The sequence below is a fragment of the Triturus cristatus genome, chromosome 11 (genome assembly GCF_964204655.1).
Source record: "Triturus cristatus chromosome 11, aTriCri1.1, whole genome shotgun sequence".
NCBI lineage: Eukaryota > Metazoa > Chordata > Amphibia > Caudata > Salamandridae > Triturus > Triturus cristatus.
The window spans coordinates 471956282-472028370 of record NC_140594.1 but is presented as its reverse complement, the minus strand read 5'-3'; the positions used below and the strand labels follow the sequence as shown (position 1 = coordinate 472028370).

General features: G+C 43.0%; 1 long non-coding RNA gene across 1 annotated transcript; it reads left to right on the top strand.

Moving 5' to 3' along the window:
- Positions 1–26488: 26488 nt before the first annotated feature.
- On the top strand, positions 26489–66361 carry LOC146784438 (uncharacterized). The gene is made up of 3 exons (XR_014970787.1): positions 26489–26542; positions 65254–65297; positions 66310–66361. It is a non-coding gene; the product is annotated as an uncharacterized LOC146784438 (long non-coding RNA).
- Positions 66362–72089: the final 5728 nt, after the last annotated feature.

Sequence of the window (72089 nt, the reverse complement as noted above, 5' to 3'; positions counted from 1 at the left end):
TGTCGGGGGTAGGGAGGGGGGGGCGGTGTCCGGTGTCTGTTCGCTGAAGTTGTCGTAGAGGGCCTTGATTTTCTGGTGGAAGTAGTATCTGAGCTTGTTGCAGAGGTCCTGAGAAGGTGTGACATCCGTGGCTTCGCTGGGAGGTTTGGTGAACTGCTGTATGACGTTGAAGAGTTCTTTGGCGTTGGTGGTGATCTTGTTCTTGAGAAAAGTCCGCTTGGTGGCTCTAATGCGCTGGTGGTATTCATTCATGGCGTTTCTGTAGTTGTTCTGGTCTTTAATGGTTTTCCTGTTCCGCCAGAGTTTCTCAAGGCGCCTGCAGGTGTGCGAACCAGGCGGCATTGTTGGATGGGGTGGCGGAGAGGTGCGAGACTGTTGGTGCAGCTGGTGATCCAGCGGTGTAGTTCTTTTGCTGGGGAGTTGGGTCGTGGAGGTGGGTGGTGTTGAGGTGTTCCTCTGTGATCTTGCTCCAGTTCTTCCGTGTCGGACGCGGGGTGGGTTTGGGTGCAGTGGGGGTGTTGAAGGTGAAGTGTACGCAGTGGTGGTCTGTCCAGATGGTTTGGGTGGTCTGGCTGAAGTGGATGTTTGTTCCTCCTGCGAAGATGGGGTCCAGGGTGTATCCTGCTCTGTGGGTGGGGGTGGTGACGAGCTGCTTCTGTCTGAGGTTGGCGAGGCTGTCAAGGAGGGCGGTTGAGTCTGGGTTGCTGAGGTTGTCTAGGTGGAAGTTCAGGTCTCCGATGGGAATGTAGTCCATGGAGGCAATGGCGGGGGGTGCGGTGAGGTCGGCGCGGGGTCCCTGGGGGTCTGTAGATGAGGGTCCCAAGTAGCTTGGTCCAGGGGTGGTTTGGATCTGGAAGTGGAGGTGCTCTGTGTTGGAGAGTTGGTCGCTCGTGCTTTAGGTGGAGAGTGGAAGGTATCTCTCTTGTGAACGATGGCGAGTCCTCCTCCTGTGCGGTGGGGGCGGTCCTTTCTTTGGATCTTGTATCCGTCGGGGATGGCATTGGCGATTTCGGGGGTGGGAGGTGGCATTGGTCTATGTTTCCGTGAAGAAGGTGACGTCTGGCAAGAGGGTGTCGAGCATGTCCCATATCTCCGTGGCATGTCTCTGGAGGGAGCGTACGTTGAGGATGCACGTTAGGGCTTCGGTGATGCAGGTGTTCGTCGTTGGTTCCACGGTTGTGGGAAGGCTGTTGATGGTGAAGGATAGTCTGCAGTATCGGCAGGAGAACTGGCCGTGGGTGGTGTTCGGCGTCGATCTCTGGCAGTGGTTGCTTTTTCTGGGGTTGAGTGCGAGGAGGGCAGCTGCAGTGAAGTGGTGGGGGGTTGTAGATCCAGGGTCCCTAGCGCTTGCCGCAGACGGGCTTGCCTTTGGCGCGACAGCAACGTGCCAGCTGCGTGTCCGCGCAGCGGCTGCCATCAAGTAGGGGAGGGGGGCGTAAGCGAGCGGTAGGGAGGCGGGACAGGGGGCTGTGCAAGGGGGCAGGGTCGCAGGGGCAGCAGCAGCGGCAGCGGCGGGAACCGGCAGTGCTAGAGGGATTAACAGAAGGAACAGCTAGCGGGGCAGAGGAGACAAAATTAAAATTAAGTGGAAGTGAGGGTGATAAATAAAGAATAAAGTTAAATTTAAATGAGGGTGAAAAATAATAATAAAATTGAAAAGAAATGAGGGCGAGTAATAGGGATTAAATTGAATGAGGGCGAGAAGGGGACACCAGGCAGATGGAGACAGGTGGAGCTCCGAGGCAGGGGTCAGAAACGTGCTACTGGTGCGAACCTTAAACCAGGAGGAGGAGGTTACGATGCGGCCACCACCATGGCGGTCACATCCAGCAATTTAACATTGTGGTTGGCGCTGCTGGCTGCAGCACCCACTGCACTGCTAAATAGCCATATCATGCATTTCACTGCACTACGTGGCAGGCACCAAGCAATGTCTGCCACTTAGTGCAGGGAAATGTATGGGGTATCATGGGTACCCCCCAAGTGCACCACCACCCCCCAACACAAGGGGGGCCTGCAACGGGCCCCGAATCCAATCCCCATCAGTCTTTTCATGACAGTTTCACCACCATGGAAAGGGTGGCTTGAGCCAGCAATGTAATCTGGGGTACGGTGCCTGCTAGGCACCGCCACCATTTTACCTTATCTGGCAGGTCCGCCAGGCAATCTGAATGATTGCCTGTGGCAGAACTGTGGTGGGGGGTCTTTGCGCCCACCACTGTACTAGGACATTGTAATGTGGCGGGGAGGGGAATTGTTGTCAGATGGCGGAAGGCCTGCACGGCTGGCGGTGGCGGGACTTCCCCCATCGTAATTGGCCCCTTATTCTTTATATAAACTCAAATTGCAGTTAATCTCATGGCAGAGGTGTTTTACTTAGAGGGCAGTGTTGAAACTGCCATGACAATGTGCTGTTTTCCTATCTGGCAATGTATAAACGGGAGTCATAGCATGTAACCTAATGAAGAACCTTTCTATTTGAGGCCTGAGATTTTATCATGTGAAACCTCTACTAACCTGAGCATCCTGATCAACAGCCCTGGAACCATGGCAGCGCCTTCACACATCAAGCTGTTTCCTCTAACAGTCAAGAGCAAGAGCACTAAATTTGTTGAGCATCATTGATCACCATCATGACAAGCTGACTTTTTGAGAAGTACTATGGCATATTTGTGTAAGCACCAGCAGGGTTCCATATTTGTCATCATACTATCAGCAGAAAAGAAAGATTTGATTAGGCCCCTAACAGTTGCATGAACTGATGGATATTATACCTGGACACATACTTTAAAAATGTTTTTATTTCCTGGGCAAAAGAATTTGTACTGCTATTTGTCCAGTGAGACATATTGTATTGGATAGGCACAACATTCCCTGTGGTAGAACTATTTGGCGGCTCTGGATATAGTTTTTCTCTGCACCTGGAACAGTGGTGTAGCTATCACTAATTTAGCCAGTGAGGTGGAACTCGGACCCAGAGGGGTGGAGAACTAAGCCTCACCTGCATTACTTACTTAACAGTCTGCCCAGACATATTATTTATTTCCCGTGCCTGGCTATGTCTTTAATCTAAGGAAGAGGTAGGAGAGTTAGGATGGGTGAGGAGGTGTGCACTGACACTGAGATGTAAATAGAGGATACAGATATAAAGGGCAGAAAAGAGGTACAAATGAAAAAATAAAGAGACAATGGGCAAAAAGAAGCAATAAAATGAGAGTAGACATACAATGAAAGGGTGAGAAGATGCAGTGCATAGGGTAAATAGGAGGAGGGAGATATAGAAGGATAGAGAGATGCTGGTGTTCATGGAGACATTTGGATGAAATAGAGAGATTCAGGTTGGTAGGAAAATGTGCAATAGAGAACTGAGAAAGAATTAAGGGAGTGGGGAGATACAGGAATGAAAGGAACGGTACCAAACATATAGAGGTAGAGGAGAGCGTAGAGAGACACCTGACAGAATAAACAAATAGAGGAAAATGCAAATTAAAGTTTGGAGGAATACAGATAGTACCAAAAAGAGAGGAGGATACAGATAGTAACGAAAAGAGAGGATGGTACAGAGATACAAGGGAGAATGGAAAGGCACATGGAAGGAATGGAGGGAGGAGAGACCATTTTTCTACCCAGTCCTGCCCAGGAGGGTTGGGACAGCGTCACTCTGTGTGCCTCTAACCTCTTACACCTTATCTGAGCCAGGACTCGTAACTACCTAAAATACAACTGACAAAGTGAGCCACTGATTGTCATATTACACTGAAGGCCACCTCTTTTGTTTTTCCTCCCTGTTGAATATCCAGCCTGGCAATAAGCTCATATTTGAAGCAAAGGGAATGTCTGCCCACTGATTATGTTCCCTTATACAAGATAACAGTTTTTAAACCTACCAGGTCACTACCTCAGGGTCCCTATTTGATTCAAAGCTGACATTCAGTAGGCTAATACCCGAGAGCTGTTGTGTGTAATCTATAGGTCATCATATATTTGACTTCTGGCAGTGCTGACTCCACCTATAAATGATGTCTCATTTAACTGAGTAATATGAACACCTAATATGTAAGTGCCAAGAGTCACATGAGGTTGTGTAAGTGTGTGGTACACATTTCAACTTTAACACAAGTTGCCAACAAAAGCAATAATCCCTTTCCAGCATTGTTTTGCAAATATTTTATTTAACATTTTTGAGATTTCACAAAAGAGCATTTTTATAGTAGAATATCACAAGATATTTACAAATATTGCAAGAGACAATTTATGAAAAAGGGCATTAAAATAAATTCACAAAGTGTTTTAAATTCTATTGGTAAAGTAGGATAATAATACCTTTATGACATAAAGATGACTCATTTGTGTAAGGAGGTGTGATTCCTTTTCACAGTTGTTACCCCTCTCTTTCATGTGGCAGCTGATAATCAGGTAGATCCTCCTTATCACGTCTAGTCTCCATAAGTGCACCTAAGAGCTCTAGGGCGAGTAACTCAATAAATATACATCATGTTGAGAGAACTTAAAGCCTTCATTAGAAATGTGATTACAGCTTTTACGAAACAGTCAGGATTCTACTTACCAATTCTAACACCCTTTAATCTTTTTGATGCTCAGCATTAAATGAGCACATTGACTGTGGGTTCTTCTTTTTCAATAATGCATAGAAAACATTTTACTTATGAAAGCACAACATACAGTCGTGGAAAGAAGAAAGCAATCATTCCCTTTTTAAAATCAAATTACCTTTCAATAGATAATCCCTTTAAAAAATAAAATCTTTACTTTCACTGTGCATCCATCACATTATCACCTAAATCATAAATTTGCATTTTCTATGCTCTCTCTGAGAAATTCACTGAGGCGGCTTTGTTTAAGCTATAATATACTTTTAGGACTTTCACAGCTCTCGCGTCTTTGCATTAAAGCAGATGTATTAAAATCAAAAGGATATATACTGGGCCTACAGTAATTTTAACCATCCAAAAGGCTAGGCACGACTTTGAATATACTGTATGGTATGCGGGCAAGAGAGAAAATGAAAAGTAGGTTACTGCTATTTAACAGTTAAAATTATGAACTTCAGCCAGGCTCTGGAATCCATCCACCAAAGTTCTACCATGGCCGGCTGATAATGAATGCTTCCCATTGCCAGTAATCTTTACAGTGTGTATATTGCCTAAAGAGATTAAAGATTAAAAAAAGATTAACATAGCTGTTGGAAAATGGGTTATTAGTTAGGTAGTATATGATTCATTTCTAATAATAGAGTAAAATGTAATGAGGAAAATTACACCACAACAAGGTCGGATACCCCAAGCAGGTCTTTCCTGTCAAAGATTTTACCTTCTGATTTAGGGCCTCATTACGATGCCCCGACCGACACTGTCCCGGTCTTGGGGCTGACCGACCTCTGGTCAGCGGTCCCCACACCACAATCACAAAGCGACCGCAAATGGTGCAGTTGCATACTCCCATTTGTCTTTGGGAGCTTGTGCTGCGCCGTAAACCGTTCATAGCACAAGCTCCCGTAGACAAAGTGGAGGATCTGTTCATCCCTACACCGCGTCGCAGGCACTTCAGGGTGCCTGCCCCATGGTGCAGTGATTAACAGAGGTGCACCATAGGTTCTTCCTTGGCCCACAACTAGAGGCCACATGGTGAAGTGCTAGGGGCCCTCAATGTCGTTTTTGGGATAGCTCAACATGGAAAGAGACATCATAATCCCTACGACGGGAATGCTGTTCATATAGATTACGGCAGATGGGTTCCTTGAGCCCATCAGAATCCAGTCTGAATGACCGACCGGTCTCACTTGTGACCGCAAGATTGTAAGTCGGCGGTCAAAGGTGAAACTGTAGATGTCGGTCAGAAAGCCTTCGGCTGATATGTCTCTGAATTAGAAGTTGCAATTCTTCAGTGGGACAAGACTACAGGCTGTATCTGGAGGAGTTCTCTCCAAATGGGTAAACCATTGGATAAGGTTCAGCTGAATCTGCTGGTTTTGGCTGGAAAAGCTCAGAGTTTAATTTTTTTAATTTTGTGTGTGCCAAAGTCCTTTTGTCAGTCAGGGACTTTTTGTGCCTTTGTACCCTCACACCTATCTTGAGACTAGAATGTGCATGATGTTTTCCAGTCTTTCTATTGAGGAATGACAGGTGTTTTCCAATGTGCCCATTATATTGGCAAATACTTCTGCCTTTTAACTATCAAAAAATAGTCATATTGACCATGATTCATTTGCGTTGTATTGGCATGGACATAACCCTCACCTAACACTTGTAGGAGCTAAAAGGCGTTGGTGGCACCCAATGTGCAGATCATCGATCCTCATAGTTTGTGTTGTATGGATGTAAACTGAATATATTTTAGCCATACACATAGCTCCTCCACACCTCTGGTTTCAATTCCCTTTGTACTGGACAGGCTGATGTTGCTATTTACAATCTCCTCTCATGTGTTGAGATCTAGTTCTGGAGTTTGTCATCCCTAGTAAAAAGGCTTTCACACCAATGTTTTGACAGTAGGTCCCTCACAAGATATTTGAGGTTCTAGAGTATCTTTGTTTTTACAGTACAAATATATTTACCTTTTGGGTAACTTTCCTACCCTATTTTTGTTCGGATATAGGAACTGCCCTCCTCTTCAATAACCTTGTAATTATGAATGTACTGTTCTCTTTTGCTGAACTTGACTTTTCTGAGCCTCTGCAAAAAAAGCTGGTGCCGGGTTGTTTTCATATGAAGAGAATGACAGTGGATTGTCATTGCCTATATGGCTAACATTGAAAGTCAGCTTCTAAAACTAAGGACCTACCATGTGGGAATATGCCAGGTTGGCGGAGTCAGAGAGGTCAGATGTTAGCAGGTGACTCTGCATAGATGCTGTAACTGTTGCCCTAAAATTACTCAATTCCTCTTTTATACAGGTAATTTCTGATTATACTACTGAATATTGGCCCCCAGAATATTGTGGTGCAAAAATATTGTGGGACAAAATATAGAAGGATAAGTGCATCTAATAAAGTATAGAATTACTATTCCTAACTCCACATCTACATACCTTGAATATATATATATGTCCTGTAGGTACATATATGTGGAGTTAGGTATAGAAAATCAAGCCGTACTTACCTGTCAATATCTTTTTCCAATTTTTGTTCTCAATATTTTGTCCGATTGATATTCCGAGGTCAATATGCAGGGTGTAATTCGTCATTTTCTGCTGTTGCATGTTTTTCCATGCATATGTAATATCACTGTCCACTAACACTGGCCACAATTATTGTGGCTGGGACTTTTGAGTGCATTTAATTTATACCGACTTGATAGTTCCGATAACACGGGGCACAGAAGAAAACGTATAATTCTGCATCATACAACTGGATTTACCTAGAAGTATCATGAGTACCATGGGTGGTATTACTATACACAGATACCACCTAACCTGTAATGAGAGTTATAGTGTGAATCTAGCAGTGGGGAAGCAGAAACCTATAACAATATCGGCTATAACAATATCATTAAAAAGTACAATATAAAAGTCTATCATTTAACAGATGGCCAGTCCCACTCTCCTATCATATGGAAAGAAAGATGTAATGAAACACGGACAACGCAAACCAATTATGCTTTAAGACCAGTGGTTCTTAACCTTTTGACTTTTGTGGACCCACACATCATATTATTGGAACCCAGGGACCCCCACAGAGTCATTACTAGAAGCCGAGGAACAGGTATAATCACTTTCGATGATTTGAACCACACATCAATAGGCAAAAAATACAGAAACAAGCATTCATCAAACAAACACACAAATTATTAAATATTTATTTCAATTTATAAACTAATGTAAAAAAATCAAAATGTAAATTTTAATAGAATGGTTAGAGCTTTTAGAGCTTTTACCTAAATTCATTTGAGGCAACTCATTATCCATACTATATCCTGTTTGATGCATATGCACTGCTCTCATTAATCAATATGAGGATACTAACCCAATTTTTACCTTCTCATTTCAACTACTTTCACATTGACAGAAAGTGTAAACATTTTAAATTTTCAATTTTGTATATATATGCTATTAGATGCCATGTTACCCACAAATGTTTTTGGTGCGTGACAATAGTAGGTATTTTACCGATAATTTTAGAAGGTATTAATCAACACAAACCTTTTTCGCTATTATCAAAACATTTATTAATATGAATTTTACCAATCTATGGTTAATGATTTGTAACAATGGCATAGATATGAACTAAGGCAATTTAATCTTTCTTTTATGTTCATTACAACCAACGACATGTGATACAGGTTGTATGTGGCACTGTTACTTTAAATATTGCACTTCCTTTACTTGCCACTGTCATGTGATCAAGGCTCAGGTGAGCCAAAACGCGTAATGGCGACTGGTGAGGAATAAGCAACTGTTTTTGCACCATTCCTGGGTCCGTGTCCGTTACTGGAGGCATTCTGCAACTTACGGAAGAAAACTGTGAAATATGTATTACCTCAGGATGATCTAAATGTATCTTCTGTTCAACCTGATAACATGCCAATATTAAGTGGATATCCTTTAACCCACTTTAAACCAAAATCAACATTCAATCCTATTATGTTAAAGGATTCGATTGACTTGTTTCATGATCAAATTACAGATCAACTGAAGTAGCTCAACAGGAAGACATTTAGTGGAAAACCCAAAGAGAAATCTGAGTACATTGCCTTGATGTCTAAACTGAAAAAGAACAATAAAATAATAGTCCGTGCCTCTGACAAAGGTGGAAATATAGTATTGATGACCAGCTCAATGATAGAACCTGCTACACCAGATGTAATGGAACTGAGCTAAAAACAATGTATACAACTTTTTACAAAAACTGTCAACCTGGAAATCAAACAATTTGATTACTGGACAAGAATTCAAATTTTAAAAAAATGACTTTCCTGTGGTGCCTACTATTTATTTTCTGCCCAAGATCCACAAAGACGCTGTAAACCCACCTGGAAGACCCATTATCTCTGCGAGAAATGGATGCTTGGAACATACATCGCAATATGTGGACTTTTTCCTACAGAGTTTAGTAAAAGCCCTTCCTTCATATGTGAGCGACACAAGTGATTTTCTATGTAAGATCAAAAATTTAACTTGGCAACCTAGTTTCCTTTTAATTGCCCTTGATGTCAGCTCACTCTATACCAGCATCCAACATATAGATGGTCTGAGGGCACTTGACTTTTTTTTTGAGAAATTCATGGGCAATCTGATGAGTCATAAAAGAATGTTAATTGAAATGGTTGAGTTCTGTTTAACAAATAACATTTTCATGTTTAACAACCTTCTTTACAGACAGCTAAGAGGTGTTGCGATGGAGGCCAGCTTCTCCCCAAGCTATGCATGTTTACACATGGGCTGGTGGGAGGAGCTGGTCCTCAGGACGGAACACAAGGAGGTTATGACAACTAATGTTAAGCTATGGTTGCGTTTTATAGACGATCTATTTATTGTATGGGATGGCAGCCTTAATAGAGCTCAAGAATTTGTGCAGGCCATTAATACAAATGACTTAAATCTGCAATTCACTGCCAATATTAGCGCTACCTCAGTGAACTTTCTTGATACGGAGGTTTATGTTAAAAATGACAGAATTGAAACCAAACTCCATTGTAAGGAAACTGCTGGGAACTCAACGCTTCATGCTAGTAGCTCCCATGTAAAACATTTGGTGAACAGCATTCCTTACGGTGAGATTCTCAGACTCAGGCTACTCTGACAATATCATACATATCGCTGTTAAAAAATCCATGCGCAAAAATAGAGCTGAGCAGCTAATGGAGACAGAAATTATGACCAACACTACTGGAATAAAAACAAAAGTAAGCCATGAGAATACTGAAAACAAATTTAGATTCATTGTACAGTACAGCCAACAGCATAAAAAGGTCAAATCCATTATAACTCGGAATTGGCCTTTGATTTTAAGTGACCCTGTAATAGGCCCCAGATTACCTAAAAGACCCTCTATAACTTACAGTAGAGGTCGATCTATGAGGAATGAACTGGTCAAAACCAGCCTGGAAGTTATAGAATCTACAAATTGGTTACAAACACATACTGGCTTTTTTAACTGCAAATCATGCAAAGCCTGCCAACAGGGTGAAAATAAGACTACTTACATCACCCCTATTGATCAGAAAAAACACAAAATTGACAAGCTACTCACATGCAAAACTGAGTATGCGATTTATGTCTTGTCATGCCCTTGTAACTTACTTTATGTAGGGAGCACAAATCTCCAAGTTCATAAAAGAATTTTACAACATTTAAGGGCTATAAACAACCAAGATAATACCTACCCAGTAGCTCGTCACTTTAAAGCCAAGCATGATTCTAAAAGCAAAGAGTTAAAGTATTTTGTAATTGATTCCATTCCTGCCAGCAGAAGGGGAGGCAACAGGGAACAAAAACTGCGCCAAATGGAAACTAGATACATCCTAGAATTAAATACCAAACAACCCTTTGGCCTGAATATTAATGAGGATCTCTTTACATGTCTATAAGAATGCTTTCCAGGTTATTGACAAAAAACTGTTACATGCTTTCATATCTAAAATTTTATCTGTGATATTTATATGGGATTTTATAAAATTGTGGATTTTAGTGCTATATTTATTAACTATTTATGATTTAGTGATATTTATATACATATTTATTTTGATGCATATATAAATATTTAAGCGTATTTTATGTACTATAGATTGTAATGTATTAGCTTATCCAATATTTATTATTTATGTACTCATTCATTTATGTGTGTAGGGTTCCTGGTGTGTTCATGAGTAACAAATGGATACTTTATCCTTATATATCTCTCCATAATATCCACTTAATGCTCATTTCCCAGATATTTACTCTTACGTCGATATGAGATCATGACTGCATAATCTTTATGTGATAGACCATTAGGCAAATTAATGTCCAATTATATGTATCTGCACGTTATATTAATTCATGAGTAAATTGGTCCGATAGGAGGATCGCTGGGGCTCCAGCTATCTATAATCCTCTCCTATTTTCATGACATTTCTGCCAGTAACAGATTTAATGTATTTATACAGATATGAATGATACTACATTATCTATAGGATTTTCCTTGATAGTTGGCATTATTTATCCGAAAAAACAAAACAAAAAATCTCCTGAAATAATTTTATTTCACTTTTGCATTTGTTTTGCACATCTTTTGCACAATTGTGTGTATTTTACATTGTATCAACGGTGAATATGGGCTTACAGTGAAGTTTGTCATTTATGATTAGTGATTAGATTAATATCATATTCTTTGTCCTAAACAAATAATAGGATCAATCTTAATGTTTTTAGGCTCTTTTGCAAAGTACATACATTTGAGGCCTATTTGAAACTTTGACAAAGTAAAAAGAAGAAAAAACAGACTCGTAGTTCAATGTAAGTCTGTTTTTTACCCTAATTGTCTTTGTATGCCCAATACACCAATGAATATATCCGCATACCAACGTTATTTAAACCAATGGATGCTCTTGCACTGTGTCATGTGATCAAGGCCCGTGGAAAGGGCTGAAACGCGTCATGGCGACCTCTTGCACCAAATAAACTTTTTTGCACTCAATTGCGGTTTGTATCCGTAGTTTACCTACGAAATTCGCGCAACCAAAGCGGAGTATTTGGATATATATATATATATATATATATATATATATATATATATATATATATATATATATATATATATATATTCAGTGAAAAAACCATAGGTTTCAGAGGCGTTATAGTTAGGAATTGGCATTTAAAAAACCTTAGAAATTCAGTGAAAAGACCATAGGTTTCAGGGGCGTTATAGTTAGCTGGACATTTCCCTCGTACAAAACCCTAGAAATTCCCCTGTTATAGTTAGTTCATCTAACTATAACTCGCGCCCCTGCAATGCACTGCTGATGACGTCACATATTACATCACTCATGACATGGTCAGTGACATCACTGATGACATCACTGATGACATCCCAAACGACATCACTGATGACATCACTGATGACGTCATCCATGTGATAAATTAGTGCATCTTCTCACACCCTAATATAACCTTTGATACACCGACTCAACTGTTCATTGAATTTCAAAGGTTTTTTAAATGCCAATTCCTAACTATAACGTGCATGAAACCTACGGTTTTTTCAGTGATTTTCAAAGGTTTTTTAAATGCTAATTCCTATCTATGACTTATCTCTAAAGATATCATGTTTAATGATTTTGATTGGATTTCTATATTTTTCAAATTCAGTGTGTCAATTTCATTAATTATGTTTTTTTTCTAAATACTTTTTATCACCATTTTTTAAATTTATTTTTTTAATTACTTCTTTTAAAAATTAAAAAATATTATTTGTTTTTATTGGGTTTTTCAAACATATTGTACGCGTTAGCGTCCGCACATGGTATGTGTTGGGTACGTGTTTAGTGCGCGATTGCAATGCGACCGGTACGCGACTCCCAGCCTATACGCGACACGTTCAATGTACGTAACGCGATGCTTCCGCGCTTCCGTGATGCGTCATCTGCATCTATGACGCGGTAGGTGCGCGGATCCCGCGAACTTTTTAACATTTAAAAAAACTTATATATATGTATTTCATGTGAATTTTAATTGAAGACAAACTCTAAACTAGTCTTAAAACTAATATATTTTTACATCTAATCCTATAAAAAAAATTCGCGGATGCGCGCTGGGTGCGTGCTGCCTATGCGCAGGGTGCGCGGATCCCATGTGACCTGCAAAAAAAGAGATTTGATTGGTTCATTACACTTCCTCTTCTAACTATTGAAAGACCCCACCCAATTCAATCATTCTTCTTTGACCGTCTTTGGAGGAGCATCTCTTTGCAGAGAAGATTTTAGACTAAGTTTACACTTAGCTCTAACTTTTTTCAACTAAAAATGGTTTCAGGGCAGCAGGCATCACCTACATCTCCTCATACATCTGAGGATGAATTTTTGGAGGAGGCACCACGCAAAGAACCTTTTTCTTCAGTGGTGTGGAAATTGTTTACTTTTCCCGAGGGGCAGAATAAGACCAATGCCACCTTGGTCACATGCAAGATTTGCAAAAGAGTGCTGTCGCGAGGGGATCCTAACAAGAAATACTCGTGTGGCATGGCTAGTATGATGAAGCACATAAGGACCCTTCATCCAAACAATCCTGCACGAGAAGAGTGCAAACGGATGGGAAACACTCCTCCGCCTTCCACCTCATTGCAGCTGAGCACTTCAAGAGTGCATCCATCAGCCCAAAATTTGGACATCCGTCCTCAATTTCAATATTTAAAAGTGCTCTGCACTAAGTGCAATGCGACTTTGTGCTACGGTGAGCAGTCGATCGATCTGATCTGCCGCCGGCAAAAAAGTCAAATTTGCTAGTTTTTTGTATTTTTTTTTATTGTTTCCTGAAGTTCATTGTTTGGTTCCTCTTGTTTTGTTTTTTTTTTGTGTGTTTTTTTTGCAGAAAAACCAAAAAAATTTAAAAATTGTTCAGAAAACCCCCCAAAAAATATAAAAGAAGAAAGAAGAAAAAACTAACTTTCCTGGTTTAAAAAAAGAGCTACATTTCTTTGTTAGTGTGTGAAAGTTTAGATGAATGTATGTGTAGTACGTAATTGACTGAATGAATGCATTAGTAGCGTATGGTGAATGTATAAGTGCAGAACTATGAGGAAGTGCTGCAGCATCACACAGTAACCTCTTTAACTGCAGTGTGCTGTAGTACTTCCGAAGCACAGGGATGCAACATATGTACATAAATATGTTGCAAATCTATGCTTCTCTCTGCATGGCTGCTTAAACTGCAGCCATGTGGTGATACAGGCACCCTTGCACCATAGTGCAAGGATTTCTGTGTCATGTGCTGTTTGTTTTTGTGCAGGAAGACACACCTTCCTGCACAAAAGCAATCAGTAAAGGCATTTTTCTCCTCCAATGTATGCTGAGCATTGTAGCATGCATTGAAGATATAAAAATGTGGAGAAATGAAAACAATTCTCCTTGTTGTGCTTTCCTACACCAATTTTAGAATGGTGCAGCATTCACACACATATCGAGATTTATGATTTCTGACAAATCTAGACATGTGTCTTGTTCTATGAGTATTCAGTGCAATCATGCACAACAACACTTATAGAACACCCTTTCAACGCAAACTGGTGTGCATAATGAGGTTGTATTTACACGGAGTATAAAAAGTGCACAGAGTGCCTTTTCCTCTCTTTGTAAATATGAAAGAGTGTCTTGAGCAATAACTATGTTCCAAAAAGTGACATATTTACAGTTTTAAAATTCCTTGCAAATGATAGAAGGTATGCACAGAGTTTTGTCTGCAAAGATGTTCAAAGAAGAATGATTGAAATGATTGCGGTCCTTCAATAGCTACAATGGGAAATATTATGAACCCCTCAAATCTCTTTTTTTGCAGGTCACATGATATCTGATTATGGTCAGATTTCAAAACTACATAGGTATAAACAGAGTGTTTTTAGAAACGTGTTTCAACTTTGTAGCTTCTTGCAGACCTCCTCATTCTGCATATTGAGACTTAGTTAAACTTACCTGCACAGTAATGACAATAAAAATGGTATACATTTTCTTCAGATTTTCATTGCAATCTAAATTCATATAAATTGCTTATTTTTAAATTTGGATCTGTGAAAGAAAAGGAAAAAAAAATGATATCATGTAGTAATACATTTTTTACAACACAGCATAATTTCCACAAAGTAATTTGTTTGCTTTTTTTGCTGTTCTCAGAATATATTGAATTTCACTAAAAACAGTGATTTCAATCATACTCATCACTTAACAGCGGGCAAAAAAAAACAATCAAAACGATTGTTAAAAAAAAAACAACATGCTAAATACCACAAGATACAAATCACAGATATATAAAATGCTTACAGCTAACAACATTTTATGAGTTTAACTTACAAAAACTGTAAATGTTGTCGCTTTAAAATATTCACCGAATCTAAGGATGAATTTTTGGAGGAGGCACCACGCCCACAACGTTTTTCTTCAGTGCTGTGGAAATTTTTTACTTTTCCCGAGGAGCAGACAAAGATCAATGCCACCTTGGTCACGTGCAAGATTTGCAAAAGAGTTCTGTTGCGAGGGGATCCTAACAAGAAATACTCGTACGGCACGGCAAGTATGATGAAACACCTAAGGACCCTTCAGCCAAACAATCTTGCACGAGAAGAGTGCAAACGGATGAGAAACACTCCTGTTCTGTATCTGTAAAAAAGAATCACAAATAAATGTATATTAATAACTTTCACATTTATACTATTCCATTACTGTACAAATACATTTTATATAAAAACTGACTAAGAAATGATAACCCTGAACCACAAGTGTGACGATGGTTAAAACTCTACATGCATAATGCATACTACTTTGAAGCAGTTCATGCCCTAAAGCCTACCTCACTAAAAGACTACATGATAACTGACTGAATGATTACAGTACTATAAGGAGACACACTGGGTGAGTAACAGGGTGTTTTCTAGAAGTGTATGGATACTGACTAGGGAATTGAAGATGTGAAAGACAAGTGTATAGTATGTTAGAAGACTGCATGCATACTGCATAGACATTTGAAGCAGTCTATGTGGTAATGTATGGTTCACAACATGAGTACTTGGAAACTGACTAAATCATCAGACTACTGCTAGGACAGTGCCTGGGTAAAACTTTTACATTTTCAGTTCTAGCACAGTGATGAGAATAGTACATGGTACTGCACTTTAGTGTCAAACCCTGACTCATTTTATCAATGCATAAGCAAAGAATAGCTTCTAAAGCTACTAAAACTTGACAACATGACCGGTTTTAAAACAGTTATCTGTCAGCAAATACACGATGTTACCAAATGCTTCTATCACAATCCTTACCCAAATGTACACAGACTCACAGTGTGACTTTAGACAAGCAACACTATCCTAGGAGTTTACCAAAATTCATTCACTAGTCTAGAAGAGATAATGGTACTGCACACAATCTACATATTTAAGTACAGCACATTAGTGTCAAAGCATGACTCATTTTATTAATGCATAAGCAAAGACTGGCTTCTAAAGCTACTAAAACTTGACAACATGACCGGTTTTAAAACAGTTATCTGTCAGCAAATACACAATGTTACCAAATGCTTCTATCACAATCCTTACCCAAATGCACACAGACTCACAGTGTAATTTTAGACAAGCAACACTATCCTCGGAGTTTACCAAAACTCATTCACTAGTCTAGAAGAGGTAAGGGTACTGCACACAATCTACATATTTAAGTACAGCACATTAGTGTCAAAGCATGACTCATTTAATCAACGCATAAGCAAAGACTGGCTTCTAATGCTACTAAAACTTGACAACATGACAGGTTTTAAAAGAGTTATCTGCCAGAAAATACACGATGTTACCAAATGCTTCTCTCACAGTGGTTCCCAAATGCACACAGACTCACAGTGTGATTCTAGACAACAACCACTATACCTAGGAGTTTACCAAAAATCATTCATTATTGTGGAAGTGATAAGGGAACTGCACACAATCTACATATTTCAGGACTGCACTTTTGAGTCAAAGCCTGACTCATTTAATCAAAGCATAAGCAAAAACTGGCTTCTAATGCTACTAAAACTTGATAACAAGACAGGTTTTAAAACAATTATCTGTAACGAAATACACAATGTTACTTAATGCTTCTCTCACAGTGGTTCCCAAATGCACACAGACTCACAGTGTGATTCTAGACAAGCAACACTATCCCTAGCAGCTTACAAAAACTCATTCACTACTGTGCAAGGGGTAAGGAGACTACACACAATCTACATATTAAAGTACAGCACATTAGTGTCAAAGCATGACTCATTTTATCAATGCATAAGCAAAGACTGGCTTCTAATGCTACTAAAACTTGACAACATGACAGATTTTAAAACAGTTATCTGTCAGCAAATACACGATGTTACCAAATGCTTCTCTCACAGTGGTTACCAAATGCACACATACTCACTGTGTGATTCTAGACAAACAACACTATCCCTTGCACTATACCAAAACACATTTCTTCATCTAGAAGGAGTACTACATTTTAGTATAGAAACATAACTCATTTCACAAATTCATAAACAATGACTGGTTTCTAATTCTACCAAAATATAAAAACAGCACAGTTATTGTTCTGCAAACACATGAAAAACACAAATGCTTATCACAGAATGGTTTCTACATGCACACACACTGTCAATAAGATTGTAGAGAAAAAAAAGTACTCCCTACACTTTAGCAGGAGAAATACATTAGTCTGATTAAAATCAAAATAGTCTACATACATCCCCTCACAGTTAAATAACTCACCTTTCAAGTTGTTTTGTAGATTAAGAAGTATATCAGTCACACACCAGATTTTCTTTTACAGAATCTCTGCACTGTGCACCTCTCAGCAAAAACAAAGAATGGAAAAGTTTCCCTTTCATTTTCCACACATATACATGTAAACATCAAATCACAATCCTTCACACATAAATTCAAAAGCAAACACACATTTCTATTGGTTAAACATTTCAACCCTTTCCAAATGAAATACATTTCAACCCTTCCCCCAATCTGCCTTCTGCCTGTTACCATGGAAACAGGTCATGGAACACTGTACTGAGCACACAGGTCACAAGTTCAGCACACAATGTTGCTAAACAAGACAGCAAGTGTGCTTGACTTTTCAACATATCAGCTTATCATATATAATGTTACTTACAATCAGTTTTTGTTAACCAATAAGAATCATGCCTTTAAAAAACAGAAATATACACCTACCTTTCAGTGTAGAAAGTTGACATACAACCAATGATTTCTTGTCTTTTTTCAAAAAAAATTTCCTTGGATCCACGCACCCAATGCGAGAGAATCCGTGCACCCAACGCGATAGGATGCGCGCACCGTGCGAGCATTTCGCCGTTTTAAAAAAAAGGAAAAGGGGGCCCCAGGGGGACCTTCTGGGACCCCCTATGCACATCTCGAGGGTCGGAGTATCTCCACTCTGCCCCCTTTATATGTTTTACACACTTACTCCCCTTGCTTATTCAGCCTCGCTTCTACCGAGGCAGAAAATGGCCACCAACAGTTCCTGGTTTCGAATGTAGACAGACACTCGACAGCCAATTAGCATTCAGCGCGCGATCGGGAGGCTGCGCGCTCGGTTCGAGGAGGGTGCGCTTAAGGTGCGGGTAGGCTGCACGGATCCTCCCCGGCCATAGATATATATGTACTTTTAACTCTAATTTTCTCAGTAACTACTGAACAGATTCATACCATTTATGCAAAAGGCATGAGTCTGAACTCAGGACTACCTCTTTGCCAAATTTGGTGTCATTCCGTTCAGCGGTTTGGGCTGTAGCTGCGACAACAGATCCTATGGGATTGCATGGGAAAAACACGTTTTGGGACCCCCCTTTTTTCTCGGCCCCGGTATTACGAATCACCACAAAACTTTCAGGGTAGGAGCGGAGAGGAGTTGGCCAAAAGTTTGGAAAATTTTGTGAGGATTCATCAACCGGCGCCAGACTTATTAGGAATAGAACATTGCGGATTTCCTACTCCTTCTGGGATGCTGGGACCCGAGGAGGGTGGCGTATATGCCGGCGGAGCATGCCGGTTATTAATATCCAAAACCAAACTCCTGTAAGATAAGCTCTCTGGAAGAATAGGCCAAGTACAGAGTAGATGTTTCCAAAATGTATTCCACACAACACGTTTCAGCCAAAGCCTTGATCACGTGTGAAAAACACAGCGAAAGCAAGTACTGATAAATTTTTGAAAGTTAATGGTAGACATGGACATAGGATTTTGAATACAACCAAGTGAAGCAACTATGGCAGACATATTTGAAAGGGTCACAGACAAGTGAAATGAAAGCATAATGCAAAATATATCACACATTGCGTCCCCTCCAGACTCATGTACTGATAAACTGCGTGGTCTGGAAATTAACACAAAGACATTGAATACATCGTCATGTGATTGGCAGCCAAGTTGGAACAGCTGAGCAGTGTATAGAACATCGGTGCATAATGCATATTATACAATTACAATAAAATCTGTATGTGCATTTATAGCTTTTCTAGATATGAGATGACAACACTGACCAGCGATTCAGAAAAGAGATGGCAAAATAGCCATTGCGCACCAATGTCCGATTCTAGAACACAATGTGTACACAATGATAAAACAATGTCCCCAGATAGCAAACAGCAGGTATATCATCAAAAATAGAGAGTATGACTCAGAGACATTGATCGCTACACATCATACATATATAAAACTGCTATTGCACTGCAGTAGTGTGTGTATATATATATATATACACACACTTTATTAATCTGCTAATCTTATTTAATTTTCTAAGCAGTCACAGACCCCCTGGGTAGGCTTCAGGTGTCCCTGGACCACAGGTTAAGAACCACTATTTTGGACATTATCAAATGTGTTTATCCTAGCTAACCTTTTGAATGCTTCCTTGTGTATCCTTTTGTTGACAAGAAACAATCAGTGGTACTGTAAACTTTAATTGCCATGGGGACTGGGTGCACCTTGCACAGATCTGCTGCGCGCGCTTCCTGGACTAGCAAAGGCATGGGCGTTATTGAACAACTGTCAGAGCCCCTGTTTCTAAAGCAACACATTTAAAGGTTTACTGGTGACTACAATACTTCATGCTTATGTTTTCGTAAATGCAATTGAAAGAGATCGTGTCGTGCCCTTAAAGTGCAAAGTCCACACGGTATGTGCATTTGAAAACGTGTTCCAACATCGGTTTCTTTTCCAAGCAGAAAGAGGTCTATCGAGCTCTGAAGCTTGTCTTGGTATATATATATTTCAATATCTTCTATTTAGAGCATAAACAGGGCGGTTGGGGTTTACTAAGCCAAGAGATAGCAGAAAAAAAGGGATGATAAAAGTTGAAAAATAAGCTGTTCGACCCACACTTTCTCATTTGAAAATCGATTTTTTTACCCTATGGAGATCGTCCATAAAATGAGGCGCTACCTGCCTTCTGCACTGCGGTTTCTGCTTAGTAGTACAATCAGATATTTTAAAAAATGGCCGCCATTTGTAAGACAAGCTGGATAGTTCCTTGCAAGGTTTGGGAGACTGCATGCATTTATGCTTGCTGCACCCAATGGTTGCGGTAATATCAGGGAAATGAACAGTAAATATGGACCCAGCAGACCAGGAAACAGGCTCTCAAACAGCCTAAAAACTGTCCACTCTCTGACCTGTCAGACCAGCCTTTCTGGCACTGACAGATTGCCCTACAAGCCACTCCGACCCGCCCCTCCCCCATTGCATCAGCCCTGTTGTCATCGACTATGTTTCAGTAAAGCTGCTGCTGTCGATCTTTTCATATCCTTGGTATACCAAAGTATCCTTAAATGTGTCTTTGTGAAGCACTCTGACTCCTTAAAAAGTCTGGTCTGTGCTAAAAAAACAATTTTCAAATTCAATAAATATAATAAAATGTGGAAGATGAAAGCTTGAGACTAGGGGCCGGAAATTGGGGAGAAACATCTGCAAAGAGGGAGTGAGGGGGGCTCTGCACTGTTCCTTCTAGCACAGACTAATCTCTGGTGTCTTTTATTATCGAAAGAAGATTATGGGAGGTGTGATGAGATCTCAGTCAGTAGAGTGAAGGTAGAGTAAGCAGGTTAAATGTGTTCTGTAAGTAGGTAGAACCGTTGTTTGGCATCGCTGGATAATGGCTAATAGTTTAACTGTAGCTTTGGATATCAAGCGAAAGCTTATAAGGTTTAAGGTTGATGTTATCAAGTTTACTGTTACTGCTTAGGTGTCCTGCTCTTTGATGAATTGACTAAATGGGAGTTTTTAGACCTGGCACCATTGGCATGGTTTTGCCCTGCATTTTTTGCCTTGGCCTCCTGTGTTTTTGCTGTTGTTGGACTTCGTTTTGCTGGTCTAAATACTTTGGGCACTGCTGTTCAGTGCCAAAGTGCAAGTACTCCCTTTGTAAATTGTTGTTATGGATTGGTGTTTCCATAATTGGCTATTTGATTTACTAAGCAAAACCAAAGGGGATGATGGACGGAGTGTTGAACATTGCAAGCACTCACCCCTAGTCTACTGATCTGGGTTTAATCCATTAACATTCTTTAGCTCACTCCGCCACCCCAGTTCAGACATGGCCATATGCAAATCAGTCTGACCCTGTGCCTCATGGGAACAGTCCAGCCCGAACTGCCAAGCCATGTCTTCCCTGGACTGGAAACAAGCATCCTGGGACCGGTTTCTGGCTAATCAGCCGTCATCAGCCAGGCTAGCTTGAATCCAGTGGCAAAGTGAGCAAGGGACCCACGTCTGGGCATACCCTGCCAAGTTAGGGCGAACAAAGCAAAACCAAAGGGGATGATGGATGGATCATTGAACATTGCAAGCACTCACCCCCAGTCAACTGATCTGGGTTTAATCCATCATCATTCTTTAGCTCACTCCGCCACCCCAGTTCAGACATGGCCATATGCAAATCAGTCTGAGCCTGTGCCTCATGGGAACAGTCCAGCCCGAACTGCCAAGCCATATCTTCACTGGACCGGAAACAAGCATCCTGGGACCGGTTTCTGGCTAATCAGCCATCATCAGCCAGGCTAGCTTGAATCCAGTGGCAAAGTGAGCAAGGGACCCATGTCTGAGCATACCCTGCCAACTTAGGGCGAACAAAGCAAAACCAAATAGTGGGTAACATACTGATTACCTGTTGGTTGTTCTTGAGTTGGGATTTTGGGCGAGTGTGTACTAGAATGTCCCTGAGGTTCTTGCCTCTTCTATGTGAGAACATGGGCAGTGGGATATTCAGTTTCCGATTGTTGAGGATGCACCAGTGCTTTCTTACTATCTTAGAGATTTTGTCCGATGTTATGTTAAATGTTGTTATACAGATGGGTCTTTTGTCTTTTTCTCTGTCATCTTTTAGAAGGACAAAAAGTGCTCCTACTTAGTTCCGCAAGTTGCAACATGCCCCAGACAGTAGCTGTCTGGGATGGCCCCAATGATGAAGGATGTCACCTATGGGCAACCCTTGGTGAGTAAGGGGACTCAAGAAGAGAATTTTCTCTTTTTAGATTCAGGGTTTTGTTTTGCACATTTAGGGGAAGCCCTTCCCTTTGGTTAGGTTCTCAGATTTGTCATTTACAGATTCGGTAATAACTATACATAGTCTGGAGGATGAACATAACGTCTACCTCCATCTCCCCCCATTTTTGTTTATAACATTGGTTTGTACCCAATTGGCATATTTAATTTACTTAGAAGTCCCTAGTAAAGTGCACTAAATGTGCCCAGGGCCTTTAAAATAAATGCTACTTGTGAGCCTGCAGCACTGATTGTGCCACCCACTTAAGTATCCCTTTAAACATGTCTCTTGTCTGCCATTGCAAATCCTGTGTGTGCAGTTGTACCTGCCATGTTGACCTGGCAAAATAAACCTTTTGCCAGGTCCAACCCTTCCTTTTTAATACATATAAGTCACCCCTAATGTAAGCACTGGACAGCCTAGAGGGCAGGGTGCAATACATTTACAAAGTGGGATATGTACTTTTAAGTTTTACATGTTCTGGGAGTGCAAAACACTCACATTTGTTTTTCACTACTGCAAGGCCTATCTCTCCTAAAGGATAGCATTGGAGTTACCCTATTACATTTTATAAGTGGAATTTTCAAATGGGAAGAGATGATCAGGTCATGTTTGGTGTCTCTGGAATCCTAATTTAAAATCCTAACTTATGGTGAAGTAGGATTTTTCCTGCAGCCTGTCTCTGGTCACATGACTGGGTGTAGTTGGCAGTTGTGCTTTGTGTAATCCTCCGAGACAGCCACACGTAATGGGGAGGTTAGTTGTGATTGAAAGGACCATCACTGGCAGGATGGGAGGGAGGAGTAGGACCCAGCCCGACTTACACTTGAATAGGCTGTGTCCGATCTCCACACACAAAGGGCTGCATACTCCCTGTAGGTAGTCTGGAGACAGGGTAGAGAAGGTAGGGGATCAGTGTACTTCAAAGACACGCCTCCAGAAGAGTCTCACTAATTCAAATGCACAATTGTGTATAAAATAGGGACCTCAAACATCACCACTTCAGTAGACTTCTGGACCTCTGGATACTCTGCTAGGAAGAAGGATTGCTGTACTGCTGGAAGGACTGCCACTCTGCTGGAGTGCTGCTCTGAAGGAACTGCTGTCCTGCTGTGCTGCCCCTGCTGTCCTCTTACCTGGGTGAGAAGGGCTGGATCTGTATATCTTAAACCCAGATGCCAGAGTGACTCCAAGGGCTGGGTGTCTGGCCTCCTGATCGGAAGCCTTAGAGACATAGGCTTCCAACAACCTTGCACCTGCACCTGGACTCTGCCTTTTATGAGTCTACCCCACCAAGTGGTGCCACACCAGTAATGGACCCCTGGAAGGGGGCCGAAGGGGCAAATCAGCCTCTGTGGATTCAGCGGAACCGACACATCTCCTCTGCTTAGCATTCCAAAGCCGAACAAAAGCAACGTTGCTGCTGCATGGACCGATCTGTCGCCAAGACCCACATCATAACCACAGTCCTTGGACTGACGCACCGCTTTGGTTGCGCTACGCATCTTCAACTCAGATCCTTGCAATGCTCCACAACCTGAATTTAAGGTACTTTGTTCAGCTGGCCTAATTGGGTCCTTCTATTTGGCCCCTGCTACATCGTGGTCCATCTGAACTTGTGACTTTGTCCTGGTCTGGCACAACCAGATAACCACAGTTGGAGCTTTGTGCTTCTAGATGCTATTTTCCCTGAAATCTTTAACATTGAATATCTCTGGTTCTACAAATTGGATTTGTATTGTTTTGGTCTTGTTTCATTTAATAAAATAAACTCTATTTTTATACCGTGGTGTGGGATCCTTTTTGTGTGGTGTTTTCACTTTATTATAGTTTGAAGTGTTGCACAAATACTTTACACATTGCCTCTTAGATAAGTCTAACTGCTCTGTGCCAAGCTACCAGGAGATTGAGCATAAGTTAATTGGGGGTTTGCATGTGCCTTACCCTGACTAGGATTGTGGTTGCTGCTTGACCAGCACTCAGACCCCAGTCAACCAGCAACCCAATATCTAAACTTCCCCTGTACCCCAACATTGAAACACAATTATTCCTGCCCATAGCATGCAAAGGTTTGCATACATTTCTTTGTGCGGTGGTGAATAACCACAAACAGGAGGTTTCTGTGTGTTCAACAAATAAACACCCACAAATGAGCCATGGGCATGCTGGGTGACCCCTTGGAGTGCCTGGGTATGTAGTGAGCATTTGAAGCTGCAGCAACAATAATATCTTTCAGATACCAATCCCCCTGTCTACAGCAACAACCACCCTTCATCCAATCCTCCTTGAAGTCCTTTCTCTTCCCAAGACCCACTATCACATCCATTATGCCCTGATAGGGCTGTCAAGGTTAGAGTGGATAGAACACATTAGCTCTGTGGCATCAGTGGCCCATAGGGGTAAGGTCTTGTGCTGAACTTGATTGACAATTAATTGGGCTGCCATGCAATTGTTTTTTTTATTCTGTTGCTGTGTTTTGATAAGTGTATGTGAAAACAGGGGTTGGGAATGAAGGAATGAAACAGGATTTAGCAGTCACTCAAGCTAATATTTGTGTCATTAACACAGAATGAGCAATCTGTATATCAAAGCCTAAACCTCAGTATCTCTACATTGGCTGGTAAACTGTTGAGTGGCTAGAACCAATGAATGGACAAGATGTGGTGGAAACAGGAGAGAGTCTGAGGGAAAGAAAATGTGAATGTGTTGGATGAATGAAAAGGAATAAGTGATCCTTTTTGGAATTTTCATTGAAGAATTACAAATGGTTACTGATGGATCCCGTTGCTGGCACGTGTTTTTGACATTTAATGAGAAATTAAATGCTTCCAGCTGCAACTTAAAACATTGGTGTCTAATGGGGCCAGTTTTTCTCTGATGTGCAGCAAACTAGCAAAGAAAACGTGGACAAATTCTAAGCAAAGTATTAGCAAACATAGCTGTTAGCAAATAAATTACAGTCTTTAGCAGTGGCATCTCCAACTGGGCATAGGCCACTAGCTGTTTTCACCAGTTCTGAGCAAATTGTGTAGATGCGGCCTCTAAGTTAGCAGCAGAAGAGGAGGGAAAACATATAGCAATGGCGATAATGCTACAGATATGGCTTTTAGCACTTGACAATACTCCAAATTATGCCACTGGAACCAGCCACAAAACTTCAAATTTGGTCCAACTACCAGGGACAGCGTACCAAAGGTGGCCATCTGAATGTGACCCCCTCCCTCCAGTACTAAATGCAATAGCTCAGAAAATTATCCCCAGATTGATCCCAGCAAAGACTACAAATCTAATGGTAATACAATAGGTGAGGATTAAATGGCCAGACACAACACTACGGACAGATGTCAAGCACTCTATATACTATCGCAATGAGCCCTCTTACACATAAAAACCACCCTATGATTGACTCAATTCTCCAGAAGTGGGGCCTCAGACAGGTGATAATATGTAAGCTTTGCCTTCAGAAACAGATAAAACGCCATAGATGTGGCACCAGCATGAGACACTGGAGACTAGATGTTCACAATGCAGGCCTGTTTATGTTTTAAGTAAAATGGCAGGAAGAAAGAAGGATGCTGTTGTAGGATGGAGGGAGTGAGAGTTCATGCACTGGGGTCCATGTAATTTCCTCTGATATAAAATATGTTATTGATGAACCACCAGCAGCTTAGACCACCAGGGGTTTATAGCAGGAAGTCAAGGGTACCCCAGGCCATAACAAAGAAAACAACGTGGTGGGAAGTGGGAAAAACATTAAGTGCACTTAGAGGCCATCGCTGTGCTCATGTCATGGAAGACAGGATCATCGATTAAAGTACACCAAATGGTCAAAATCCCTTCAACCCCCTAATCTAAAGTGTCAGAGAGAGGGGACAAACTCTGGGTGCAGCGAGTATCCCAACATCACTATAAATACAAAGACAGGAATGAAGCAGGTGCCATATCGGGAGGAGGAGGAACATAGGGACACATCCGGAGCACAGAAAGATAGGCACCATAGGGTCATTATGAGGACCTTGGAGTCAGTACAAATGTGTTCATCGTGGCGACCTTGGAGTCAACTTCTACCACGCAGAGGAAGGAGAGGGACAGTGCAAATTTACAACTGCTCTACTTATTCTGTGTATACAATGTCATGTTTGTGCACTCTGACATCATCCGCACATCACTACAACTTAGTACACGTCTGAAATAACAAAGGCCATTGTCTTACGCACAAAACCTGAACATTAAACATTGTTGCTTCTGCTTGCAGAGAGATCTTCCCTAACCAGGGTAAGAGAACAGAATGTTTCCTGCCACCTCTTCTGGGGGTTGGACTACAGCAGAAAAAGGTAGGTGTGTATCCTGTCACTTGACTAGTCATTCCACATTGTGCATGGCATGTGTCCAGACGTGAAGGCTTGGAAACACAACACACCTCTAAACCAGTATAACAACGATTATGATTACAGGTTGCGATGACAGTTACTGTAATTATGGAAGTATCGAAAATAGCTCAACAATCCAATCCAATCTTTCTTTATTTCGGTCCATGGACCATAAAAGAACATTCAAAACACATACAGTATATAAAAACAGATTAAAAAGCTAAAACCCAGATAAAATAAGCTATAATTGTTACAGTAACCGTTAAAACTCAGTCAGTATTAAATCCATTGTTGTTTACTAGAAGAGCCTTTCGCACCCACCCCATAGAACTTAAGAAACAGGATACGGCATAAACGATTGCCATTTGTGTGTTATGTTGTAGGAGCCTAAACGCTTCTTCACAGCGTCGTGTACCTAGGTTCCTGCACAATTGGATTTTTTTCTATCCAGGACAGAAAAAGAATACATGGAGTTCAGTCTCCTCTCCCCTACCCCATGCAGGGCACCCCTAGAGCAAAACTGCTGGACCATTTGTTAGTAAATGCATACAGAGGGAGAGAGCTGTGCCTAAATTGTACATACAATCTCCTAGCTAGGGCCGGTTGTATTTCATATAACCATGGCTCCAGATTGTACGTATCCTTTATTGCCCAAAAAATTAGCTGTAAGAGAGCCTGGGCCAGAGTTTTCATGGAGTTGGGCACGTTTTTTCCCCCTGTAGCTGCTAACTAGTTGTTTGCGCGAAATTGCAGCACAAGCTATCACGGGTTGCTCCATGGAGTGTCTCTACCTATAATATGGAGACCTTCCTTGATATGTGCGAACCAAGCCAGTTTACCTATACTGGGAAAACCCAGTAGTTCTTGTAGCTCAGACCTGTATTCAGCCAGTTCCGGGGGTCATCCATAGACATCTACAACCAATTATCTCTGCAATGGGTCTCACCCCTAGATCCAAACGTAATGGAACTAGTGGGAAACTCACCGGTAGACCGGCCAGCTGTCTGAGGAAACTGTTCTCGGTTTTGATGATGGTCTTGGGAAGACAATGCCCCCAGAGTTCAGCCGCATACAAAGCAGCACTCCTAAATTGGGTTTTATAAATCTCTATAACCGGTCCTACAGGCTTATGAAAAAGAGTTTCTGTAAATCTTGGCCAGCCCGCCAACAGTCCGGGCCAGCTTAAGGCTTGATTTATCCATTTGAGGCCCCCAATCCCTTTTTTCTGTTAGGGTGAGACCTAAGTAGTCAAAATCAGATACCCGCTCCAGTTGGATACCATTCATGTGCGGGTTGGGGCCGGTTGAGTGGGCGGGGTTAAAGACCATATATTTTGCCTTTTGTATGTTGATATCAAGCCCCCTAGTTCTTCAGAACTCACAGAACCCATCAAGGACTCTGTGGATGCCCATCGGAGATTTAGAAAGCAGGAAGGTGTCATCTGCAAACATCATTGCTTGGATTAGCTCGTGTACTAGCTTGGAGGCATCTATGCCCTTCAATCTGCTTGGCACAAATAGGACACGTTACAATGTAAAATTTTACCATGCATGCCTTTACAACGCGGTTTTTACATTGCAACATCCATTACAATGCATGATTTTACAACGCATGCCATCACAACGCATTTTTAGAAACTACACTTGCAATGCATACCATTACAATGCATACCATTACAACGCATTCCATTACAACACATAATACTTTTAGGGCAACAGTAGTGTATGTGTTGGATAGTGTAGGGGTAAAAATTACTATTCTCACTCCAGTGACAGCAACAGTAGGGTAAGTGTTGGATAGTGTAGGGGTAAAAATGACTGTTTCCCATTACTTACCTTATAAAGCGTTGTAATGGCATGCGTTGTGGTGGCATGCGTTGTAATGACATGCGTTGTAGTGACATGCGTTGTAATGGCTACGTTGTCATGGCATGCGATGTAAAGGATGTTGCGTTGTAATGACTATGGGGCCGATTCACAGAACTAACTTAAGACAGACTTAAAACAGACTTAAGATAGACTTAAGATAAACTTTAGAGAAAATCCTAACTTAAGTCGGTCTTAAATCTGTCTTGAGTCTGTCTTAAGTTTGTCTTAAGTCTGTCTTAAGTCTGTCTTAAGACAAACTTAACACAAAATCCTAACTTCTGTGAATACCAAAAGTAGTAAATTTAGGATTTTGTCTTAAGTTAGTTCTGTGAATCGGGCCCAATATTGTAAAGGTAGTGCGTTGTAATGACTGCGTTGTAATGGTTGTTTCCCGCTCAACACATCTACCAGTCCTTTGATGTAAATACAGAACAAGGTAGAGACATAGTTGCTGTCATGCAGTCTTCTGAACATGTTCAAGAGATAGTAGGGAATTCCAAGGTTGCTCAGTATCACCTAGAGGGCATCTCTATGGACCAGATCAAAAGCACTTTCAAGGTCCACAAAGACCAAAAAAAGCCTACCACCTTCCAGATACACTGACTTCCAGTAGAGTAGTTGGAGTCTAAAAATGTGGTCGATAGTGGATGTTTTTTCCCAGAAGTCAGCTTGTTGGGGGCTCATAACCTTGTGTTCCTCAACCAGGTCTGTAGACGATCTAGTAGGATCCTAGCAAAAACTTTTTGCGATACATCGATCAAATTGATCGCTCTGTAGTTGATGGGTAATAAGGGGGACCCTTTTTTGTATACTGGAAGAATCTCAGCTCCATCCCAGGTTGCGGGGAGGGCCATCACTTTTAAAATAGCATTGACGAGCACCCACAAATAGGGACCCCAGATGCTAGGCTCAGCACGAAAAAGATCCCTGGTATCTTGTTTAATCCTGGGGCTTTGCCAGGAGCTATTCTTCTTACAGCTCTGGTAACTTCTACCAGGGTTAACTCAGGGGGCTCTACACTGAAATTCAGTAATGACTGGGTTGCTAAGAACTGAGTGCTAGCCTCAGCCTCCAGTGGAGTGTAAAGGGCCTGGAAACGCTCTTTCTAACTATCGGCCGCTTTGTTAGGCTATAGAGCCGCCTTCCTGTTGCTGCTACCTGTTTTACGATATGCCAGAATACTTTCATGTACTTGATCGATAAGGCCTGTTTCAGGGTTGTCCATTGGTCAATTTCCCAGGATTTTTTCGCAAGTGCAATGGTGTCTTATAGGAGACCCTCGCTGTTTTTATTTGGGTTCCACTCTTAGATTTTATAGTCACTATCAAGGCCCTCTTTGCCTCTCAACAGCTACCACTGAACCAGGACTGCTTTCATTTTGTCCTTCCCCCTGGGTGCCCAGTGGCCAAAATATATCTGCCAGTTTGGCAGTCATCGCCTCATGGATCTTAGCAACATCTGTTAAAGATGCGACGGTGCTGTCTACTTTTGAGAGCTTTACTAGTTCCAAAAGAATGAGTATGATAGATTCAAATAAAAGAGCCATTCTTTTGGGTGATTGTTCAATCCATGCCCATCTTACTTTTCACATAACATTGGTGAGTGTTAGTCTATTGTCTGTCATTTGGGGTGGATCAGGATTTCCCCCAGTGACTGGGAACAGCAGCTCCGGAGTTAGGGCATTATGATCCCTGTTGTGTCGTGGCAAGACAGCAAAGTCAACAACCCTCTCCCACATCCTGATTTCTACCAGTATGCAGTCTTTAATAGAGGAGTGGCTGCCCCTATTAAAAATATTCCTCCCAGGAGAGTCAGAACTGGTTCGGCCATTGCAGGCTTTCAGAGAGTGTTTTAGGGTGAACAATTTGATCTGAAAAGCCAGTGGTGCCCAAGTCCTGATTGGAGAGATGTTAGACTCAGGGGTGGCCCAAATCTCATCTTCCTCTGTGGGTGGTGTATAATTAAGATCTTTCATTGACTCAAATTGAAAATTGAGATCGCCCCCTAAGACCACCAGAACATTTTTGGGGAGATTGGAGATTAGGCCGTCTAGTTGGTCTCGAGTCGGGGACTCTTTGCCGATCCTCACAGGTCTAGAATAGAGGTTAACTAGGACTAGTTTAAGGTTTGGTGAGAAGGTTAACATGATAAACAGGATGTAATCAGAAGGGTACTCCACCAGAGTAGCCGTGCAACCTAGATGGGAATCTATCCAGATACATAACCCTCCGGAGGGTCTATCCCGTCCCCGTGATGTGGCAAGTATGATGAAGGTCGCAAACCCCACACGTGGGGTCTCCTCCTTTGCCCAGGTTTCCTAGAACATACATATGTCAAATAGGTCCACAAAATGCCACCAATCAGGCCTGCTAAATTAATTATTGAAGCCTGCTACATTCCAGGATAAAACCCTTAGTTTGTTCATTACACTTTGGTTAACTAAACTGCCACCCTTGGTTTCAAGCTCCAGTGATTTCATTACAAGACCGGAGGCTACCATTATGCATATTTCTTTTAATGCAGACTCCAAGCCGCATACATCATAAAGCAACAGTTCCAGAACGTAAACAACAATAAAAGGCATGAGCCCATAGCAATCTGCCTCTTTTAAATGCGGCTCCAAGCAAGATAAGTCCTTTCATTTTCTTCGCTACGCTACTACCATTTAATTTTATAATGTTTAATTCTGTTTTATCAATACTACATTATGCTTAATCCTGTTTATTAATACTGCCTTTTGATTTACTTTCTCTAAATGTAATTACGTTTTCTAAACTGATTGTTCTTCTTAATGCCTTATACTGTTTTCCAACCTCTCTCTCCTTTCGGGAATAATTCCCCTACTTTTCTATTCCTTTCCTTCAAACGACCTCCAATTTACGGAGATCGACTTTAGTCTATTTTTTCAACCCTTTTTTTCAAATTAATTACATACAAGCTACGCTCGTATCCTCTTTCCGGGGGAGAGCCTCGCCTCAACTATGGCTCTCCCCTCGTTTCTCACCCGCTTCATGCATCGAGAAATTCCTCGATTAGGCGCCGTCCGTTGACACCACTCACGGAGACTGCCTTTAGAGGAATGCACCTTAGCAACGCACACGTTGCGTAGCCTCTCCGCTAAGGTGCATTCCTCCTTTTCACTCACCCTGCGACCTTCTGTCGTCTCGATCGCTGAAGCCCTTCAACTGTCGCCTGGTTAGCTCGTTACACGGATATTATACATTATATTGCCACGTTAGCTCTGCTCTCCACTCGTTTTACCTTCTCTACACGGAATTAATTAAATGTATTATTTAAAATATTTTTTAGTCAGCTGACATGACTAAAACCCTCAGTTATACCCAAATTTAAATAAAAATACCCAAATTTAATTTAAATAAAATAATAAGAATTGATAAAAAATAATATAAAATATAAAAAAAAAAAAGGGGGAAATTTAGAGGTTTTAACAATTTTGAATACTCCTGGTCATCTTCATTATGTCTGAAGTTGATTCTGACGAAGGTAACTCTATACCTATCATGGACAACGACAGAATCAAAAGCATGATCCACAATGAAATGATATCTTGTATGTTTCAAACACTTTCGAAAGCCATATCCTCTAAAAGGTCTCATGAATACGATACCACTGAGAGTTATCTATCCCTACCTAACGAAGATCTCAGTGAGATAAGGGGGAAAAGAATTAAGAAGAATAAGAATATTGATCATGCAACCCCCAAGAGCACTATGGAAGGTCTCAGCACCTCTACCCTTACGGGAGGTCACCGCACCTCAGACTCTATGGGTGTCCTTAGCGGCACAAATCTTAAAGGTGTCCTCAGCGGCACAAACTATCAGGGTGTCCCTCGCGGCACAAATTATCGGAGTGCTCATAAGTATGATCTCCAATTTGGAGATGAGGATTTCCAGGATACCGATAACAATTCCTCTGACCCCCCAGATGAATATATCCTGGACCTCGACGAAGATGACCAAGAGTTTAATTCACAACCTCTTGATGAAGAAACACCATCTACCTCTAACGATAATATTAGAGATCCTCTTGGCGAAGATATGTTTTCTCCCCTCAATTTAAAACACCCTAGGAGTTCCGAATGGTTTCCCCAGGAACATGTCAGTAAATTCATTAACAAATGGTTAAGATTTCCCCTAGAAAGAAATACCCGTAATTTATTGAGAGCTGAATGCTCAAGACCTGAAATAGATGACAAAACCTGCCAAACCCCAAATTTGGACCCTGAACTTATCAAATATTTATTTAAACTCGGAAGGAACCCAAGGAAAGGGATGGAGAGATCCCTAAAGGGATGTCAAGACCGGGTCCTCGATATCCTTGGCCCACTAGCTAGGATTATTGATACAGCAGAAGACAGTCACATTAATGGGACCCCCCTTAATACTGACTTAATTAGAGGCTTAAGCCAGAGAGCCTTGATTCTGTTGGGTAATGCCAACGCCAGTCTTAACGCAGAAAGGAGGAGAGTGGTCCTTAATAAGATCTCTCCTAAACTAAACGACCTTGCTGATAAGGAACCCTCCCTGAATCCTAGAGGGCTTCTTTTTGGTGAAGACCTTATCAAGACTCTAGGCAAATACGTGTCTACTTTCACTGCCTTAGACAAGGCCCATCAAAACATGAAAAAGGTCTTTAATACCAGCAACCTTTTTGGAAGGGCCGGAAGAAGGGGCCTCTCTTCCGGCCGGTTCAACCGAAGGCCCTACCCTAGATCCAGAGGATATGGAGGAAGAGGGTACCAACCCTCCAACATCCCTCAGTTCTTTCCACAAAGAGGAAGAGGATTTTGATCCAGAGGTTTCAGATCGCGCGGTCCCTCTAACGACAGCACCCCTCAAAGTAAGTATAGTTTCTCATTCTTCCCCTTTCGCTCCTCTTCCAACCAAAGTGGGAGGGAGACTCAAATTCTTTCTCCAGAATTGGAAATTAATTACCCAAGACCCATGGGTCTTAAATACTGTGAAGGGATTTATGTTAGACTTTACTCAGATTCCGAGTCAATCTTATTTCCCAAGAGATATCCCTCTCTCCATAGATCAGGAAAAAATAATAGAAGAGGAGATTTCCTCAATGCTTCAGAAAGGCGCCATCAGAGAAGTACCCTTAGAAATGTTAAGATTCATAAGCACACTCTTTCTCGTCAAGAAAAAAGACAAGGGTTGGAGACCTGTTATAAACTTAAGGGAACTCAACAAATACCTTGTCTACAGACATTTCAAGATGGAAGGTATTCACCTTTTCAGAGACCTACTTCTAGAGGGAGATTGGTTAGTCAAATTAGATCTAAAAGACGCTTACTTTACCATCCCTATGGCCAGGTGTCATCAACCCTTCCTACAATTTATGTGGAAAAAGCATCTCTTTCAATTCCAAGCTCTCCCCTTCGGTCTCTCTTCAGCACCATGGTGCTTCACCAAGGTGATGAGATCAGTCGCATCTTCAATAAGGGAGAAGGGTATTCGGATGATCATTTATCTCGACGATATTCTTATTCGTTCTCAGGACCAGTCTCAAATCATTCAGGACCTGAATACTGTAATAGACCTACTAGAAAACCTGGGTTTCATTATAAACAAAGAGAAGTCTATTCTCTTACCCTCGAGATCTTTGGAGTTTCTGGGTTTCACGGTAGATACCACAAAATGTCTCCTTCTTCTTCCTCAGAAGAAGATATCAAAAATCAAGAAAGAGATAAGACATGTTCTGACTCAACTGTTCTTATCCCTAAGGGAATTAGCCAGGTTACTCGGTCTCCTCTCGTCTTCTATCCAAGCTATCTTTCCGTGTCCTCTAAACTATCGTGCTCTTCAGAGAATAAAATTGAAAGCCCTTCGTTCAGGTCTCTGGTACGGAGATCGCGTCTCCCTAGATCAAGAAGCAATTTTAGAACTGAATTGGTGGTTAGAAAACCTGGATGCTTGGAATGGGAAAGCTATTTTTGGCTCAACTCCGGAATTTGTCTTAGAATCCGATGCGAGTCTCCATGGCTGGGGAGCCTGTTTCTTAGATCAGAACACGGGTGGAGTCTGGTCTCTGGAAGAATCTTCCCATCATATAAATTTCCTAGAATTGACCGCGGGACTCTATGCCTTAATGAGCTTCAAGCATTCCCTTCAAGGGAGATCTGTCATTCTAAAGATGGACAATATGTCCGCAGTTGCTTATATAAATCGCCTAGGCGGAACAAAATCTGTAGATTTTTCAAACCTAGCCAAGAAGCTTTGGATGTTTTGTCTAGAACACAAGATATCTCTAAGAGCCGAATACCTCCCAGGCAAGACAAACATCTCGGCGGATTGGAACTCAAGGTTCCTCCTGGACCACACGGATTGGAAACTCAATCCCTCTGTCTTCGACTCTCTCAACATTTCTTGGGGTCCCCTGGAATTAGATCTCTTTGCAAGCAGACTAACTTTCCAAGTAAAGAACTACTTCAGCTGGATGCCAGACCCGGGTGCTCTAGCAGTAAATGCCTTTCTTCAACCCTGGATTGGAACCAAGGGTTATGACTTCCCTCCTTTCTCTATGATTCAGAGGGTTCTCCAGAAAATCAGACACGAACGCTGTTCCATCGTCCTAATCACTCCCTTCTGGCCCTCCCAGGCCTGGTTTCCAACAACGCTGGAGCTCGTCTACGACCTTCCCTTCCTAATTCCTCCCCTCAGGGACCTCCTTACAGACGTAGACGGTCGAATTCATCCCCTGGTTCATTCCGGGAATTTGAACCTTCTTGCCTGGAGAGTGTCAGGCGATCCAACCATCTCTCAGGGCTTTCGTCAACAGCTTCTACTCTCCTCGGAGAATCCTGGGCTCCCGGTACTCACTACCGGTATAATAACATCTGGAAATTATGGGTTCGTTGGTGCCTGGAGAGGAACCTGGATTCCGTGGAGGCACCTATTGTTGACATAGTTAACTTCCTTGTGGAACAATTCGAAAGGGGACTTAGTTATAGATCTATCAATTGTTATAGATCTGCTATCTCCGCTGGTCACGCTCTCGTTAATGGTAAAACTGTTGGTAAAAATAACATCATTTGTAGAGTTCTCAAAAGTATTAGACTTAGGAGACCTCCTAAACCTAGATATCAATCTCTATGGGATGTGAATTTGATCCTCAATCTCTTCTCCAATTGGCCTGATAATTCTCTCTTGAATAATAAGAATCTTTCTATTAAACTCGCAACCCTTCTTTGCCTAGTCTCTTGCCGTAGGGTCTCGGATGTTAAAGCCCTCAAAATCTCCAATAGATACTACAACATGTTTGGAGTCAATTTTGATATATTTAGAAGAACCAAGACGATGTCTGGCTCTATTTTTTATCCGCGCTTTGATTCGTGCCCAAAACTTTGTGTCGTTGATTGTCTAAAAGAGTACGACCGCAGAATGAACTCTCTTCGCCCCCCTGGCGTAAATCAACTTCTAATCTCCTTCATTAGACCTCACAAAGCTATCTCCTCTGCTTCTATCGCTAGATGGGTTAAAATTGCCATGAGCTTGGCAGGTATAGATCTAAATTTATTCAAACCCCATTCCATCCGAGGTGCCATGGCCAGTAAGTCCTTCTGGTCCGGAGGTAAGTTGGACGATATTCTCAAAGCTGCCGACTGGTCCAATGCTAGTACCTTTGCTCACCATTATTGCAAACCAATTTCTCATATGTCTGACGTAGTCTTTCATAGCTACCAACATGCATAATGGTAGCCTCCGGTCTTGTAATGAAATTGCGATTCTCCTATTACCATGACTAGAGAATCTGGATTTCATTAAAGACACGGAGGCTAACATTATCCCCCCCTCCGCTTCCCTTTGACTCTTTTAGCATTAATTATATCTTAAGTTCATACATTTTGAGATGTTTTTCATTCAGTATATTGAGAATTCTATTGATGAATGTCATTTTATTCTTTTGATGAATGTCCTTTGTTTTACCTATGCCTAACCAAATTGTTTGCTTCCTTTCTTCATCCTTCTTTATTCCAGATTTACTTGCATCTCTCTCTCTTTTTACAGATAATCTTTCTTAATCTTCAAGTTACTGATGCTCGGATGTTCTTCACTACTGTTCAAGTCCTTTCACTGTTGATTATCGAAGTTATCTACTCCTTCCCTGGAACTTATCCTGCTCTACACTTCATTTAAAAGAGGCAGATTGCTATGGGCTCATGCCTTTTATTGTTGTTTACGTTCTGGAACTTTTGCTTTATGATGTATGCGGCTTGGAGTCTGCATTAAAAGAAATATGCATAATGTTAGCCTCCGTGTCTTTAGTGAAATCCAGATTCTCTAGTCATGGTAATAGGAGAATCGCAATTCTGCTATCTCAGATGACACACTGCAACACCCACTCATAATACCAGTGGAAGCTTCAGGTGTCACCCTATTTGTTACAACTCCAGGTGTTTCTGGTAAACCAGGTGTATGGAATTGGGCATATAAGTTTATGGGGCTGGAATGGGCTTTTTCCAGTGACAATGTATTAAACTTAGAGCTTAATGTTTCACGTGAACCTGAGAGGTTGAACAGTGTGAGGGAATCGGTATAGCTAAAATGCACATTCACAGGATTAACACTGGGACCATGACTAATGGGCCTAGACTCTTCAATTTTGAAACCCATGGCAATACTAATTGGAACCTCTCTTGTTTGCACCGTCTTTAGTTTCTAAACTACCATTACTTCGCGGCCACTACTTCGTAGTACCTTTTATACGCATATTTTAGTTAGCACGTTCCATTACTTAGCATGCTTTTACTACACATGCTTCTACTTCGCAAATGCTGTTACTACGCAACGTTGTAACGAATCATATTTGGCATTATGACAGCGAAGAGGATCGTCAGCATTTAGCGATGACAGCGGAGAGGATCCGTTACTATGCAACTACCATAACTTCTTGTATGTTATTTGTTTGCATAGTAACGAGTTATATTTGTCACAATGACAGCGGAAATTATCCTGAGCCTTACACACAGCAGGCAGGTATCGTTGGTTCACAAGTATAAAAATCAATACAAGAGTATTCATTTAAAAACAAATACCATTACTACGCATTTCAGAAAAATAAAAAGTATATCAGAAACTTTAAATTAAATGCAAAGTAACTGATGTTAGCAAGGGCGCAGAGACGCACATTACTCACCGGGTATTCTTCAGGCTGCCATGCGCATACTGGAGAGTTTAAAAGAATGGACATCCGTCTCAAATATGGTGAACAGGGGCACAACTCTGTGGTGAAACAACAGGGTCACAATGACAGCGAAAAGGATCGTCAGCATTAGGCACAGCAGGCAGGTATCGGCGTATTGCTACACTTTATAATGAATTGAAAAGATGGATTTGTCCTTTTTCTATTTCTCATGATAATAAAGTACTTGGATACAAGTACGTAACAATGTCAATTGGTGGATCAACATGCAAAGGAGAAGGAGAATAGAAGACCGCAGTACAGATAAGATCTTTAAAAGGTTTAAATTGTTATTAAACGTGGTACTTCTAAATTGAAGGTCAGTGGAGGAAGGATAGTTAGTTTAATGAGGAATAGAAAAATGATACACTTCAAAAAGAGAAAATAAAAAAGAGGAAAGGTAGCAAGATGAAGAACGGAAATACCAGAAATAATGAGAAAATGTTTGCATGTGTAAGAGGATATAAGAAAGAGACACCCTTAATAAAGGATATTGCAAGTTCGGGAGAATGCTAAAATTGTTTTTTAGAGTGAAATTCTACGAATTAGTGAAGCGGAAGTGGAAAGAGATAGTTTTAAAAAAGCATGAAAGATATGAGTAAACGTATGATTTATTAACATACATGGCCGTGCCAGGGGATAGGTTACTATTTCAATTAAATTGTAATTACACCGAGCGAAATATGCGTTGAAGTTGTATACGTTAGATTTAAATGCGAACTAAAAGCATTTTTAATACAATACAATGAAGTTGCGAAGTGAAAGCATGCGCACTAAAAAGATGCGTAGTAACGGTATTTGCGAAGTAAAAACTTCGAACAAAAAGTATGCAAAGTATTTGTTTGCATAGTAATGACCCATATTCTCTTTAGTTTCCTCTCTGCCCTGTGCAGAACAACTGAGTCGCGTTGCAAGCTCGGCCGGTTGCCCCTCCCCATTACGGTCCTAGGACAGGTAATTTGAGAGTGGGGATTATATTTTAATACAAGTCAATCAACTTCTTCCAAGACCCCAAATCTGTTTGTCACGGGCAGATTAAATATTTGAGGTCTCGTGTGTTGGTACCTCTGTCCCAGTGGTGGCTGGTTCTGATACCAGTCATCCTGTAATTGTCTGTTACTTGCCCTGGTTTGGATCAATGATCTAGGGATGTAGAAATGAGTAAGCAGGAGTAACCTAATTGAGGTGCCTAGATCCTGGGTGGGATAATTCAGTTGCAAAAGGTGTTGTACAATCCGTGTGTGTTTAAAATTAATAATGACACAATCCACAAATTGATCTTTGGGCCTATTTCCCACCCAGCTAACCCTGCAGGTCATAAGGATTTCGATCGCATGGGAGTAAGCGAACTGATGATATCTAGACAGTCAGTGCAAACACCCATTTTTGAGCTCTAGCTGGGTTTACCTCTGGCCCTCTTTATCTACTGGGACTCCAGCCAATACAACAACATATGGGTTTGAAGCCAGGGGCAGATTTATCGATGGCAGATCAACCCCGACCTCTGCCCCCCCAGGTTCTGATGCCCAGCTCTGGCCATGCTGTTGGTCAAAGTGCCCATGGTTAATGGCGCCCGCTCCCCCTGCTTGGGTCCAGAGACTTAGCTAGCTTTAGTCAAAGCCACGGTATTAGGGACCTCCTCACGTGGTGCTTTAGGCCTTTCCATAGCCTCTGCAGTGCCACTGGCTGTGTGGTCAGCAAGGTCAGGTTTGCTCACTCTGGCTGGTGTGGGGATTACAAGGGTTGGTCCGTCTCTGTTGGTGACCACAGGGGCAAGCTCATCTCTCACAGTGGTTCTGATCTGTTTTCCTAGATACTCCATCAAGGAGGCCACCCACGGCGGAAATTCTGAATACAGTTGTAAACTTTGCCCATTGTCCTTGACCTGGTTGGTCAAGGTTCCCAAATTTACATGTGTTCCGTCATTGGATATTTTCTGCTTTACCCCCTTCTTTGTGGACTGTTTGGTTTTGTTGTTCTTGACTGTGCCCTTGTTCTCACCCCTTCTCCATGTAGATGGTTTTGGTGTGGTTCCCATTTCTATATCTAGTGCTTGCAGGGACAACACTGTGGTTCTTTCCAGATCGCAATTGGTTGTAAGTGTGGCCAGGTAAGTCAGAGTGCACCGAAGGTCTGAAGTCAATGACTACCGGCTTTCGGTTAGTTCTATCTCTGTAGCCACTACCCCTATGGCCCTCTGGAGCATCCGATCAATGGAAGTTTGAGGCAGGGTTGGGGGTATTAGTTGGGGCTGTGCTTGATGGCTGTTGTATGTAATATGCGTCCCCATTGTTAATAGTTTGTTGTGCCAGTTAAATAAATACTACAGCTCTTGTATTTGCTACCATGACCCACAGGGATGAGGTGGGCTGGTTTATGAGTGGGGACTCCAAAAGAAATCAAATAGTGCGGCTACAGCATACCAGGTTATATGAACCCGTCAAAGATACAGAAATGGCACTTACGGGATGTCTTGGTATCGTCCTCTCAATGGTTGTCGTGTGGCCAACCCAAAGGAACGCTAGGTTGTTACTTAATATGATATGGGGGCCATGTAGAGGACCCTGTGCAGGAGCAAAGTACATCCCAGGAGCGAATCCAAGGGAGGTGGCCCAGCCCAGTCTCTTCCAGTGTATAACAGGCTAAGAGGGGCACGTCCTTAGCCCGATCTTTGCCCATGCTGAACCTGGGCACTCCCTGCGCGTGTTCCGTGCTGTGGGACGCCACTTGCAGTTCAATGCTGCTGCTGCTGGCGCTCCTGCGCCGCATCGCAGGCCCGCCGGTTAGGAAGAAATCCTGGCAGTTCGACAGTGATGGAGGCTCCTGCGCTGCAGGACACCTCTTGAGGTTAAATAATGCTGCTGACGGCCCTGCGCCGCGTCACCTTCCCACCCCGCCGGTTAGGAAGAATTTCCAGTAGTCTGACAGTGATGGAGGGTCCCACGCTGCGGGATGCCTCTTGCGGTTAAATACTGCTGGTGGCGCTCCTGCGCCGCGTCACACCTCCCGCTGGTTAGGAAAAAATCCCAGCAGTCCGACAGTGATGGAGGCTCCTGCGCTGCGGGATGCCTCTTGCGGTTAAATGCTTCTGCTGGCGCTCCTGCACTGCATCACGCCCCCCGCTGGTTAGGAAGAAATCCCAGAGTCTGACAGTGATGAAGGCTCCCGTACTGCGGGACGCCTCTTGCAGTTAAATGCTGCTGCTACTGCTGGTGCTCAGGCGCCACGTCATCCCTCCCTCCATCGGTTAGGAAGAAATCCGAGCAGTCTGACAGTGATGGAGGCTCCCGCGCTGTGGGACGCGTCTTGCGGTTAAATGCTGCTGCTGCTGGAGCTCCTGTGCTGCGTCACTCCCCCACCGGTAAGGAAGAAATCCCAGAAGTCCGACAGTGATGGAGGTTCCTGTGCTGCAGGACGCCGCTTGAGGTTAAATGCTGCCGCTAGCACTCCTGCGCTGCGTCACACCCCAGCCAGTTAGGAAGAAATCCCGGCATTCCGACAGTGATGGAGGTTCGTGCGCTGCGGGACGACTCTTGCGATTAAATGCTGCTGCTGGCCCTCCTGCACCACATCACCCCCCGTTTAGGAAGAATTCCTGGCAGTCCGACAGTGTTGGAACAATCTATAAAGAAGGGTTGCAGCCGGCAGTAAGGAGTGACCAGAAATCTTCAATTTACTGGTGAGGAAAAGGCGAGTGGTCAAAGGTGGCATAAAAAGTACTTTGTACAATTGGTTCATACAGTTGAATTAAATGCACTGGAATGAGACATTACTTGCTAGCTTTTTATTGCAAAAGTCTCTGCTGTGTGTGTCAATGTGCACACCTGTGAATTTTATTTTATAGTTTAAAATCTACCTGTACTGGACTTATTGGTAGCATAATAAACCTTGATAATATTTCAAACAGGCTTCTCCAGTGAGTAGCTCATGAGAAGTAGCTCTCATATGTGCAGCCAAACCTACTAAATTAGACGCTTTTGCTTGGTCGAAGTGATATATGTATACCAAAATTGAAAAGTGTGTATTCAAGATGAAAATACATGCAGGGCCGAACTGGCCGTAGCGGGCACTGGGCATTTCTCCGGTGGGCTCAGGGCCGGACTGGCCGTAGCGGGCACCGGGCATTTCCCTGGTGGGCCGCTAGGCTGGAGGCCGTTTTTGGGCCCCGGGGGGGGGAAGGCCATTTTTGTTACCGGGGATCGGCAATATCGGCCCCCTGTAACAAAATCGGCCGGAACCGGCCGTTGTAAACAGCTCGGCCGCCCTCTCGTCCCCCACAGTTTGCCAAGGCCGGTTTTGGTTCCAAGTCCGGCTCTGAATACAAGTATTTTCAGAACTCATAAGCTAATGTTTCGAGAAAAATGGTTGGATTTCCCAAATTAATTAAATTATGTGAGTGATAAATCATGCTGTTTTGGTGTGACCATTACTAATATTACGTTGGTACCAGGGGCATTGTAGCTATGACGGTTATGCATAACCCATGTAGACACGTTGAGAACTGATACCAGTGCTTTAAATGGGCCGGTACTCACCGGTACTGAGTACCGGCACTTCTGAATTTTTTTGCCGTCAATACCGTCACTTCTCTGTAGCCAGGGAGAGTACCGGTACCCTGATCCACGGCACGGCAGTCTTGGTTTCTCTGCTCCAGTGCAGGGCAGAGGCCGCTCTGCCTCAGAGGAGCTTGTAATTAACTCGGCCGAAGTATCCTTTTACAGAGTTGCTGGTGAAGATTCCAGCAGCGCCCATTTCATTGTCCCCAAACTGCAGGGGGGTGAGAGGGTTTGTGTCACACTGTGATTAACAGGGCAGGGTCTCTAGACAGACCCTGCACTGTCAATCAGGTGCGCAGCGACCATTCGGGAGAAAGTGCCATCATGACTTTCATTTTGTATTGAGTTAATCTGTGTTTTTTGACATAAACACATTTGTCATGTGTTTTAATATGTGCTGGAACTGGTACAGAAGTCTCTATATATGATGTTATTTTGCCCTTAGCCCCGCCCCTGCCCCGCCCACTTGCCACACCTCTATTTTATTGAGGACCTGTACTCATTTGTCCCCATTTAAAGCACTGACTGATACACATTGCTGCTAGTAGCCCAGCCTGATGCACCAAGGTCAGCAACCACTGCTTGTTTTCATGGAAGTGGAGGCTACAAATAAAATCTTGTCTGAAATGGTCACTATTACAATACTAATAATACTTGTAGCTCCGAATTATTTTATTAAAGAGAAGGTTGAAGACCCCTGATTTTAGAGTGTGACACTCGGTTTTGATTTCTTTGAACACTTGATACTCAGTCGCCATAAATTCCCCCGTACATGCTTTTTTAAAATGTGAGTCTGGATGCCATGTCACATTTTAGTTATTCCGAACATGCCCTTGTAAGCACTGTAGGTATTAGGCTGGTTTCCTGTTTAGTAGAGCAGGGAAACTATTTTTGAAACGTTGATGCATATGTCTCACTCGCTTGAATGGTATAGAAGCGACTCTGACGTCATACCAGTTTTAATCAGCAAACGCCAGGGTGAATATTAGACAAGCAGTCATCCAATGATTGTTGAGAGCTAAAAGTTCCCCATTAGTCATTAATTCCTAACAGCTTTTTAATTTAAAAGGCCTTTTGCTACTCTGCAGATCGGCAGGGATTCAATCTTTTCAGCATGCTGGCAGCCAAGATGCGGTTACCTCTCGCCGTGCCAGTGAATGAAACAGTTGAAAGTCACGCCTGTATAATTTCGGGCTCCAGATAATTACTGGATATTCTTACGCATGCGTGTTTCCACCATGCAGCTCGTGCTTTCGTTTGTTCGCGCGCATGTATAATCGGGCTCAAATCGCAGCAAGCATAGTCGTATATTTTAAACCCATTTGTGATAATGGTAGTGTGTGAGCGCGAGTGCACGCGCGCATGTGGTTAGTGCCTCATTTAGCTTTCGTTAAACCCTTCCTACGCACACAATAGGTTTGAATGGTGGTGTTCAAATAATTAGTCTCGTTTTATTTTCCATGCCGTGTGATCTAATATAAAGCGCTGTACTTTGCACTTCCTAGTAACGTCAGTATGTTCTTGTGTTTTATTTTGTCGGAGAAATTCGTCACATGAAAACTCACTAAAAAAACATAAAGAATCATGCAATAAGCATAAAAGTGATTAAGGACGAGGCTGAAAAATTCGCTTCAGAAGAGATATGTTGCCCATCAAGGAAATTAACACATTGAAAGACAAGTAGGAAATAATGTAACTGTGTTTACCGCTCGCTCTGCTGGCATGACCTTGCTTGAAAGCTGGGAGACAAATGGCTTGTGATTCCACTTTTAAGGATATTCGGGACATTCTATGATTGGAAACATATCCCACTTTGTGAATGTATTTTAATGTCAATAACTCATATTAAATCTTAAATAAACATGTGTATCCATAGGTTAAATTAAATAACGTAGTAAGCTGTAACCAGTTAGTGAAATGGGAAACAAATACAAAAAAAATGGATATTTTACTCTTTTCGCTACACCTCTGACTCTGCCCACTGACCCAATCCACGGTTCATTCCCGCCCTCAATTTTTCTCCACCCACATTTCCCCTACTTTTTTACCCCCCACTTCGACTACTGCTTGAAGCACATCCAGGGCTTAAAGTGTGCTGGGTGCTGCCGGCAGTTCTAACAAGCATTGGCATAGCCAATAGGTCTCGACTTTGGGACCTTATAACTGTTTAGCCATGCAAAAGTTGCATAACTAAACAGTTATAAGGTCCCAAAAGCGAGACCTATTGGCTATGCCAACGGCCGCGAAAGTGAAAGTAATCGCGGTAAAAGCGGCGCGCGCACCCGCGCACATGCACTGTGGCTCTAGGCTGGCCTGGTAGCACTTTTTGGAGCCCTCTCAATAAGTCTCGCCAGACCAGCGCATGCGCTGGGTCAGGCGAGAGCTAAAAAGCAGGTGGCAAGACGGGGGCTCTATCAGGCTCTCCATTCAATTTGCCCTGACCTTGAGGGTGAAACTATAAATCTTAACTCTGCAGCAGTAGCACACTTCACTGCCTTTGAGGTACCTTCAAAGAGACTCGTTTTAGCTCTTTCTCAGTGTCTCTCCATTTCAGAACTGAAGCATTTTCAATATCCTATACTGCGAAGCCATAGCTGTTACTTATTTATCTTACACAGCTAACAACCACTGGCAAAGACAATAGTCCTGGCTTTTTGTAGGTGTAATGTTATTTGTTGTAGTATAGATCCGGAAGCAATAACAGAAGCAGCAAAATACCAGTCGGGTGGCACACTATGCTAAGCACAGATTTTAATCTTATGTGTTTTTAAGCCACGCCCTTAATTTCCTTGGCCACGCCCCTTTGAGAGACCCCCTAGTTGTTTCATTCCACTTAAAGCCCTGAGCAGGACGATCTGCGGGCGCCATACTGCCAGAGATCTAGTTTCAATTGTGGGTGCAGAGTGGCACACTACCTCTAGGCTTGTGTCGCACAACCTACTCAGAATATGTAAAGGAGTGAGTGCCATAATGCACTCACGCCCGGGTTACCCACTCCACAATTGATATCAAGATCTTTCCTTGTTGACAGGACATCATGTTTCCTGCCAAGGGCATTCCTTTTGTACAAAACACTATTAATTTTTGGCATAGCGTCAGATAATGTATTCGGAACATCAGTAGATGACCCCATTATCTTGAGCATCACAGACCCGGGCCTTGCTCATACAGTGCACCACATTGCTGCCTTGCTCATACAGTGCACCACATTGCTCAGTGTTTACTGCAAGGTGGATTCACAACGCACTGTGCAAATCTTGCCTTTACAGGAAGTGATGTGATAGCCATCTTGATGCAGGTACAGAAGCCTTCCCCTCCTGAGCCCCTCCAGTAATCTTCTCTACAGACTGACAAAAGTAAGCAGAAAGCAGGGGCGGCTCCTCCATTTGGGCAGAGAAGCGCCTCTCCACTGTTTTCTTACAGTGCGAGAAGCAGAAACATAAAATGGTATTATAAATACCATTTTATGTTTCTGCTTCTCGCACTGCGAGAAAGCAGAAGAAGGATTTGGTTTGGGGTGGGCGGGTGGTCTGAACCTGCAACAGGGCAGGGAAGGAGTGGCTAGCCCAATGTTGCGGGCCCTGACTGTTTGGTTGGCCCTCTGGGGCCGACTACACCAGTCTTGCGCACTCTCCCTTTTCTCCATGTAGGCTGCATGCAGCGTACATGGAGTAACTGACCTCCCCATAGACGCCTGTGCGGTGGGCGTCCCAGCCAATCACAATGCTACCATTGTAGTGTTATGATTGGCTTAGGGGATAGGAGGGAGGCTTCCTGCTCCTGCAGAGGCACGAAAGTAGTAGCAGGCGCCGGAGTTGGAGCATGTAAAACGCGCGACCCGGGAAAGGTCAGTTTTTTAAATATTATTTACCCCCCATGTGACCACTCGCCCATTCCCCCCACCCTGAACAGTGAGCCATGCCGTCCGCTACTGGCAGAAAGAAAACCTCAACTTGTAGAGAAATAGAAACAAAGAATGCAACAAGGACGATAATTGCAAACCTGAAAATAAATGGCAGCTGTAGAAAGATGGGACGGTATTGCATTAAAACTTACTTCCAAGGACCATGGAATGATGGAACAGAGGGGTATATGTACAAGCCCCTATTGCCACGGGAACATCACTTTTTCCGACGTTCCTGTGGCAATAGGGGCTTTGCCTTATTTAAAAAGCAGTGTAAAGCCACTTAACATGGCTTAACACTGCCTTGTAAATAAGGCCCCCTTTCACGCTATGCTTTGCGTGAAAGGGGTGGGCAGTGGGTGTTGCGGTGGGCATTCCAATGCAACACCCATTGATTTTGACGCTGCCCCTATTTACAATAGTGGCGTAAATAGGAGGCAGCGCCAAAATTAAGACCAGGGAAAACCTGGTCTTAACTTGGCGAAATGAGAAGAAATGCTTTATTTCTCATCGTTTTTGCTTTTTCCATGTTTACTGCCTAGGCAGCACATGGAAAAAGCAAAATGCCATGGATTGTTTATGTGTAGGAAGGTGTCCCATCCTGCACATTAACAATCTTTTAAAAAAAATGACATTTTGTAACTTTCATGTGTGCTGCATTAAGCAGCACACATAGAAGGGACAAAACTGCATTTAAAGATTGTTTATGAGCAGATGGGACACCTTCCTACACATAAACTATCTTCCCTTGCACGTAGACGCTCTTGAACTATGACACAAGGGTGCCTGCGTTGGCGCTAGGCTGCTTAACGTAGCGCCATAGCAGGTGGAAGCGCAAGGCTGCACCATAGCCTTGTAAATATGGTGCAGCCATGCGTTTTTGCAGTGGCGGAGTGAGGCGTTAAGCACTGATGGATAATGCCTCACTCTGCCACTTCTTTGTACATATGGACAAGAAACTCTAACCCTGCCATATTTCGTCCCCTCCCTCTCCATTGTGTTCTATGGCATTCCAACTTTCCCATGTTTCCATATAGTTTTATAGAACCACTTCCAATGTTTATACAAGTTATAAAAGGCCCTCTCCCAGAGCTATAGGTCAGAACTGCAGGTGTGAACTTATTATGCGGGAGGGTTTTTTTTAACAACTAGTATAGCCCTAGGGAGAAGGGCCATAATGCTATTAGAACATTGCTCTAACTGAGGATAACATGTTGTTAGATTTGGGGGTCTCTAGTTGGCATAGATAGATACCTGTGACAAATAGGGACCCTTGCGTCTAGTCAGGGTAAGGGGCTACACTCTTAAAATAACCCCTTGGTAGCTTGGCACGAGCAGGTAGGCTTATCTCAGAGGCAGTGTGTAAAGCATTTGTGAACACATACAGTAATACAGCGGCAACACTACAAATGGACACCACACAGGTTGTATTATAAAAATAAGTATTTTTATATAGACTTAACAAGACCAAACAACAAAAATCCACAATACTGTACTCAAAAATAGTCTCTCAAATGTTATAAAATAGCTCAGTTCTCTCAAGTTGTAAATGCAACACTTTACTCTCAATGTATCTTAAATGCGTAATGCAAAGAAAACAAAAGGGTCGCAGGGAAGGTGATGCGTCGGTTCCTTACATGCAGGGGAGTGGATGCGTCAGTTCCTTACTGCTGTGCAGGGGAGTTGATGCTCGCTTCCTTACTGTGTGGGGAGTTGATGCGTCGGTTTCTTACTGCTCTCCGGTGCGATGCGACACGCTGGCACCTTGATGCGATACTCTTCTCCAGTGCGATACGACAAAATGGCATCTTGGTTGCAGTGCGACAATGTTGGTGTGATGCGTGCACGCCCGACAGCCGTGCGGCGACTCGATGATCTTTGGAGCCGCGACAGGCCCTGCTACGAGCTTCTCCAGTGATGCGACAATGACCTCTGTGGCAGCGTCCCACTTCTCCGGCGATGTGGCACGCTTCAACAATGCGATGATGGCAGCGGCGGCTCGCTTCCTCTGCGATGACAGCGGCTGCGGCGGCGACACGCTTTTTGTTGTTGCGTCGCGCTTCCAGTTACCAGTAGCACGCAGTCTCTCAGAAGGCCCAGCACAACAGCAGGCACTTCAATTCCCAGCAAGGGAATTCAGGGGGGAGCTGGTTGGTGAAGTCTTGTATCCCTGAGACTTCAGGCAGGAGGCAAGCTCTAGTTAAAGCTCTTGGAGATTCTTCTACAAGTTGATAGAAAGCACACTCAGTCCTTTTCTCCTCTCTTTGGCAATAAAGCAACCACTGCAGGCCAACCCCCAAACACACAGCACCGGGGTAGTCTCCTCCTTCAGCTTCCTGGTTCTTATCCTCAGCAAAGGTTCGCCTTGATTCCCAGAAGTGATCTAAAGTTCTTGGGACTGGGTCCCAATATTTATACTCCTTTTCTCTTTGTTCTCTGAAGGCAGAGAGGCCTTTTCCTAGTCCAAACCAGTTCTGGTCAGTCCTGGAGCACTTTGTTGACATGTCTCCTACTTTCCTTTCACAGTGCAGGGCAGGGACATCAGGCACACCACAGGAGGTGGAGCCAAGCATTGTGGAGGGAAGGCCCAGTCCTATTCAGGTCCCAGGTGCAACCCCTCCCACCCATCTAGATGCAGATCTCTCTATTTAGCCTTGTGCTGACTCGCCCTGTCTCCTGGAATCCCCCAGCCCCTGTCACTCAAACTCCAGACAAGGAATGCACAGCCTAGCAGAGGCAGGTTTGGATGGTTAGAAAAGAAAATACCTACTTTCTAAAAGAGGTATTTTCAAACACAGAATGTTAAAACCAACATCACTAAAAGATGCATTTTATCATTCTGAGTTCAGGCATACTAAACTCGAATTTTTACCATGTTCCCTGAGTCAGTTAGGATTATAAAATGTAATAATCAAACTGCCCATTCTGGCCTATGGCGAACAGGTAGCCTTGCAATAGTGAATAACGGAAATGGCTGTAATTCACTATCAAGACATGCCACACACATCAGGGCATGTCCTACCTCTTACCTACACTGCCCCCTGCCCTTGGGTCTACCATAGGGGTGACTAATATGTATAAAAGGGAAGGTTTAGGGACTGGCAAGTGGGTGCACTTGCCCAGTCAGCATGGCAGTACCAGACTGCAGACAGGCTCTGCAATGGCAGACCTGAGACACACTTTACAAGCTGCTCCGGTGGGTGGCACAATCAGAGCTGCAAGCCCACCAGCAGCATTGGTTACAAGCCCTGGGCACACGCAGTGCACTGTACTAGGGTCTGACAAGTAAACCAATCAACCCAATCATGGAGTCACTAATCCATACATCAATTTACCATAGGGAGCACTTGCACTGTGGCACTAAACAGCAGTGGCACAGTGCCCAAAGCATCGATAACCTGCAAAAACACATGAGCCAACAGCAAACAAATGGAAGGGAGACCCACGCCAATGGTGCCAGGTCTAACACATGTTCTAAATTAAACAAGGAGAAACTGAAAGGGTAGTATTGGAATAATGCAGAGGTCTTCAAACGGGGGGGGGTCTTATTTGCCCCAGGGGTGGGGGGCAGGCTCTGACCAAGAGAATTATCATGCTAATTAAAAAACAGAGCTGCAATAAGCCACTCTATAATGTGCCATCACTTACATCTGTTGTAGATCATAGCCTTGCTGGGAGTAGGTATCAAAGGGGGACGCCAGCCTAATAATCCTTGGCACCCCCACCCCCTCATTTCTGATAGATAATCACACTGTGGATAGTTTTACACTGTAACAAGACCAGATTGCCCATAGCATGTTGGCAACCATGCATTTGATTGCATTTGTAAAAGGGAGAACATAACATAACTGAAATGTTCAAATGTGGTAAACGGATTTAAATATTGCCAATTTTCTAAAATAATTAAAACATGTATATTTGCTCTCTGGGAGGGCCCGATGATTTTTTTACATGATGTGGGGTACAACATTGAAAACTTTGAAGACGACTGGAATAATGGTTAAAGAAATGTTTTAGCGCATGATTTAGATCTTGGCGGTGATGGTCCTGCCATTGCTTCTCTGTTGGATTCCCTGTCCATCTACCAAGTGGTCTGCACGCTCTATTTAGATTTTAGATGCTGGTGGTTGGAGAGACTAAAGACTATCGGAGTGCCACTGACTCCGCCAGGTATGTTCACCCGTGTCAATGGCGCCATAGGCAAAAGCGACTGTCGGAGGGAGGATAGCCACTTTGTCTGCCGAGCCAATTACAATGTGCCTTCCCACTGATGTGACTGTGGCAGTAAAACCTCCACACCTGAGTTGGCAGTTTGGGAGGATATATAAGGGAGAAACTTGCCTTTTCTCACTTTCACACTTCCCTTTCTGCCATGGACCCAATCTACCAAGTACTGCCTCTGCAGCTGCTGCTTGATGAAGAACAAAATCAAATGAAATGGACGGTAAGCTCCACTTTTACCTGTTGCCTTTTGACTTCTCTTTTAGCATTTGCACTGGACTCCTACATTTTTACATCTTTCTTTACAATCAATAGCATACTAACGTGCAATGCATATCTGTGATGACGTTTAAGAAATTGAAAGAAACTCACCTGTATGATTACATTGTATTTCTAAATTTGGTGCAAGATGCCTTAAAAAAATCGACACTTGCACAACAAAAAATATCAATCAAAAGACCAAAATGTCCCCCCCCACCATGTGTTTAAAAAGTTTCGAAAATTGTCAAATTAAAAACATATGCCTTCCACATCATTGGGATAAGTGAAATGCAACATGATGTAGACATTGCACTAGACAAGATGTAACCCTTACCTTATTAATTACCTGTAAAATCAATGTCACTTCCAAATTTGAATCTCTCAACATATTCATCCACATAACATTTCCCCTTGTATAGTGCAACTCCTGTATTACATCCAATTTCAATTCTCACATTATTTTACAAGATGTAATGCATATATGTTCACTCTTATCGGTACTCAAGGTGAAACAAACACACCTGTAGTAACACTTCATAAAATAAATGTAAACATGCATTTGTTGGTGCAAGTGTCCATTAACATGATGTATGCCTGCACCTAAATTCAAATGGCCATCACATTCTAATTTTAACCAGTGTATGCACTTAAAAAAGTTGACATTAAAAAAATAAGTTGGATTTCCTCCTGCCATAATGGTAAATAAAAATATGTACCTCACATTTTAGTCAGAAACATTTATAGGAATAAAAAAATTGTAATTTATTAAAACAATGAAATGAGTCTCTCAAATAAAAACTGATTCAGATGGCAGTTCATCAAAATAGATTTTTCAGTGTACTGTTATTCTGTAGCACTAAGCTTGCCTCCTAAATCACTGCCAAGGGGAACCTTCTCAGGAAGGGGCATCTAGTGGGCACAGAGCAAGCACCTCAGTGATCCTACTTGGGAGGGGGTGTTTGGGTTTGGGTGGCGTGGTCTTGGCAGGTGTGGTTTTTGGTTTGGGATGGGTAGTTCTGGATTTGGGAGGAGTGGGTTGAGTTTTGGAAAGGGTAGCTTTGCGTTTGGGAGGGGTGGGCTGGGGATTGTGGAAGGAGTCAAGGCAAGGGCAAAACGGAGATCTTCACAGAGAAAACGGACAAGATGGTCGGCGGGGAGTTAGGTTTGAGAGGGAGTGGCAGTGGGTGATGTGCATGTGTCTGCTGAGGTTGTAGGTGCCTGTGGGATTGGTGTATGTTGTGTACATCTGGGTGTGTGCTTCTTCCTATGTGTATGTTGTTCAGGTGAGTGTGGGTGTTTGTGTTTGTTGGGTGCAGTTTCTAATGTATGTGTGTGTGTGGATGAGTGTGCTGTTTAGGAGGACCCCTTATTGCATCATCCGGACCCTGAGGTGTACAAGATTCTGAAAGAATCACGCATCCTCCTCCTCACTCCTCCCGGTCTGGGTGTGGCAATACGTGGCGTCCATGGATAATGTGGTTCCAGCGTTGGTGGCAGTTCAACAGGAACTGGCAGCCTCCGGGGTAGAAACTGCGGATTTACGTGACAGAGTAGACAGGTTGGCCAGGAATCCTTTTGATGTATCTGCCTCCAGTACCCCTCAAATACAGGTCATGGTTCCTCCACCTATCCCATTAGCCAGCCCAGAGAGGTATGCAGGTGACCCACTAAAGATCCAGGTATTCTTAACCCAAATTATGCCGCACTTCTCCTGTAAACCCTCATCTATTCTAAGTAGTCACTCCCGGGTGGCTTTCGCGATCTCATATTTGATAGAAGATGCAGCCAATTGGGTGGTTCCGTTGGTTAGGAACAATGACCCCATGTTGTCCGATTGGGATTGTTTCCGCGCTACTTTTGAGAAAGTGTTCGATAGGCGAACAACTACCTTTAGCGCTGATAGGGAGTTAGAGCTAAGACAAGGGAGACAGGATCTAGTTACATACCTCACGTCTTTTAATCGATTGGTAGTAGAAGCAGCATGGCCTGAACAAAAAAGGATGTCTCTATTTTTTCAGGGTTTGCGTGATGAGTTGAAGGACGTGATAGCTCAGATTGATCCACAACCTGTTACCTGTTCTGATTTAATCAGTCTGACGTTGAGACTAGATGGACGCATGGCCGAAAGAGGGGGAGAGAGGCACAAAGGTGATAGGTCGGACAGGAATACCAGGAAAGAGACATTGTACAGCGGAACTGTGGGCGAACCCATGGAGATAGGGGCCTTCAGGGCAATACTCTCACGCGTTGAGAGAGAGAGAGTCGTCGTACACAAGGGCTATGCATGTATTGTGGTAAACGAGGGCATTTCGTACGTGACTGCCCATCAAAACCCAAGTCACACTGCTTTTCTTACAGGAATAAGAAGGCTGCAGTGTCAGTTTTGGGTACAGAGTCTGGTACTTAAGGAACAACTCCTTCAGTACTGTTAGGAGAAAAAGAGTGCAAGATCCCGTCTTTATCTACCAACAGGGTAAAAGACACAGAATCACACATAGTGTTGGCTGTGGGTTTAGAGTACAAACAACAAGTACATCAAGTGTTAGCCATGTTAGACTCAGGAGCAACGGGAAACTTAATCGATAGTGGGTTGGTGAGACAGTTAGCAGTCGGTAGTGTACCTCGAGACACCCCTGAGGAGGTTTTGGCTCTGGATGGGAAACCCTTAAAATCAGGTTTCATTACTGATCAAACGGAATTCCTCAAGCTTTCAATTGAAGATGGGATAAGACAGCATTTGGAAGAGATAGCCTTGAACATCATAGATGCCCCTCAGTATGAGGTGATACTGGGAATGCCATGGTTCTGGCACCACAATCCCACCATAGACTTGAAAACCAAGCCCGTACAATTTCTGTCGAAGGAATGTGAAGAACACAATATGCTGGGCCATACATCGCAGGCTACTGCTCTCACTTCCTCTTTTTGTGTAGCTACGGCAGCGGTGAAGGAGGTAGATTTGCCTGAAGTGTACTCTCAGTTTCAGGATGTATTCAGCAAGGTACAGGCAGAACAGCTTCAGCCTCACAGGATGCATGATTGCCAGATAGACTCGATTGAGGGGGCAACCATTCCAGTTTGTAGGGTGTACGTCTTGTCAGATCCTGAAACTCAACATCTCAGGGATTATCTAGATCATTTTCTTGAAATCGGTTTTATCAGGCCCTCACGTTCTCCAGCAGCCTCCCTTTCTTTATAGTCAAAGCTAGTGACGAGCTAAGAGCGTGTTGTGATTACAGAATATTAAACATGAATACTGTTCGTAACCGATACCCCTTGCCGCTTATCTCAGTTTTGTTGGACCAAGTACGGGAAGCCACGATATACACCAGATTAGATTTGTGGAGAGGCATATCATTTGGTGCGCATCCGGGAGGGAGATGAGTGGAAAACGGCCTTTAAGACACGCTACGGGTTGTTCGAATATATGGTGATGCCGTTCTGGCTGTGTAATGCCCCGGCGGCTTGTCAGTATTTTTTGAATGACGTTTTGAAAGAATATGTGGGCCGTTTTGTTGTCGTACACATAGATGATATACTGGTTTATTCTGTGTCGGCGGAGGGGCATAACAACCATGTCATCTTAGTGTTGGAGAAACTGAGAGAATACCACTTGTTTTGCAAGTTGAGCAAATGTGAATTTGGGGCGAAGGAAGTTGAATTTCTAGGGTTGATACTGTGTCCAGAAGGGTTGAGCATGGCCGAGCGCAAGGTACAAGCCGTGCAGGACTGGCCCATTCCAAGGTGTACAAGAGACGTCCAATGCTTTTTGGGTTTTGCGAACTACTATCGCAGGTTCATCCTGAATTTCTCCCAGGTAGCCGTCCCTATCACCAGACTGCTCCGAAAGGGGGTTCCTTTTCTATGGACCAATAAGGCATCTGCTGCTTTTGCCTATTTGAAACAAGCTTTCACAACTGCTCCAGTGCTCAGACATCCTCAACTGGAGGTACTCTTCATAGTAGAAGCCGACTCTTCAGATGAAGCCATTGGAGCCATTCCCTCCCAGAGAGACAAAGATACTGGACAGTTGCATCCCGTAGCTTACCTCTCCAAAAAGTTGAACACGGCTGAAAGGAACTACACAATTGCAGAGAAAGAACTGTTGTCCATCAAAAAGGCGTTCCAGGAATAGCGACACTACTTATGGGGGGCCCGTTATCCTATCATGGTGTATTCCGATCACCGAAACCTGCAATACATGAAGACAGCCAACATCTCACACAGAGGCAGATGAGGTAGACACTGTTCTTTGCTGAATATGATTTTATCATCACTTTTAGGCCAGGGATGGAGAATCGCAAGGCAGATTAATTATCCAGGCAGGATACAGCCGATGAGCCCTTCACTCAAGTTCCAGAGGCAATATTCGATCCTGCTAAACTCATATGTGTTCTACGGGCTGCCAATTTTCTGAAAGAGGTGAGCATGAACAGATCAGCCAGCAGGTGGGAGACATGAGCACAAGATTGGGGGAATTACCCAATAACCCCCAGAAGTGTGTGAATCGAAGGACCCACACTGGAAAATGAGCACAGTACCGGGCACACATAGTGGGGGTATGACACTGGTGTGAAAGTCTCATGCAAATTACAATTCCAGTGGTCGACACCAGTATAAAGTTGAAAAGCTATTTAATGAAGCAACAACTGAATTTGAAACAAACAACCAGCCGACAGGTGTTTCGTCACTAGGAATAGTCCCGTGCCTCCTCAGTTCTGGGAAGGATAAAAAACATGGGGTGAGGGGGTAAAGGGAAACAATAAAAAAAAACTCAGTTGTTGATATCTAACTGGGAGGAAGGGGGAAAAGGGATCACCCTAAGTGCATGTGGAATATGTGTTTCGTCTAAGGCACATAGAAATAAGTGACTTTTGTGCTTGTGCCACTTTCATGGTTTTTGACATCATGTAAAATGCGGATTGAAGCACAATTAGCATTCTTCACAAGGTTCTCGTGTCTCAACTGGACTTCCTTGAAGAGAGTAACATTATTATGTATGTATAATTGATCTGTGTTACCTTTTTTCCCCTCCCTGCTGTTCCCAACCGTTCCTTTCCCTCACTTGATCACCCTACTACTCTGTAACTTTCAGTTGGAGTTTGGGAATGTCAAGGGGTGGAGCCCTTATTGCATCATCCGGACCCTGAGGAGTACAAGATTCTGACATATGGCAACTAAGCCCCTGGATGGCAAAGCTCCCAAATTTTGGTTCTACATTAGTATTTACTCATGCATGTAGGCAACATTTTCTGAAACCTTTTGGTCACAGTTTTGTAATTCCTCATGATAGCTCCTATATCATGTATGATCTTGTTTCTTATCCATTGTAATTCCTCTGCAGGAACTGTTTAACACCACTGAATGGTTGGGCTTTGTTGTTTAGAATACTGAACTTATGTCACCAAAAAGGATATAGCAAACACAATGAGATGAGGAACAGAGCGCTGAGTATTTACAGACACTCACCGCCAGTCACAGATCTGGGTAAAATCCATCATCGTTCTTTAGTTAACTTTGCCACCCCAGTTCAGTCCCAGCCATATGCAAATCAGTATTGACCCTGTTCCTCATGGGAACAGTCCAGCCCGAACAGCCAAGCCAGGTCTTCCTTGGACGAGAAACAAGCATCTTGGAACCAGTTTCGGGGTAACACCCCTCATCAGCCAGGTAGCTTGAATCCAGTGGCAAAATGAACCATGGACCTACGTCTGGGCATACCCTGCCAACTAGGGCGAACAAAGCAATGTAATGATGGATGGAGTGCTGAATCTTTTCAGACACTCACCCCCAGTCACAGATCTGGGTTGAATCCATCATCGTTCTTTAGCTCACTTCTCCAATTCAGATCCAGCCATACACAATCAGCCTTGACCCTGTTCCTCATGGGAACAGTCAAGCCTGAACTGCCATGCCAGGTCTTCCCTGAACCGGAAACAAGCATCCTGGGACCAGTTTCAGGGTAACACCCCTCATTAGCTAGGCTAACAAAAAAGGATATCACTCCAAAATGTATTTGTACAGAGTGTTTACAAGGCCCTAAAATCTGCATTGTTTTCTTTCACAAAATGTAAGATGTGAACCAATGCATTTCAACATATAATGCAATATTGTACCAATATTTGTATAAAATTAAATGCAGTTTCCTTAATTTAGGCATTTCACAATGATACCACTTACACTAAGTAACTAAAGTATATATCAAATGTAAAACATATTATATTGACTCTGTAGTGAAGTAGCATAACAGTGTATCATGCACTATGTCAATACCTATGCTGTTGAAAGACATGAAAAAACCTATTTTTGAGTGGATTGACTAATGAATTCTACAGCATAAATACATACATATGCCTTGTTACATTTGTAATCCACTTCAGGGCAGAGCAAAAACATTTTCACATTTGCCTCTATATCTCTTGTTATTTGAAGGATGCTTGTTTTACCATTGTGAAATTGTTTCTCGAAATATGCTGCCTTTCACTTCAGGCAAAATATTGGCACACCATCACAGTAAATATTACATACTGTGATTCAAATATGATTATTAATTCAAAGAATCAAATGTAAATCGCAATTTGCCACATATTGCACCTTGATGCATTTCTACATTTGTCCAATGAGCCATCAATTGGGCCTGATTTTGAGTTTTTTAGATGATTCCTACATATATGTGTTGGAACATTCCCTCTAGAAAAGTGCCTTTAATTATTCCATCTTTCTCCATCATTGCTTTATCATTTGGATATAACAAAGGACTTGCAAAAATTCTTTTGGATGTGAGTTGCACTGTCACCAATGTGTACACATTCCTGCCTGTGTTGTTCCAAAAATGGTATGCCTCTCACAAATATTTCCCCAAAAACAGACTGGCTTACATGCACACTTATGAAATCTGTCACTTTTAACATGAATGAAATAATATTTTTATTTAAAAAACACATTAGGGATATCTTTTGAATACAAAATATAGCTATTTAATCTGATATTACTAGTTATTTTTGCTCACGTGCTCACTCTTGTTTGTGTATAAAACCAACTTACCAATGTGACGTTTGGAACATTCACTGTACCATAATAGCATTTTATGCTATGTTGCATGTTATAGCGCTAACGTAACATCATTCACAATAGTGAAGGAGCATCACATCTCACACAATAATGACCAGTGGCCTGTTTGGTACAACTGTCCCTTATAACATCAAAGTACTTGATTTATAATTGTTGTTTAGACAGTTATGTTTCTCCTCAATCCAGCCCTTTGGTAGTGGACAAAAATGAGGTGGTATATTTTCCCAATATATGATCTACTAAAAACACATCATCATACATCTTATGCAAAACTTACACCTTCAAGAACTCTTCTTCCGCATAGGACAGGTGTCAGTCTTAACGTTGATAGCAAAACTAGTTGCTAAAACAGAAATGAGTTATTTAACACTTTGAACTCACACTAGAATGTACACTCTTGCTGCTGCTGCTGTTAGGCTCTCAACTGCCCATCAAGGTCCTGGTAGGCCACTGCAAGTATGTGGGCCATTGGGGGATAACGGTGCAGCGCACATGCTTCCCGTGTTGGGAGGACTTGCCTATCTGGACTTCTGATGATGTCTTGAACCAGCATCATAGGCCTTTCCACCTCTTCCAACTGTGGATGCCCCGCTTTTAGACCCCCAGGGTCAGCACTTTCTTGGTGCTGGCCTTGCAGATCTCCTTTTCCTGATGGGCGTTGACCTGTATGGATGCAAGAAAGAAAAAAAAATCTTTTGTGACTTTTTGTTTGTCTGTATTGATGTAATACAATTTTACTAAAGCAATCCCAAGTGTTAGTCAAGAGTTACTACACAATGGGCCTCATGTAGGTAAATAAATTTTACCGTTTCTTAAATACCGAGCCGTACCGAATCGGTAAATTAGAATCGGTAAGTTATATGTAGCTAAAAATTCGGTAACAGTTACCGATTCGGTAACATTCGGTAATCACGAATCGGAATTCACCGATTCGGTAAATACCAAGGTGGTATTTACCGAATCGGTAAATACCGAGGTGGTATTTACCGAATCGGAAAATACCGAGGTGGTATTTACCGAATCGGAAAATACCGAGGATACTACCACCTTCCCTTTACTAAGAAGCTAATATTATTATTATGCTAATAGAAGGTCTCTTAGGCTTGAATAGGGGACCCCATACCTCAAAGATCAGCTTAGTGAAATCACATCACAGGAGCATCAGGAGTCTTCTCGCAGGAAGGCTCGTCTTCGGTCTGAATCATAACCATGATGTCTGTGATATTAAAAGCACCAACTTTCAGGTATTTGCAGCTGCGCGTGTGTTATGGCTAAACAGTGGGTCGATCAACCTAGAGTGGAAAACATGCATTGTGTAATATTCCAGACTGTTTGTCACACCATGTACAGACCAAGGTCGCTGCGCAGAGCTTGGGATGGTAACAACAGATTGCTCTCGTGTGAAGCAAGTCTCGAGTCAGCAGTTTATTTAAGAAATAACATGTAAACGCAGTGTCGTGTGCAAAGTCAAAAAGATGGCTTTCTAACATTTAACGTGGTTATGCTAACTTAACAATGTATGTACGTATTCAGGGAGAACTCACTACACGCCCCCTTGATCGAAGCACTATTCAATAGGCAAGAAAAGAGAGAACGCAGAGTTCAGTTTCGTCAGAGCAGAACAAGGCGTAACCAATGCTGCGCCAAAGTCCGAAACTACAAAAAATAGCAGCATAGAATTCTAATAAAAAATGCAAGTATATAAAAAACTCAAAACGACCATCAGGAAGAGAAAAAAGAGAAATAAAAGAAATAAATGTTGCGCCAGGGTGCTGTCCAGTAGCACAGGCGCAATGGACGACAGTCCAGTTAATCCATGAATGTATAGGCAGCATATGTGGCCACTGCTTCCAACAAAAAATCGTTTGCAGGGCCACTGAAAGTCTCAGCCATCCAATTAAGTAAAGAAAAGGAACATACGTGTTCTCCAACCATCGGAGCCTCTAGCACAATCAGAGGGCACCCGGAATGTTCCTCCAAATAGCTCATAGCCAAGAAGTCGTAGGCGGCCGCTGAGATGTCCCAATTACCCAGGATACCATGCGCCGCACCACAGGCCATAATCCGGACACCAGAACAGGCCAACTCGTGAGACACTAAGGGCCTCATCAGTCGATCGAAATCCGGCACCGGAGACACCATGTTGGTCAAGCACAAATCCAGAGGCCATTCAAAGGGACAATCCAGGCAGTGAAATACAGGTTGTACGCAGGTGAAGTAGGAATACCTGAAGGATAATCCATAAGCCAGGCTCAAAGTCGCCAATGGCAAAGTACCATAAAAGTCAAGCATCCTATCACGAAGAAGATGCAGACGGGACAGGTGCTCGTGTGGCACAGAAGGAGCAGCCATTCCGGAGTATAAAAAGGAAAAGCAGCACACCTGCCACTAGCGCCAGAAGCAGCGGGACACCTCCAAAGATGCTCGAGAAAAGTGAATGAAAAAATGCCGGAATCACACCAAAAATAGTTTGGAAAGAGGTCACGAGACCCGAGCCCACAACTTTAAAAAAATGAGCCAGGCCGGTCGTGGACGAGGCATTGAAAATAGTATGGATCAAAGAGCCGAAATGCAGGGGGAGGTCAGTATTCAGCAGCGCCTGTACCTCAGTGCGCGTATTAGCAACGTGAAGGACAAATGTTTCACGAGAGGAAGTCAAAGGCACCTCTTTTTGGGACAATAGCGCTCTTATTCTGCACAACTTGTTGAACTCTGCTTTCAAGGTTGGAATCGAAGGCCAGATGGAAACATCCAGCCGCCCATGCGGGGGTGGAAAAAGAACATTATTGCAGCAGACAACTTTCTGTCTGTAGATGCGTTCCTCCCGTCGCCAAACCCTCAGTCCTGCTGCCTGTAGACGTAGGCGCCTTGCAATGACATACATAGCGGCCATGTTGTCCACGCTGTTGCATTTTGGGATTGCTTATATGCACTGTTGATGGTTACCACCTGCTTTCAATCCGTGTTAATTACCGACTCTTATTTACCGATTTTCTTGGATTTCTTAATTACCGAGTGCTCCTACATGTCATTTTAATTTTTACCACTTCATATTTACCACTTCATATTTACCGATTCGTTAAGTATGTATTCGGTAAATCTGATTCGGTATTTTAGAATTCGGTAAATATGATTCGGTATTTACCGCCTCATATTTACCGAAAAGTCGTTTTTGGGCTCCTACATCTCACTTGTCTGGATACCGGTCGGTAACGGCATATTTACCGAAAATCGGCCGTTACCGACCGGTATTTGGCTACCTACATGAGGCCCAATATACTTTTGTTCATTTTGCAAAAATATGTCAACAAATTATACTTTTGTTGTAACTTGTTGACTACCCTTATCCCTTGTCATTCCCTAAATACAATAATCTAGGCCAGTGACATAATCTAGGCCAGGGGCTCCAACCTTTTCAGTAATGAGAGCTGCTCCTCATGAGTAACTATCATTGTGAACTACCGAAGGCTAAATAAATTGCATATTGTTGCACATTGTAACCAGAAACTCCCACGCCCAGCTACATTGACTTGAAGCCTAATGTCCATAGAGCCAGATACTATGGTTAGAAGAAAATCTATGAAAGGGCTGCCATGCATGTCAGTGAGAGCATGGTCTTTTGGATATATGAACATATGTGTGAATGAAGGTGATATATTTGTCAGGGTGACTGACAGCCTATGAAATGTAAAATGTTTGTTTAATTAATAACTCTCCATTGCATTTCTTCCATTTAAAAGCATTCAGAAGCATCCAATTTGTTCACAACACCAGTTTAGAGTTGACAAGGACTTTTTTTTCTAAGAGTCCAATACCTTAGTGCTTCAGTTGTTAACCTCTGTGACTCAGCCCCAGCCTGGCACACAAACCTGACTGAGCACTGTTCATTGTCTGACCCTGCTATCTGCAGCATGATCATGATGTCACATGAACACAGCCTTCCCTTAACTTCGAAATGAAAATATACCCTTGTGCTCTTTTGAAAATAACTCAAGGCTGTGAGCTATTCTGAAGGTGTCTAGGAGATACTGGTAGCTCGTAAACGACAAATTGGAGACACCTGATCTAGGCGGAGTGATATCTGGGATAATGCACATAGCAAACACCATTTGGCATGTAAAAAATGATATACATGGTCTATTTTTACATAATGTGAAATTTCTACATTTTGCATGAAATCCATACATATACATACATATATCTGAAAATACACACCAAATGAAACTGTAGGTTCCAAAACACACAACACATATTAATGTTGTTGTTTTCCCTAATCATAATGTGCTAAAAAATTCACACCATCATTGATTTATGTGAGGTAAAATTTAAATGGCACTTAACTTCAATCACTACACTTCACGCAGGAACTAATCTCACTTCTGCTCCTCTGTCTAGCAGCTCCATGTCCTGTGATGAAGTGCAGTGCGCCGTGCCAATTAAAGAAACACATACTAATAATAAGCAGCAAGGGGCAGAAGGCAACAATAAAAAAACAAGCATTTGCAATGCAATAGGACTCGCACTTATGCAAGACCTATTGCATTGCAAATGGGAGTGCGGGTGGGCGAGGGGCAGGGGGGTGAGAAGGCACGAACAATGGGAGTGCGGGCGGGGGGTGAGAAGGCACAGACTGCGGGAGGGGCGGAGAAGGCAGTAAGAGAACCCCATTAAAGAAAATAGTGCTCACGGTCTAAATAACACATACCGTGCAACGCTCGAAGTAAAGGGGCCAGTATCCATGGAAGGATACAAATGACGACATGACCGTCATAAGGAGGGACTAACAAGCCTATAAACCAATCAGAAGTCAGCATTTAGGATGGACAAAGACACAAGCCAATGAAAATGACGGGCGGGGAGTGCGTGGGGCTTTCCTCACATAGTCAACTACCACAGATCAACCACATAGCAGGGCTTACTTGCAGGCTCAGGGCTCGATCTAAAAAAAAATGTATATGTAGTGCATTATTGTGGTTTAATGCAATAGTTGTGCAGTGTTGTTTACTCTTATGTTGACTGTAGTTACTTTTTAGGAAAAATAAATCAATAATGTGCAAATAATACATTTAAAATATCATATTTACACATTATATTCTTAAAATCAAAAGACATGTAAAACATGATAATTGTTTAAAAAAATCTATTTTCATGTTGTGTTAAGATATGTTAAGAAGCGAAATATATATTTTTATCAAAACATGACATTTGTGTCATTTATCTAAAAACAGATTTGTACATTTTTTATAATGTTGTCATTTCTTTATGCAGGGATATGAACCCTGGTGAGTGAGGAAATGACAGCCTCAGGTGTTTTGGCCATTTCCATATTTTTCCAACATGGAAGAATGGCATATTATCAAAGAATTTTGATTGAATAGACAAACTGTACTGGATTTATGTCATCAGCTGGAGCCAGATCTTCTGCCTCACAATAGAAATCCCACATCTATTACACCAACTATCAAACTCATGGCAGTAGTTCATTTTGTGACCACAAGATCATTCCAATACACTATGGCAATATCTGGAGGAATGTCACAACCAACTTTCAGTGGTGTTCTACAAGAAGTTCTGTCTTCAGTGATGAGACACATCAACAGCTTCATCCATTTCCCATTGCATGAGGATTTTGCAAATGTCAAGGGCAGCTTCTATGGTTTAGGTGGTCTACCTCATGTGGTTGAAGCAATTGAGGGCACACATACTACCTTAATGCCACCACACCAAGTGTATCAGAAGCATTTACATTCAATTGAAGTGCAAGTTGGCTGTGTATCTGATTTGTACATCACAATTGTCTTTGTGCATTTCCCGGGATCAGCCCATGATTCCTTTGTACTACAGAACAGCAGAATACCCCTGCAAAAGTCACACCTTGGACATGAGATGGCCTGGCTTGTTGATAAGTACAATCTGACATAACACTGTTTGGGTAATTTCAAGTCGAATAATCTGAAATTGTGAGACATGTTTTTGATTTTTTTCTCCATATGGAGACTCAGCTTATCCTAATCGACCATGGTTGTTGGCACCACTGAGGAATCCAACAACACCAAAGGAAGTCCGCTTCAATGAGGCCCATGGATGAACATGGAGGTCAGCAGAGTGGGTTTTTGGGCTCCTAAAGGCATGTTTTTGCTGTCTGGACAAGACTGGTGCAACTCTTCTCTCCTCACCCGGTAAGGTGTGCCAAATCACCATGGCCTGCTGCATGTTGCACAACATAGCTCTGCGACAGAACATCCCATACATTGCAGAGGATGGAGACCATGAAGAGCCACCGGTTGAGGATGTTGAAATGGCAAATGAAGATGATAGTGGTGAAGAGGAAGGAGTACTCATATGTCAAGATGTTATAGACAATTTCTTCACCTGAGCGTAAGTATACATTTACATATTATGACATTAAGATTAAACCAACGTTTTATTTTATAAGGAGACCAGTCTGTGCTGGACATTTTTCAGAAAGGGCAAGTTGATCCAGGCCAAAGATGTGTGTTGATCAAAGTGTTGATATATTGACAACTGGGTTAATTTAGAATGTTTATCTTTGATTGTTCTTGGAAAATGGGTCCTCAATAGAAATAATTTGTACTGTGAAAATGTTGTTATGTAATAAACTGATTTCTTTTGCTTTAAATCTGTTTTAGGTTCCTTCACCATGTCATCTTCATTTGGACCTATCAATGTTGTGACATTTGCAGTTCTATGCTGCTTTTGTGAAGTACAAAGGGAACAGGGGTTGATCCTGCGAAAGAGACACGCACACTTTGGATGTGCATATTTGATACAGACAACTTGCATAGTGATTGAATAGAAGTATTTTCGGTTGCATTGGAGTTATTTTCTGTTAATTGTTGGTATCAAGGCAATATGTGCTGTTTGAAATGCTCTAACCACATACGGGAGCCTACCTAAAGCATAGTAATCCCCTTTCACAATTTTGTGTTTTGTAGGAAGCTGTTGTGCTGTCTCATCATTATAGAAAGGACTTATTGTAGCACACCACTGAACTGTGTTTGTGACATTCCACCATATACTGCAACAGTGTATTGGAATGTTCCTCTGGATACATAATGGAGTTCTGCCATGATTATGACTATTGGTGCTATTGATGTGGGATCCCTACTGTGAGCCAGAAGATCTTGAACCAGCTGATGACATTAATCAATAATAGTTTGTCTATGGAACCTGTGTTTGTTTCTTTTTTTAACGATAACCTGTTCTTTCATGGTGGCAAAGTCTGGTAATTACCTAAATATTAGAGACTGTTGTCTTCTCCCTCTCTCTGGATTCATATGATATAATGTTTTTGGAACAGTATGGTAAACAAATCTTTGTTACAATCTAATAAAATACTAGTTTAGGATTTGTGTGTTTTGTTATTTTTTTAAACATTGTTTTAGAGAAGTGAACACCATTAACTACATGTAATGTATTTATGAATAAACAATCTTTTCGAATATAACATTTAAAATGTATGACATGAGTAAAAAAAGTTACGAAATTGAGAGAAAACATACATCACAAGTGTTTGACTATATTCTGTTTTGATTTTATTCATGACAACCAAATGAACTGAAACAGGATGAAAAGAAGAAAGCACACACAAAATCAACTCATCAGTCATGGTAAATGAAACTTTTGTTGAAAAGCCACAATCATTTGAAGGCCAATGTACTAAATACGTCTGGCATCAGAAAGGTAAATGTGTCCAGAAAATAGTCCACTGAGTGAATGCTAGTCATACACTGGAGAAAATTAGATTCTGCATCTCTTGGTGGGGGTGCTGGTCTTGCCATCCTCTCCTGGTGGTCTGGATAAACATGTGCTAATTCAAGTGGCTGGTGGATCCACGGTTGCAGCGACTGGTGTAGGTTTTGCCTTTTGTGGCATGGCTTCCCTTTCTGTGGCTGAGAAAGATGTAGTTGGTCCAAATGTTGTTGGACCACAGAAAGAGGTGATGGGGCTGTAAACATCCTGCACATATGGGTGTAAATGTCATACAACACCCCAGATGAGTTGTCATAAGCCACCTATCTGGATCCCAGATGATTCCAAAGGGGTGGCAATGCTAGTTCCACAACCCTCCAGAGACTTGCTCTTGGTTTTACAGGAGGAGACACTGCTCCAGTGGCAAATCCCAGGGGGAAGTGGGTGGTATGGAAAAAGAGTGTTGAGCCAAACATACTGTGGCTCGTCTACTCAAGAGCAACGATGCAACAGGCATTCACACAAGTATGATGAATGGTACCAGCAGATATGCTACCTATGAACACACACATAATAAGGCCTTAGTCTATTTTTAACTCTATCTCTTAGGGTTTCACTACATGAAAGCTTTTCGAATCTCAACCAACCTTTAGTTTTGTTGTTGTTTTGTTTTGATTTATATTGTCCACAGAGGCTCCTTCATCAAAGTTCTTGAAACTTTAGTGAGTATGAGTTCAGCATCAAAACCACAAGCAAATTTGGACAGGTTTAGCTTCACCCACATCCTCTCTGTTAAAGCCCTGCCAATAGTATGTACAAGTTGGACAAAAACACTGGTTACATTTGTTTGCAGCACAATGAGCTCAGCATGTAGTAAAATCAAGTCTGTTAATAGTCCCTCCTTCTCTTCTTGTTCTATATTCCATCCAGGTGTGAGACTAATGCAGGACATTCTTTGCGATGAAGTCAAAGCCAGAGGCTCAAGGGAGCTCGCAAGACAGAGTCCTGGAAGCCAGGAAACTGGTAAGTGCCAGGCGAAGATGCTAAGTGAAGGGGAGGAGTGTGGGCGGTCTTTAAATAAGACCGCTTTAGAACGTTCATAAAGGTCGCATTCTAATTGTTTGCAACAAGGAACAGGTGCAGACAATTAACTTGAAGAGGCTGTCGTCTAGAAGGTGCTTTAGAATGTTCACAAAGGTTGCGTTCTGATTGCTTATAGCAAGGAACAGGTGTAGATGATTCATTTGATGAGGCTGTCTATTAGAAGGTGTTTTAGAATATTCACAAAGGTCGCATTCTAATTGATTATAGCAAGGAACAGGTGCAGTTGATTAGTTTGGTGAGGCAGTCTTCTAGAAGGTGCTTTAGAATGTTCACAAAAGTTATACTCTAATTGCTTATAGCAAGGAACAGGTGCAGGGGATTAATTAAATGAGGGCCGTCTTCCAGGAAGGTTCACATTGAAGTCATATATGCCAGTTGCTTGATGCTTATTCTGGTAGATTTTGTGGATGTTTACATGTGCCTGAAACCTGACCTTGCATATGCATGGTAAAACATTTGTAAAAGCTATCAAGTGTTTTCCATGAAACTGGCAAACACCAGATGCAGCTAGCTATTACCAACAGCATATAATATGGTTAAAAGTCATGGTACAAGAAGTTTGTTCATTTATAAGTGTAGGGAGGAATTATATGAATCATGGCAGTATATTGTGGTAGTCAAGAGAGGTGATCTGTGGCAAGAATCCTAACACCAGTCAAGGAACACATATTGGAGTAGTGACGTCCCATCTGTTTGTGGGATTCGGGCCAGTATGTAAAGTTAGCATAACGTATCTAGGGTTGTGTCTCCCTCTATGTACACTAGAACTGCTCCATAAGATGGCTTATTCTTTATAGTATCCTGCATGATAGAAAAGGGCCGAAAAGCCACAGTTCAGCCATATTGGATCATGACTAACTATGCCTAGGTCACGTGGTTCTCTGTGAACACCATCTGTATGATTTAGCTCGTACCAGCCTAAAGACAGGGTGAATTGTATTTACGACTGAGGCCCAAGATCACATCTGCAGTAGGGAGTATCAAGAGACATTCCTCTCTGCCCGAGGCGAAAGGGAGTCACCCCGCCGACATTCTCTGAAGAGATAGTAACCTTATGTGCATCCAGGAGCTCTAGGGCTAACTGGTACTTTTCCACTTGCAATGCTTTGTATGCTGAACCTGTAATGTATATAAGTGTTGTTCTGTCAAGGAGCCAGCAGTCTTCTTCGGCGCACCTGATGGGTGAGGTTCGATGAGGCTCCTCTATGTAGAGTTCTGTTATGGCCAATAAACGCTTGAACCTTCTACGTTGCCAACTGCTTATTATTGACTTGATATTGCGGGCCACTGGTAAGTGTGGCCCTTGGGATTACTATTAGATTACTTCAGTTGGCGACCACGAAGGGACCCCGTGATAGGGTCTTCTCCCTCCCCGTAGACGGGTGAGAGGATCGGGGGCGTCTTGGCCGGGTGGGTGGAGGGGAGTCTACGTCCACTCCGCGCTTCCGATCGGGGTGCCCTCTGCTGCTAGTGACCCTTCACCGGGGTCCTACGGGCTTGACCCAGGAGCTGACCGTATTGGTGGTAAGAAGTTGGCAGCGGAGAACGAACATTCGTACCTGGGTGCACCCGGTGAGTAATTTGTTTGTTTGAAACATGCGCTGTTGAGCGGTGCATTTGTTTGAAGCACGCTCTGTTGAGCGGTGCATCTGGAACAGTTAACTGTATTTGATTCGAGGGGTTGTGAGCACCCTAGGAGAATCACGGAGGTCTTGCAGGGTGGTCCGGTAGGGACTGACTGTAGAGACTCCGCGGATCCTTTGTGACGTTGTGAGATACCGATCAGATGCCTAGTTGTTACTTGTGAGCAATGCACGGCCGGATTGCACTTGGAAGAACCTGCGGCTATAACTGGGTAGCCATGAGACATATCTGAGGTACGGCTAGGTCTACATCAGAACAGTCTCAGTGGTGAACCAGGGAGGTCATGGGATGGTCCATAATCCAGTCCGTGGTTACCCCTGTCTGATCATCTCCTGCCAGTGTGTTGAACGACGGCCTGTTGTGATTTTGTTGATCCTTTTGAATAATTCTCCACGAACGGTAGTCGACGGGCTCCGTTCGTTTGTTTGGATGGATCAAATTTGGATAGGTTGAACTGCAGAGAGTAATGTCGACATACATGTTATCTGTGGCATAGAGTCTGTTATATGTTATTTGTGTCTGTCTACTAACCAACATGTCGTGTTTCAGCAAATTGAATTGTTTTGGTTGTTGTTGTCGGACCAGCGACTCTCGGTTGGCCGAGAGTCAGCCTGCCCCACCCGAGGGCAGCCCTAGCCATTTCATGTATGTGAAGCACGGAATTGCCCCCATATTGTTCAACACCCTGTGGCATAAGTATACTAAAGGTAATGAAGAGTTGCAGTGGCTGAAGACTGGTTCATTTGACGAAAAGAAAGTTGCCTTTCTACAGGAGCAACTATTCTCCAGGCACAGTAGGCAATCTATGTTTGATGCCTTAAGCGCCTGGCAGAAAGAGGCCAAGCAGAGACGGATGAGGGGGGAGAAGCTGGCGAGAGTCAAGGCGGGACAGACCGCGACTCAGAAAGCTGTAGCCTATGACAGAGCAAGGGTAGAGAAAGGAATCGATTGTATGAATCGGGAGTTTAGATTAAAAGTTGATAAAAAATATGTGGCCCGACCCGATGCAGAGGATGAAATAGAAGACCTGCTGGACATGCGACCACTGCCCCCGTATGTTCCGCAACGGTTGTACCCGAAGGTAACAGCTGCTATGGTATCGGCTGGAGCGAAGACCGGTGACTCCATGCCGGCGCCAGTTGCCTCTACAGCAACTTCAGTCGCATTGGCGCCTCAACCCACCTCCCTTGTGCCTGTCATTGATCGTTCACGGCTGTCCTCCTCTGTTTCAGAAATTATGGCCATATTGCCCAATTTGCTGTCGGCCTCGACAGCTGAAGCTCCACAGCTGTCTCCGGGGGCCGTATATTCCCCTTCCGCCCTGACCTCCTCTTCCGCGAGTGCAACTCCTTTCACAGCTGTTTCAACTCCCGTACATCCGACCGGTTCATTAGATGGCAGGAAGTTGTTCAGTCGATCAGCCTTAGGAACAGAGGAGAAGGAGGTCATTGCAGTCCAAGCATCCCAGTGGATGCGGCAACCTATTTATACCTTGACTGACATATGGAACACCATGCGAGATTATGAACCAGTGATGCAGCAGCACGCGCTGGCCCATATGGCCCAGCGCCTCATTTCTTTGTGGGAACAAGCCTATAAAGGGGAAAGAGCCCCGGCCATACTGTATGATATCCACACTCAGGCCCATAGATTTCAGCTAAGTCCAGAAGCAGTGTACGGGAATGTGAACACTCTGGTCAGTTACAGAATGCGCCTGCAAGCGGCCAGCCCTGTAGGGGTACAGCAGTTCCCAATGCGTGAAGTGCACCCTATTTATCACCCCGAAGTAACCGAGATAGCAAACGCACAAGGGGCGGTTACCCGCCCAAGAGTAGACGCCCGTTTCCAGGAACAATGGGTCTATACCCCATGGAAACGTAGAGAGGTACTTTCATTGAAAACCCAGTTGCCTGACCCCAGAAAGAATCCTACCGCATACTATAAGGAACTTACAGAAGCCGCCTCCTCGGCGGTGATGACACTGCCTGACATCGAGCTATTCTTTGCTCTATTGGTGCCGGTGGACATATGGCGGCAGGTGCATGACCAGGATCATGTGGCTGAGTTTGGGGGAACATGGGAACAATTGAGAGACTGGGATAGGGATCGTAAGCCAGGAGATAAACCTAGCACTGAGATATTGACTTTGCCGGAGAAAATAATAACCTATATGCATTCCCTAATTCCTCCGAGGAAGGTGGATTGGAACAAATTGACCGCGTGCAAGCAGAAGAAGGACGAGAACGTGTCTGACTTCTTCACGAGGTTCGAAGGAGTTTTTATTGATTTTAGCGGGCAAGATCTGTCTAAGGAGGGTGGCATATGCCTGTTTGTTAATAGGTTTGTGACTAACCTGTTGCCCGAGATATCAGCCCGACTTCAGGCCGCGGAGAGAACCTGGACTACATCAACCCCCTCGACTATTCTAAGTATGGCTCAATACTATGAGCATCGGGAGAACGAGAGTAAGGAAAAGACGGAAAAGAGATCGAAGGACTTGAAAACTAGGGTCTTGTTACAGCAAGTTGAGAGGGGATGCGGTAGGGGTCGGGGAGCGCAGAACTTCGCCCCACGAGGGGCGGGGCCCGGACAGGGTGTAGGACGAACAGATTTAGGAATAAATCAGTGTGCATTCTGTAAGCAGGAAGGTCACTGGCGAGCTCAGTGTCCGTTGTTGCAGGCACAGACCGGCGTTCCGAGGGGTCAAGGGAGAGGCCGTGCCAGTGGTCGTCGAGGTGGATATACGAGACAGGAAGGAGTTGGGCAAGGTGAGGATAGCCAGAATTGTTTCGACCATGGTCAAGGAAAGCAGTATTATAATGAAGGATGTGTAAGTAACGACTCGGCAGGCTATTCTGAGGCATAGGGGAGCCGAGGACAGAGTGGGGGACGCGTGTCAATTCCGATCGATCAAAACGGACCTTATGTACATGCTCGTCTAATGGATGCATCGGGTAAGTTTCTAGTTGACACGGGGGCTATGAATAGTTCCGTTTCACACGCCCTTGTCCCTGGGGCTGCTCTGTCTGGCCAGAATAACGTGTTTGTAGGTTTCTCCGGAACTCCAGTGGTAAGCCCCATCTCCCAACCTCTTTCTCTTAACTTGGGGCCGATTTCAATTGACTCACCTTTCCTTCTGACTTCACAACGTGGTGAGAATCTTTTGGGAATGGATTTACTGAAGAGGCTGTATGCCCGCATCTATTGCTCTCCAGACGGTGTTTACCTGACTATTAGGAAACCTTTCCCTCCCTCTGCACAATGTTTCTCTAAAACGGACCCTCTGCCCCCTGAACTTGCAAAGATTCCACAGAGTCTCTGGGCTACTGGAGATACTGATGTTGGGTTGTTGAGCATACCACCCATTTCGATCACTCTGAAACAAAATGCTCGATTACCCAGAGTTCCACAGTATAAGATTGCCCCCGCAGGGGAGCGGGCATTACTGTCCATTGTTCAAGACTTGATCAGCACGGGGGTGGTGGAAGAGACGGCTTCTAACACGTGCAACAGCCCTATTCTTCCTATTCTTAAACGGGCCCCGATAGATCAGAGTCCTGATTATGCTGATACTTATCGTTTTGTGATTGACGTGCGTGAAATCAATAAGATTGTCGTACCCCAATACCCCGTAGTGCCTGACATCACTACCATCTTGACAATGATTCCCCCGACGGCTAGATTTTTCTCTGTCATTGATTTGAAAAACGCCTTTTTCAGTATTCCCATACATCAAGATAGCCGTTATCTTTTTGGCTTCTCCTTAGGTCGCAACTTCAGATTTTGTCGCGCTCCCCAGGGCTATACAGAAAGTCCTAGTATTTACAGCCAAGCACTTAAAACGTTGTTGGGCACATTGACCTTGCCGCCCGGTAACGTTTTAGTGCAGTATGTGGACGATCTTCTCGTGGCCTCTGATACTGAGCATGGTTGCCGAATGGCGACGACTGCGTTGTTAGAGC